Source organism: Labrus mixtus, chromosome 7, assembly GCF_963584025.1.
Source record: "Labrus mixtus chromosome 7, fLabMix1.1, whole genome shotgun sequence".
Taxonomy (NCBI): domain Eukaryota; kingdom Metazoa; phylum Chordata; class Actinopteri; order Labriformes; family Labridae; genus Labrus; species Labrus mixtus.
The window spans coordinates 7,512,992-7,568,629 of record NC_083618.1 but is presented as its reverse complement, the minus strand read 5'-3'; the positions used below and the strand labels follow the sequence as shown (position 1 = coordinate 7,568,629).

Genomic DNA, 55,638 nt, shown 5'->3' with positions numbered 1-55,638 from the left:
TAAAACATTTATAACTCGGGCCTATAAAGTGAGGTGTTTGGATCATTCACAGTGGGACCTTTGTGCTTACAGTAGGTGTGAGATATGAAGACTGACACCCTGTTGGTGCCAGCCTGGCTGCACAAGGTGCCCCTGTAAACCATGATTTCATTTAGGTCCTCAAAATAACTTTAAGTAGATTGTTGCTAATGGGAAGCTTTGCAAAAAAAAAGCCAACCATTTGCTTCACTGCAGCATAGAAATAAGTACTCTTTTTGGCGATCAGCCATCTGAAATCCCTTTTTGCAAAAACAATGTTGACAAGTGTCTTTGACAAGAGGAAAACAAATATACTTAATACAAGGAATTTGCATTCGTAAAACCCAATCTGTGTGTAAAGCATTCATTTAGCATTCTTCCTAATCTTTTCTTGTAATCTGTGACAGAGCTTCTACTCCAAATCCTCCCTGGATACAAACTGTGATTGGCTGCATAATCAGCAGAGGTGCCAGTATCACAGATGCTGCCTCAACTAATTGCAAGAAGACACTGCAGAACACGACGCGCAGGTGCTCATTCTCTTTGAGAAGTCACTTTGGCATGGTTTGCTTCCTCGTGTATCCTGGAAATGCTTTCTAAGATAGTCTTCACAACAAAAACTAGATTGCAACTTCGATGGCAAAAAAAAAAAAAAAAAAAAGAGAACGCCAAAGATGGATAAGTAGGATGTATCAGAAAAGACAAGGAAGCACTCATCTTGCAAAATGTTACTTTGTTTATTAGCAAAGCGCAATGAAAGCCAGCTTCCCCTCTGGAATGTTGATCAGATGCAGTTGCAACAGCCAAATGTGATTTAGAAAAGAAAAAAAGAAAGCACAGCACCTTAGTGCATTTTCACTCACACTACAGCAGATTGTATCCAGTCCTAACCAGCTCAACAAATCATTTGCCAGATTTACCCTCTGGACTGATAAAGTTTTCCTGATTGTGATTCATACAAAAAATGGATGAACATTTTGAATGCAGCATTTCTTTGGTTAATACAATAATTTCAAAAGATGTTAATATCCTGAAGAATTCTGTTACCATCACATAAAAAAAAGGTTTGGAAAAAAAAAAAAAAGGTTTGAGGAGAGGACACAGCATGAAAAGTCCAAAAGCGGGCACTGCAGGAAAAGACGACAAACAGAGGAACTTTTGAATTCTACTGCATGAGCCAAAACCACTTATTTAAAACAGAGGATTCACTAGAATCCTTGCCATAGCTCTTCCCCCACTCTCCTCCATCGCCAAAATCCCTAAAGACAAACTAGTGTGCACATCTGGCTCTTGGCCATGTGCCCATGCCTGCACTTTCAACAAGCAGTCTAGGGTTTGGTTCCTGCCCACAGTCTATCTGTACCCTCTGCCTGCTGAGAGCGCCAGCCCCCTGAGTCATGTTGGTGAGGTCCTCTAACTCTCTCCTCTGGGACAGGCTGGTCACCATGTGCTCCAGCTTGGAGCGGATGGCGGAGTAGTGGTGCTGGCGCTCTTTGGACAGCTTATGGAAGCAGTCCCTTAAGTTGTCATCTGCAGCTGCGGCAGAGGCCGACATGAGCCTGGGAGACTCAAAGGAGGGAGCAATGGCTTGGTTTGGTGCTGTGCGTGGCAGTGTGATGACAGTATTGGGTTGATGCTCGGGCTCGAGGTCAGTCTGGGTGTCACCGTCCGCCATTGAGTTACTGGTTTGAGTAGAGGCGTGGCAGGAGACAATGTCTTTCTCTGCTGGCTGATCAGCAGGGAGATGCAGAGCAGTGCTACCAGCTAGGATGTCCTCCTGCATGTGCTTCTGCTCCACCCAGTCATCATCAATAGGGGTGATTTCTGGTGCTGTGTTGCTCATGTGCTGATTCGGAGCGGAGGGTTCACATAGGGGCCGAACAGCTAGAGTACGGGGCTTGCGGCTGGGGGTGCTAGTCAGACACGCTGGTTCCACTGGCCTCTCACCAGCCAGACGAAGGGGAGAGGTGACTGAGTGTCTGATGAGGAGATGGTCGTAGATGCCGCTGTTGCGCACACTTGGAGGTCCTCGAGTGTTTACAGGTAGAGATTGGGCATAGAGGATGCGGAACTCCTCGTCAAATTTCTCTGTTATCTGACCAGAAAGCTCTATGAGGTTGCTGCTGTTTAGTTTACCATCCGTCCAGTTGAACCTGCAGAGGAGTGAGATTTAACAACCTGCATTACTTTTGTTTACCTGTTCTTCATAATTGCAAGCTAAAAAAAAACGTACGTCTTTTGGTAAAACAGTTAGCGGGCTTACTTGTAGGAACCTGTAGCAACTCTGTTTCCGTCAATCAGCATGAACCTCTCGTGAACTTCTCCTGTGATCCTTGCTCCTGATCGCATGTAATAATTATTACCAGTTATGGTTCGCACTCTCATTTGCTGTGAGGGTTAAAATGAGAACGCAAAGGAGTTACAGATTAGTGAAGATCCTCACAGTCACACCAGATCTTAGAAGGATATATTCGATTTAATTTGATGCCATTTTCTATTGTTATTGTGCAAACAGAGCCACACCCAGCTTTACTGAACCAACCACATACCCGTAGGTCATCGAGGCGAACACCGACATTTTTGCACATCTTGAGGAAAGCAGGAGCACATGATTGGTCCAGCAGGATGTAGACGGGGACTTTACGGTGGGAGCATGCATCCTGGAGATCCTTGAATATATCCAGGTCTGTCAGGGAGTCTGTAACTATGGCAATCACCTGCAGTGGAAAATTACAGGAGTAATATAAGAGAAATCCTTTTTAGGGCTGCAGCCCTGCTCTTCCAGAGGTAGCACATGACTGTGTTTTTATTATTATAAAACGCCAGGCTTTATTCAAACAGAGCTGTGAATCTCTGTCAGATCCACTCCCAATAATGTGTGTGCTGATGAGCTTTCTATTGACTGGGGTCTGTTACCATGGCAATCAGCAGTAACGCTTGGTCAGCAAACAAGTTACTTTTGTACAGGAGAAGAGTATTGTAGGTTCACTGCAAGGCTTGCCTCCATTTACCTGAGCCACTAAGATTCCTCTTTTTTCACCAGGAAGAATGGAATTTCACATGTGGTGGTCAAGGTTGTGTGTGGAGGATTAGACACGGATGTTTACATATCACAGATTTATTTCTTCAGACTGGTGTAACTACATGCAGCTTTGTCTGTTTTTCCCATTCTTATTTGGACAGTACTGCGAGGGTGCTTTTTTTTCTCGATTCTTAAAAATAGTTAAATGTCACAGAAAGACAAGGCCAATCAGTTCTTACAAAGCCGTCCAATGAGGAAATAGATACACAGTGTATTGTTACATCCAATGGCGCAGTTGTATAATAAAGACTGTGTGCTCGTAAAAAAAAAAGCAGGACGATCTTACGGATAAACTTTTGTGAGAGTTCACCACTAAGGTTTCAACTGATTACTAGCACAGAGTGTATTTACCCCCCCACATTTGAGCTGTAAACCAGAAAGGCTATCCGATGTTCAAAATGTTTAAAGCTCTCTAATGAAAGAGTGAATGCAAACTTTCATGGAGGAGAGCAAGAGCAAGTCAAGGCACATATGGCACGCAGGCCTTACACAGGCCTGAGGTGCTGCACAAGCCACACACTCTCTTCATGCTGGAATGTCTCCTTTCAAAACCATTGGCTGGGCTGTCAGCGCTCATCACCAACTTGCCCATGAATATTCATGCACTGCTCCTTCAATCCGTTTGGTCACTTTCTTCTTTCTGATCAAGACTTCAAAAACCTGAACTTCTGATATTCAGACTGATCAAGGAAATTCCACGGGGACAATCTCGCATGTATTTTAGGAACAATACAAAGAAGATATTCATACCCAAAATATTTGGATAATTAACCACACACACACGCGCACACACACACACACACACACACACACACACACACACACACACACACACACACACACACACACACACACACACACACACACACACACACACGCACACACTTTGTATTGTGCATTCATTTTGAAAGATAGCCTTATAATCCTGTTACAATGTTGTTACACAAATCCATGCTTTAATGGAATCCTAGCTTTATAATAAACACTAGAAACAACAACTTAATTACAATGTAAAATATTTAGGTTAACAATTTAGAATCAATTATATGCAGTTTATTTCCTTAAAGATATAAACATTTGAAATAAACGATCATCATAGCACCAGTGTCAGTGTGTGCAGTTCATTGTTTTAGAAATTATTAAGAATTCTAAAAGATATTTGTACCAGTAGTCAGATGGGTTTTATACTTTCTTTGAGCATACCTCTTTGGCACTTTTAATCATACGCCTGGCAGCCTCCTTGCAGCTGTATATGCACTCCCCGTAGCTGGGCTGGAAGTGCGCCACGGCCCTCGTTACGCCCCGGTACGAGCCGGCGGTGAACGCGGGCCAGCCCAACTCCAGCACCGGCGGCTCCACGTCTGACACCTCGGGGAAATAGGTGACGGAGGAGCAGTCCACGGAGCTGCTGAGAGACTGCTCCAGAGCCTGGTCCTCCCCATGGAAGGACACACACCGCGGGGGCACGGCGACGCTCCGGATCCGCTTGATCTCTTCGTCCGACAAGAAGTTCGGGATCCTCTCTTTCCCGAGAAAGTCCAGGAAGTTTTCCACACCTCCCGAGAGTAACTCCTCCAAAGCGAGCCGGTGTCTCTCGTTGTAGACCTCCTGCAGGTCCAGGTCACCGGTTCCGGTGGGTTTTTGAACTAACCTCAGAGGTGAATCGTCAAGAAGTTGCGAAAGAGCCATAATTCTGGATGTTGTTCCCCACTTTCCCACTCCCAATAAACTACCCGTGGCCTACTGCAGGTGGTGGCAGGTAACGTTTGACCTACAGGACGACAAATTCGTATTTGTGTTTTTCCCTCCGTTCCTGTCCGGCACGGATTCGTATTGGCTTGCGTACAGTTGTCAAAGCAGAATGGCGTCTCTTGGCTGGCTGACTGAGACAGTCAATCTAATGTAAAGTCGATCTTATTGGCTCATTTGGAGGCAAACAAGCCTCCTGTACGTCCCTCTGCTCTCCCTATCCGGTTACACGGCGCTTAAACACAGAGCCCTCACTCTGATGCTTTTTCCTGGTATCACAGACGCTGGAAATTCATTCTGGAGCCCAGAAGCCTCAGTCTCTGATTAAAAAGAGCACAAACAAAGACAACAAGCCCATTTAAGCCTCATCTTCTCATCTAAAAACTTGTATTTTCTGGTCAATAAAACTAGAAATTATTTCGCCTTTTGGGAGAAGATAAATGAGTTGTTAAAATGTTATTTTTGCTTGTAGCCTATGCATTTATTAAGACGCATGCGAAGCTGTTCGTAGTCAAGAGGAGCAGCATTTTCTAATTTATGGTATGAAGCATTTCCCTGCAGCCTATCTGACTCTGTGGCCCAGTAAAAAGCAGCTAGCTCGGTTTTGTATGTTTACAATCTGACTGATGTGTCTGTGTCCTTAGCCTACACTCAGACTTACAAGCACAGCGCATTTCAATGTCAAAATGTTAACAAGAAAACAAGACAACCATTTTACGGACATGTTCTACAATTCTAATTGAACTGCGCGCAACTGCAACGACTGCGGGTAACCATGGCGACGGTGACTACCTTGGATGCTGCGCGTGAACTTAAACTGTGAGCAAACTGCAATAAAGGCTATAACAAGGCTACATTGTTTTCAACACACATGCTTGTCTTGATGAAAACAATAGACGTCGAAGAGTCCACATTGACTCTAAGAATATGGATAGGCCTATTTAAGGTTGGCAGGCACATTTAAGGGCCGTCCAAACTTGACAAGTGCTGCAGCTTTATCAAATGGATTTGCTTACTCTGTCAGTGACTGGTGCACTTGTGTTGTGCATTACTAATCTGTAATGAGCTAAATAACTCTGGCGTAAGCCTACATTTGCAGGAACCCGTCATCTAGTAGGTCTATAGCCTACATTATAAAAGGGAGAAAGAATGATAAATATAGGTCTACACACTGCATGACAGAGGTCAAAAGTGCTGCCTGAGAAATCCAACACACACTCACTTAATTACCCAGAAACCGTCCAACTAAATGCTTTATTATCAGTCATCCTTAAAGAATTACAATTATTGTAATAATGAACAGAACGTCGTCTGTCTTAAGCAGTCAGCGTGTGAACATAATATGATCACATAGGCTATCAGCCTATGCACTTAACATGCTGCTGCAAAAATGAGAGTCACATTTGCATTTCTGAGACAAATAAATGAAACCATGTTCTAGCCTATACAAGATCGTGCATGATATCACCTCTCACTTTTGTATTTTTGTATTTTGTCTTTGCATGATTCATCTTCCTCTTATATTATCTTTGTCTCCCCTGACTGCTCACAGACACAACTAAAAGCAACGTTTGAATCCATTCGGGACAAAGTTGGAGGAAAAAGTATATGCGTGTTTCCTACATTTTGTGGACCTGGCTGCCTGGCTGTGTTCGGGCCCTTTCTACTACCCAACTCAGCGCGCTTTTACGCGCGGAAGGCCAAACAAGGTCACGAGGGTCACAGCAGAATAATCGCCACAGTAGAATAATCCCTATTCTACACAACAAGACATATGATGACTGATTAGAACTTAAAAACATTAAATACTGTGTACCATTGCTAAGCTTTAAAACTGGACATGAACAAAAATGTTACATTTACTGTTCATCTGCGTAAATTGGTCCACCACTATTACGCGTGTGCGTAAAAGTCTATTTTAGGACGGTTAATAGACCTCTGCTTAAAATGACAATTCCCACAACGATTAATATTCATGGTAGCACATCAAGAGATTTTTTTCTTCTAAAGACGGCACCAGTCTGAAGAAAAAAAACATGTGACCTAATAAAGAGGACGTTTTGGGCGATGGAGCTCGCTGAAAGGCAGATTACTGAAGTCTTGTCAAATCCCAAATGTACACAATACAATCCATCTGTTCAGCCTGCTCCGCGGCGCCATTGTAACTATGTATAACCCAATCTGTTAGAGCACAGCCTAACCTCTATAACGACATACCCAAATGTGCACTGTGCTCAGTATACGTCCCTCCTCCCTCCCTCTCTCTCTTTCTCACAAACACACATATACACACATCCCCATCACATCCCCGCCCCTTCCCAAAATTTTAGATGAAAGGGCTTTTGGATTTTGGATGACGCTCCAAATCACGTGTTCATAGGAAATACACTCGCTATAATTTTTGGAGCTGCCTCGTCCCGCACCGCCGACCGTAGTTGTTTTGCCGTCTCCATACAGTGAAGCAGAGGGGTGGAAAGGTAATGTAATGTAATGTACCTTGCCGTGGTCAATGACGGGTTCACGCCAGTTCACCGGGTTCACTTAAGGAGAGCTCCCACCCCCTGCTCGCCTCCTCTTCTTCAAAACGCAACGATCGGAGCCAATCCAAAATAATACATTAATAGCTACATTCATGTCGGATTCTATTTTTCCCACCGACTGTTGAGGTAAGGACACATCTACTCTTCCAAAACGCGAATACCTCCCATTATCGGCGAGGTGCGATCTCAAAAGTTGTTCGCTGAAATTCTGCCTAGCTATTGAATATTGAATTTTAATCTTGTGCTGTAGTCAAGGCAGTTTATATGAAGTCGCCAATGTATAAAATGGCGACAGTAGGTGGAGGAGGGGGGTGGAGGATTTTTGGGAATATTCATAAGGTTATATAGAGTGCCAGATCGCCTTTGGGAAGAAGACTCCGAGGCAGTGTGTTGCCCCGCAGCCTTGTGAATGGAGTGAAACGGGTTAACTCGTCAGTTTGTTACACTTACAACAACTGACTGTCTGAATTTTCGCTCCTTCTCTCGCGCTATACAATGTGGCGTATCTGCTAATTTTTATTGCCCAACGCGCTGTATTTCCCCACTGTGCTGTGACTGTGAACGCTTTTAGTTGTGAAAGACTTCGAAACAAAGTGCTATAGCCGGCTGACATATGAAGCTTCGAGTGTATAGACGTACAAACTGCACGCAGAGTGTCCATTTTCATCTATTGATCGCTCTCTCTCTCTCTCTCTCGCCACACATTTCTTCCTCCTGAAAGGCAGTAAGGTAGGCCTATGTCTATGCACTGCACTTTTTCTTTCATTTCCTCCTCTTCCTCCTGCCAACATGTGCTGCTGCCCTACTCAAACACACACACACGCACGCACACACACACACACACACTGTGAAATATATACGGTACAGGAAGAGCTGATCATATCAGTAGCACGCAGATATTTGGCAAACTTTGGATTCTCAGGAAGGCACGCATGTCAAGAATATCATTAGTAAGGTCACATTTGGTAACTCTACATAAATATTGACCCAGCTTTGAATGCCATGTGTCTCCCACTGCCTTTAGGGGAGGGACCTCTGTGCTGACTAATGTTGCCTCTGCTGGATCATGTGTGGGTCCATAACACAAGAGACAAACCCATTTTATTCAAGCAGGCAGCGAGCGGGCATGAATCACTGGTAACATTTGGAACGTGTTTTAATTATTTAACTATGTAAGCTTGTTACATATAATGTAGGTCATGGAAATGACTGTGCAACACTTCAGCCAGAGAGTAGGTGTTTGGACCAAGGAGAGCGTCTGCGAGTGTGGAGTACAGCTCGGTCCAAAGTTGACATTTCTGCACTTAGACGGTTCATATATTCGCAATGTGTGATGACTGCCCGAACAAAGGTAATTGAGCACTTGCTGTTACCCAAATTCATTTCAGCTTGGCCCGGTAAATTCAGTGTGTGTGGAGTTTTTCACTCCAGCAGTACGCTTACACTTGGGGAATGTCAATTCCCTTTGTGGATCCCTGGGAACGGTCTTCCATCTCCCTTCTCGGAACTGCTCTAATGAGGCCAGGCATATTGCCTTTCATCCCTCACTCCCTGCAATTAGGCACAGCTCACAGTTTTCGTTATGGCCACAGCAGAGTGTTTGTATACACAGACACAATGTAGTGGGCCGAGGCTGCCCACTCCCCTCCAAAAAGCAGCAGCTTTGCACAAGCCGCCCCTCATATACCTGGAAAACTGGACTTTTCAGGATTTAGTGTTTCTTTTTTCTGATTGCAGTCCCCGTAGATGTTGTGTTTGTGTGTGCCTCCCACAGCTCAAAATGAATCCTCTGCCAGAAAATACAGGGGAAGGTCATATGGTCATGATTTGCAGATTTAGCCAACATAGAGTGTTTAACATTCCTTGAGTTCAGAGAAAAAAAACTATCTATTGCAAACCAGATTTTTTTGGGCTGTTTTTATACAAACTAGCGTTCATAGCTTGATAGTGGCAAAACCTCCTGATCTAAAGAATATTCTCTCTCAGTCCCAGTTTTTATTTTGCACCAGAAAAGACAGTGTTCTGTGCAGCTTCACTTTTATTTGGGTCTTTCATCCTTTTTTAATATTGCTTTTTTCATTGCACCAATGCGGAATTGTAGACTGCTGAAGAAGACTCACTAAAACAGCATGTTTGCACAGTTCTACTCAAAAGAATTGCCCATGCAATGGTCGGGGGTGGGGGTGGGGGGGGGGGAAACCTCTGGGCTGGTGGGGAAAGAGCCCCTGCCACTTCCTCTGTCCAATACAAGAAAGGTTTGGTCAGCAGGAGCTGGCATTTGCCAGGCTTTGGCACTTAGAGGAGGCTGTGATGTCAGCCATTTTAGGATGGACAGTACAATGTGCGGTACGCCGCCATCTTTCTTCCTTTTCTTCTTAAGTTGCCATCTGAATGCCTGTAGTCTCTGCTGCAGACCTGAAGAAGTTTTTCATCAAAAGTGATGTAAAAGGAGGTATGACTCAGAATTTTTTTTTTTTTCCCTCAGCGTGCCATGGTTTATTTGTCTGTCATTCTTTTGGGCCAGGGATGGAAGAGTTTCGTTGAACAATTGAAGATTTCAACGGTGAGCTCTCGATCCAACACAAAACAGAAACATGCAACAAAGATGCTCGGACAGGCAGAGTGCAGTTAGTGTACCACCACAGTCTCCAGGCCTCTGCACTGATTTAGCAAGACAATAACACTGACGGGGGGGTCGTTTACAGTTGGTTCGACTGCGATATTTCTTTCGTCAACCTCTGTTGTAAACATAAGAACAGTGTAGCGGGCCCTTTTTTTGTGTGTTGCTACGCCCTGAATGGAAAAGAAAAAGAACGGTTGTCGTCGTGGACCTCACCCGAAGTTATCAGAAAGAGACTTAAACCATGAATCCACTCTCAAAGATGGTGGCAGCGCATGTGGATTAAGTTTGTCCTGCACCGGATGAAGTCTGGGGAATTCTGTGTGTGTGTGTGTGTGTGTGTGTGTGTGTGTGTGTGTGTGTGTGTGTGTGTGTGTGTGTGTGTGTGTGTGTGTGTGTGTGTGTGTGTGTGTGTGTCTTGAGGTTGGTGGGTGTGGGCAAGTGACTCTGCTGTGTGTGTGGTGCGGTGGGCAAGGGGAAGAGAGGGGTTGCCATGGCGATGTTAACACATGAGTGGCACCACCGACTGGTCTCCCAGTGGACGAGTCTGCAGTCATTGAGGTAAGGGGGGGGGGGGGGGGGGTGTGTGTGTAGTGTGATTGTGTATTTGTGTGTGTGAGGAGGGGAATGATCAGGAACGAGATGGCTGAAAACACCTGCATCTCACACATCCTCACACACACATTTGCACACACACACACGCCCATGTTAAGAAAAAAGAAGCATGTCTTGCGCCGTCTGCGGGGTTGAAGACTTGTGTTGTATTAGCAATGTGCTAAGGACCCTGATGATGGTTTTCAGAACGCGTAACGCTGGAGCCCGGGGACTTATTCATGCGGGCGGCCGTACAGTGCCATTCATGCACAAAGATGTCCCCAAACTGAAACCTGTCTACCCCTACAGTCAACAAAAGCCCCACATTGGTAGCCTGATGGACAGAGGAGACTCCCAGACATGCAGGAAACAGCACAATCCCAATCTGACAGTGTAAAGGCTCCGAGCGCTGGATCACGTTTCCCCTATAAATGAGGCGCCATTGTTCCCAATCTCTTCACTGTGCAAGACAGTAATTGCTCTTGGTCTCTGGCTTATATTTGAGTGTCCAGCTGATCCACTCACATGACGTTAATCTATTTAATGGATATTTTGCAGAAAATGTTCCCACTTTAGAGCTGTTTTCAGATATATCTGTCAGGAGTCCCCCCCCCCTCTCTGCCCCAAACCCCAGCAGACGTCAGGTCATTTTTTGGCGCGTTCATGAAGCAAACTCCCCAGACAATTTTGGATCCCTGTCAAAGTAAATTACACAGAAAACAAATATTGTCGTAAGAGAGAGAATTTATGCAAAAAAAAAAAAAAAAAAAAAATTGCTCCTCCGTGACTGTCGCATCAAGAGACTCCTTGCCAGTTACTCAGTTCAAAGAGAAAAATTTTCAGAACAGTACAGGTGCTAAATGATGGGAGGTAAGGAGAGAGTGTGTGTGTGTGTGTGTGTAGGGAGGGGTGGGGGGGGGGCGTGTAGAGGGTGCGTAGAGGGTGTGTGGAGATGTGTGCCTACAAGGTGTCAGCGGGGAGGAATATTGAAACAGCAGAGCCTGTCATCATCATCAGTCATCCTCTCACTTCACTCCCAAATGTCTGAGTTCTGTCTTCCTTTGTCCTTCCTCCTCCAGTCTTCACATTCCCATTCATCTGACAGGCAGCACGACCAAAACAAAGATCTCCGTTTGTAAATGTCAACTGTAGGTGACCCAACAATCTGGGAGTGTCTGAATCAGTGGACTGTTTTGAATTAAATTTTCATGTTTAGCAACCACTTTGCAGCCTCGCCTTCCTTTCTGCTGGTAGCAGCCTGCTGTAGATTGAGCATGTTTTTCTGTTGTAATATTGTAATTACTGCAGCAGTTTATGAGGTGATGAAAGGAGATACATGCTGATTTCCTTTGAGTCGGGTTTGCTTAAACAGAAGCAGAACAGTCCGCTGTTTTCTGTGTAAAAGTATGGGAAATAAAAGTAACATATGAATGAGATGTAACTGCTATATTGTTATGGAAATTACATTCTCGGAGCACATAAGGGAGCCCTCTAAATCTTGAAAGCTGCTATTAAATTAGGCGGAACGTATAAACCCCATCAGAATTTAAACCTAGCATAATCCCATTTGTTTTGAAACGCTTGTTTTTGAATAGTTGAATGGTTCAAACGTGATTTCGGCTTGGCGAACAAGGCCCCTCTGCCATTGCTGAGCGTGGGTGTTCAGAAATGTCGTCTGAGAGCTCTGCCACTTTTCCCTCACTTCAGATGCGACTCGCCGGGTCCGCAGAGATGTAAGGAGTTTCCTCCCCTCTGCTTCACAGAGCCAGCGCCAGTGCAAGGACATACCACACACAGGGGACACTGATCGTCTGACTGTTGTCTACCTTGCCACTGAAACAGAAGGCCTGGCTTTTCAGAGGGAACTATTCAATGCGCTCCCTGTCTGGGAAGCCCCTTGTCTTGTGTCTGATCGCACGTCTCACTAGCCAGATAAAGCAGCCCATTCTTTTGATAGGTGACCTGATTCTTTACGTAACCTTTCACAACTTTTGGCTTGTCCTGGGCTTTCTCATGTAGGGAGTAGTCTCTTTTGCTTGACCAGCATCTGTGTGATCACAGACCCGCTATGTCGCAGACCGATGGAATGACCAAGTTACCTTTTCTATCTCTTTATATATTCTCAATGATCCTGGCAAACGGTCAAAAAATGTGTGGCCTACAAAGACATAAATCTGCACGGTTTAAACAGATTTTTCACAAGGTCCTATAGCACTGTGGCATCTCTTGCACACATGTTTCAGATGAACATGACTAGATTCCTCTGTTGCGTGAAACAGACTTCTAAATCCCTTGTTCAGTGTAACAAACCCAGTGAACGCTGTGTCCTCATCAGGGGTTAATCGAGTGTACTGTCAGAGGATATCATGACCTCTCTCCCAGCAAAATATACAGCACATGCCCACGTCTGGATGCAGTGAACCAGGATTACTGCATAAGATGCCGGTGACCTACTTTTTGAGTTGTTTGTTTTGTTTTGTTTTAGGGTTTTTGTTTTTTTTTTCTGTCCAAAAGCAGCAAGCATCAGTAGGAATGAAAAAGAGGTAGTCACATGGAGGACGTCACAGTCTGTCTGAGATCAGCATGTACTTTCGGGAAGTCATTTGAGGGTTTTAATTCTGGAACAGGTTCATCTTTTATTTACCATCCAGCCGGCCATGATGACATGCACGTGGATGTGTTAAAAGTCTGTGGATGTGCCTTTCACTGTGTACAAACGCATCAGACAAAGACACAAATCTGCTGAGAGTATGTGAAAAAGTTCCCTTCGTAACCAACAACATGCAGAACAAGGTATTGAGGCAAGTTGGATTTCAACAGAAATCAGTTTTAAGGTTGGTTGAATTTGTCCAGCTGATGCTTTTTGCAGAATGTTAAGCTTGCAGGAGTGGGAAAAATCGAAGTGATATGCTGTAGAAAGATGATGATAGGGTGAGACAAGTCTTTAGCACCATATCACACATTTCTTAGTCTTCTCCACATGATCTCCATCTTCAGAAAGTTAAAAGTTAGCTGTGTGTGTGTGTATGCGTGCGTGCATGTGTATGTGTGTGAAAAGTTTATTCAGACGTTCTATGATGCCCAGCAGTGACTCCCCCTTAGAACCAGATGTTGCTCTAATGAAATACTGACTTGAGTGCATTCATTGTTTTGTCCTAAATCTCTGTTAAATATTTGTGGCTTCGTGAGAGAACATTTCATAATCTGAACAGAAAGATGTTGAAGACTGCACACACAATTCATATCCATCCTTATGGCAAGATCGTTACAGTAAAAGAAAGCCTGTGGATGTGGTTTGCTAATGGATTTGTGCACTTAGTGATCAGTGTATTGTGTTTGCCTGAATGCATGGGCGGCCATGCTGCTTGTTGAACACACATGTAGGATTGAATGGTTTGAGTCTGAAGCTTATAAATGCCTTCAAATATGTCCGTAGTAGCCTCCTCACTGCTGCTGTTGGCTGGCTGCTGGGATACACACATATACTCTTGGTCACCTGATTTTCCTTGCATTATGACGGGAAGGTACACTGTAGCTTCCGATGTAAAACATATGGCTCACATCCAAGAGTGGCAGTCAAATACTTCATCTCAGCCCAGCACAGTCCTATAACCTTCATGCGCCTGCTTTTCAATATCAAAGCAAAGAGAATCAGGACAGAAAGATACAGAGCATGTAATACATGTTCAACATTTTACGATATAAATGTCCTCTGTAATTACTTACCTCGTAAAAAAATGATACCTGTTCCTAAAACAACTTTAACAATATTATTTTGCAGACAAACACAAACCTGCGTGCATATTTTTGCATTAATGTGTGTGCAGACGATGTGAAACAGCTGTTAAGGTTAGACACATCTAGCCCTCTCAATTTGAAGTGGTGAAGTGCATCCCACTCAATAAATGCAAAATCCCTAAGGTACTCTGGGGACCATATTTATCTCCTGATATTAATTCTGTCCTGGGGTGAGGCAGGTGGTATCTGGCAACAGAAACACTGATTGAAAAATACCATCTCATACTTACACAATAATAACTGAAGCGTAAATCTTCAGCACAGATTTAGAATTGAAAAATATATTGTGGACATCAAAACACCAAAGAAATGTGAAGAACCAGACCCATGGCAACAGTGACGAAAATACGACAAATATCTCTGAGATTAGACTGTCATTTCTGGCTCTGTCAACTTTCATGCTCTTTTTTTCTGAATTCATAATAAGTGACAGCTAGACAGAAGTCTGTAAATCCAAGTAAATAACCAGAACACTGCATGACAGGCTTTCTTTGATTGAAGGTTGTGTGTGTGTGTGTGTGTGTGTGTGTGTGTGTGTGTGTGTGTGTGTGTGTGTGTGTGTGTGTGTGTGTGTGAGAGTGTGTGTGTGTGTGTGTGTGTTTGTGCTTGTGTGTGTGAGGTTCTCTGTACGTGTGATTATTATTGAAAGCCTTTAGCTTTTTAGAATGATTGATACATTTTGTTTAAATTATTTCTCAATAGTAAGGATATCAGAGCAATGTTGTTTAAAACTCAAATTACAATCTTATTGATTCAGTGTGCTACTGAGATGTATCCTGTTTACCGCTTTCTGTACATCCATTTAATGTATTAATCATTGATCATGATCACGATGAAAAGGCTTTTTAAAGGTTATTTTTTGTTAGTGCTGTAATTTCTGATTAAACCACCTACACTTATCACACAGTATTACCACCTACACTTATTACCATGTGTTGAGGCTATTATCTTTCCCTGAATTCGGCTTTCTTTTAAATATCACAATTAAATATTTCATGTTTCTAATTTCTCTCAAAGCATAGATTAAAAAATCTACCATCCATCCATGTGAATCCAGTTATCTGTTATATGATGATGTTCAACAGCCATGAATACTCCTTTTTTTCTTGAGTTACTAAAATAAAATGGGGCTAAAAGAGTCACATGCTTATTTTTTTATTCTCTTTTCCAACAGGATCCTTGGTGCTGGCAAACTTGTCCATGTGACTTGAGTCCTTAACTGGCAGTGGGCATGAAGCAACACTGTGATATCATAGTGGCTGGTCCATGACACTAAACTTCATTCAACCCTCTCCACTCTCCACCCACCCACTGTTTTCATCATACTGGACAGGCAACCATTCACTCTCCCATCAACAGAAAGCTGTGCAATGGCTAGCAAGAGGAAATCCACTGTACCCTGCATGATACCATCAAAATCCAAACATGTGCGTGAGGAAATCATTCTGGGCTCACTACCAGAGCTCCTACCAACAATCCCAGAAGATAGCATACTCAGCATCTCTGGAGAGGAGTCTGGCCATTTCTCTCACAGCTCCTCCACATCAGAAAGTGGCATTGAGATGCAGAAAGGAGGTACATACAGCTGTCCAAAGTGCCGTTTTGAGTCCAGAGATCTAAACTACTTTTTGGATCACATGCACAATTGCCATTTAGACTTCAGGGCCCAGCCCACCTTCTACTGCCTGAACTGTGGGGTGTCAGTTGTTCGCTTTGAGGCACTAGCTCTGCATAACGCTAATGCCCATCCTAAGATAATGGAGGGCTTGACCACTGCCTCCCTAACTGTCAACCAGAGGGATGGAGTAACAACTGTGGAGCAAAGCCTCTTTGAGGACAACAGAGGAGATTACAGAGAATCTGGGATCTCCCTCACCAAAACACCAATTGCAAAGATGATGAAAGCCAAGGGGGAGCACAAAAAGATTGTGGTTTCTCATACTGTTGAGGTACGAAAAAAAGACAATGGAAAGGATATAGACCCCAGCATGCTGACTAATGTGCCTGAACTCCAAAACGGGGTTCCCAGTGTTTCTGGAGCCCCAGCTATGCCGAGGACCACTGTCACTCATGTGATTAAGACGACAGTGCCCAACCAAGTCTTTCACCAGCACACTCCTTCCCTTTACTCTCCCCCTTCCATTGATTCCAATAAAGACCTTCCAAAGGTGATGATCCCTCTCAGCAGCATCCCTACCTACGATGCTGCTATGGACACCAGCAGCTTTCTCAAGACATCCTTTGGCAAGTTCCCCTACCCAACCAAAGCTGAACTCTGCTACCTAACAGTGGTCTCAGAGTTCCCAGAGGAGCAGATCAAACTGTGGTTTACTGCCCAAAGGCTCAAGCAGGGCATAAGCTGGTCACCTGAAGAGATTGAGGAGGCCAGAAGGAAGATGTTCAACACTGTGTTCCAAGGTGGAGCACCTCAAAAGCAACCTCCTACACAACGGCACGTCAATCACATTGTAACCCACCACACTGTAACTGCTAATCCAGGCTCAAAAGGACCAAACTTTCAAATGGCCAAAGTACCATACGGCAGTTTGAAAACCAGGCCTGGTGGAGTCCTAACCACACAGGCAAGCTTGTCAACCAATCCCAATGTCACTAGGGTCTCATATTCTACTCCAATTGTTCCCCAAAAGTTTCCATCTGCAATCAGAACAACAAAGGTACCCACCAAGAATGCCCAACCCACTGTGGAGCCAGACAAGACCAATGGCCTCAGCCTGGACATTGCTGGAAGCAGCGGATGTGTTAGTAGCACCAGCAGCAGTCGAAGCAGCAGTAGCAGCAGTAGTTGCAGTAGCAGCAGCAGCATCAGCAGCTATTCCAGCAGTAATAATGGTGTTGAGACGTTCACCAGGAAACCAGTTCAAAACAGCAGCCCAACCAACAGCATTAAGAGCATCACCGCTTGCTCTACAAACATTAGCAACAATGATGAGCACTGTGTTGCTGACACAAATGGAAGACCAAATGGTAAAAGTAACAGTGTACCAATTGGGTTGGGAGATTCAAACAGTACCAAGAGTCAAGTGATCATTGATAATACCAGCAAATTCAGCACCCCTAGTCACAACAGTGGCATCACTAGTACACAAGAACAGACCCATGCCACAAAGAGTGACGATGAACAAAACAACTACATTTACAAGACCAATATCAGCAGTATTAGCAATGAGTACCCCAGTTCTACTTGTAATGACAGTGTCCCTTACCTGAACCATGCCAGCAAATCCCCAACTGAAAGCACCAGCACCACTGTCATTACAAAAAGCAGCTCATTAATTTTAGATGAGCGTAAAGGTAACAAGGACTTTCCCATGAAAGGTATGTCAATCCTACAACAACTCATCAAGGATGATGACCCATATGCAAGGGACAGAAGCTGTCCAGAGCTGAAAGTTGACCCAATTAAGATCAGTTTCAAGAGGCTGAAGATGAATGAACCAGAGACTACATCTGAGATTGTGCATGACGAAAATAAGTCTGAAATAGCTGAAGTGTCTGCTTCTCAACCATCTTTCTCACCGCCTTGGGGTAACAAGACTCCTCAGCAGCTACACATCCTCAGACAGGTTTTCTCCAACACCCGCTGGCCAAGCAGTCAGCAGTACGAGGACTTGAGCGGCCAGACAGGCCTTCCTAAGTCAGAAGTGGTGCGTTGGTTCAGCGACAGCCGGTACAGCCACAAGAACGGGCAGCTAAAGTGGCTGGAGAACTATCAACGACCATCCACAGATTCAGAGGAAGTAAGGGGCCACGGAGATGTTGAAGTTGAGTCACCAAAGGACTCTCCAGTGGCAAAAAAGAAACTTGTTGAGAAAGACTTGAACAGGCACCTTAAAGGAGAAGATGGACTTAACTCAGGGCAGCGGGTTGTGTGGCAAGGTTCATACTCACCGCTGCTGGATCTGATGGGGCCCGGGGAGAACAACGACCAAGGCCATGCTGAGGATTCAGCACAGCCAGGAGTCCTGCAGGATCCATGGTCAGAGAGAGCAGAGGACAACCAGCAGCCAGTGGCCAGTCAGTCACTCATTGAACAGCAGGCTGATGCCAATCAGGCGAGGTACTTAAGTCATGATGCTAGAAATTAAAAAGTGTTGCTAAAGCTACTTATTTAAGATAAACGTATCCTTCGCAGTGACTCGTGATACTCTACGAGATAACGACTAGTTATCCATCAAGACAACAAAACAATTGTAAGCCAAGCAGAATGATAAAAGCATGACAGCTTGTTCTTTGTTGTAGTTACTGTGTGATGTACAGTTAAAAGGAGGCAGGAGACGTGTGTACAGGTACTCATGCTGAGTGGCTTATTCACACAATCAAAGGTCTATGTTTAAGAAGCTATTTTTAGATAAGTAGGAGTCTGGGTTGTTGAATTATAGATTTAGAGCGCATGCTAATATATGTGAATAAATCATGACAATTGTCTTTGGTGAGAGGGATTTCGAAGAGCCATGCTTATATAGGCTTCTGTTTATAATGCCCCCTTATCAAAAGCACCTTCCTTGTGCAACTGCAATACAATTGAAGAGGAACTACTCCCTCACCTGATCACAGAGTGTTTATGTTGTGTTCATGCCTGTGTGTGTTTGTGTGTGTTGCTGATAGGGATCGCCTAAGGATGGAGCTGCTGGAGGTGTGATCAAGCAGAGCCAATCTCGCCAGAGGAAAATGATGTTTTAAGGCTGGCTAACTCCCCTGGCCGTGGTCTAAAAAGAGTGTTCATAATGACAGCAGATGTGATTGTAGCTGGACCGTTGGACTCTGACTGTAACTGTGAATACCCCCCAGCCCTCCTCCTTCTCTGCGTCCTCCTCCTCTTCCATCTGCCATCACTTCCTGCCATCGTCAAAAGAAAGAACTTCTCACCTTTGAGTCCTGTGATGTTTAAGCCTTTCATGCTTCTTTGTGGTTGTGTGGGGAGGGTGCACAATAAGGTCAGTAAGAGGGATCAAAGAAAAGAGAGACAAAAAGACGCACACTGACTGGAAAACTGACTTGAATGAGCGAAGATAGGATAAGATAAGGCAGAGAGATATTGTTTTTGGTCAGAGGGAGAAATATAAATATATGATTGAAACTGCACTATAACAGAGGGTTTGTACTGACCGGACATACGAAAGATGTGTCAAGGAAATGTTATTGTTGGCTTTGTGATATTTTTTACTTTTTTAGCAACCAGTACTTCAGCACTGCCTTGAATTTTACTTTTTCCGTTTTTTGGGGGTTTTTCAATTCTATTTACTCTTCTATAGTCACTGTAAGTCCAGATGCAATCAAACATGGTTTATTAAGATCTGTATTAATGTTGGTGATCACTTTGCAGTTCAGCTACACGCAAGAGACTATATACAATGCACTAATGAAGACAGCAATGCTAAAAATCACACTGCCCCACTGCAAAGGTATTGACAGCTCTGTCAAGATCAATACACTACACTGCCCTGCAAAGTGAACAGAGAGAAGCCTGTCACGCTAACGTTGCCTTACTAAGCTCTGTCCATGTGTTTATATGACTGATCTGTCCATCACCTTGCTTTCCAGCTATTGTGCTGTCCTGAAAATACAAAAAAAAAACAAAAACAAAAAAAACCTGCCAGTGCAACAATGGTCACTGTTCGTCAATATCTGTGAAAAAAAAAAAATCTTGTGCTGCTTTCTGTACACTTGGATATGTTTAACTTTAAGCTGTAATTGTATCAAATATTGTTACTGGCAAAATGTTTCAAACAAAATTATCAATTTGATCCCTAGACACTGACAGAGTGAGATATTGTGCTAGCTAGAGAGCCAAATGAGGAGATCTTTGCTCTCCTTTGAATTTTGTTGTGTTTCTATAAACATACAGTCACTACATGAATCCTATTAAGCTGCATCTTTGTCAAGCTGCTAATAGCTAAGAACGGTGCTATACCATCCAAAGTGAAATTGGAGGTTGATCTCCTACCAGCAGTGTATGCACTTGTGTCGAATGTTACAAATTTATTTTGGTTCGCGATTAATGGAATCTGGACTTACGGTGTTATGATCACATAAAAACTTTTATGAAATAGTCTGATCATAAAGCACTGTTGTATCATCCTTTCTACACTTATGAATCTTTACAGAATAAACTGAATACACACCAACCCGTGTTGTCTCATTATTTGCCAAGCACCTTGCACAAGGAGAGGAAAAAAACAAATTGTACAATGGATGCCTATCAACGCATTCAGTAAGGACTCTCCAGTGTCATGCAATGCTCTATGGTAGGAGGAGTGCATGCAGCCTCACCTGCTGGTGAACAGCAGACAGTACAAGTTGGTTCTGTTAGCTGAGTTAAGGTGGACATGTGGAAGTCGGTTTCTATGGCAGACATTGGTCGCCATAAATGTATTGAGTCTGAAGTTGTAGTGTGAGGTATTTAGTTTGAAGTGTTGATGCAGATGAAACCCAGAGAAACAGGCGCAGACTTGTCCGTTGGCACGGAGATGAAATCCTTTTTGGGCCAGAGTAAAGGGATGTTCCTGAACAGGAAAATAATGAGTAGTTGCAGAATTTTGTTTTCTACAATAACATACCACAGTCTTTGTCAGCGGTTTAATTTTATGGATTTGATTTTTTTAACTTTCAAATGGGCTTTTCTTTTTTTACATTAACCTTTCATCTGGTACATGATGTAAAAAGTCAAAGCCCCTTGTGTGTTTAGAAGAGATCAAATGTGTTTAACAAACCAAATAAGAGAGCAACTCTAGCAGGACCACTTCCACGGCTGAGGCGCCAAAACCAACAGGCGGCTGTGCTATTTGGGGGCTCTGCCCAGGAAGAAGTATATTGTTTTTAAACTTGATTTTATAAGTTATTTGTTTAACGTTAGTGATTAAATAAAGAATCGGGCAAAAGAAATGACACCATACGTTAACTTGTAGGTTTTTATTCATTTTTCAACCTACAATGAGCTTAAAACTCAAATAAAACATGATCAAAGCTATGACGGAAGGTAAAACAAGAATAAGATGTTGACTTTACAGCTACTTACATCAAATTGCTATTCAAGAGTGGAATAGATGAACTGAATTCACATTAAATGTTACATTTCTTTATCATCCTTTACATAATTAAAAAAGACTGCCTCTATTGTAACAGATTGGTGATTTTTTGGCAAAGTGGATATCCCTCACATACCCTTCTGGAAAGCAACTTTCCTTTTACTGACTTTAAATACATTATCATAGCATTATCTTCAAGTAACAATGGGAGATCTTTCTAAATACAATTGTTAAATTAAGTTAAAAACCAGATGAAGAGAGGGCAACAAAGAGAGATTGAGAGGATGCTTGCAGCTCAAAATGAATGGTTCACATTTACACTGAAGATAGAAGTCCCTGATGGAGGCTGTAAAACAAAATATTCACATTCTGCTTGCTTAAGTAAAAATCCACATGGTTGCATTTTTTTCACCTTTTACCTGCCCCGACATCCTCTTTCATGCTTAACAATTCAACAAAGTCCAGTTTAAAATATTCACCCGAACAGATCATTTCGTTGGCCAAGGTTCTCTCACGCACACACGCACACGTCAGACACACACAAACACCTCATCACGCTCACTATTCCATTTCCTCGAAAGGCGCATGGGTGTTAAGAATTAATTTGATTTAACTTTGTCTATCAAAATATAGAATTCATTAATACATGGGAGGCTAAAATACAGAGCAAAGTGAACAAGAAAAAATAAAATGATAAAAGCATTTTTTTCTTTTGTTTGAATACAGTAGCTGTAGGACCACAGAGTTCAGTTCAGGCATTTTTTTGGAGGGAGTGAGACAAAGTTAAAATTGTCTTCCGATAACAGGGACTTTGCCTCGATGTGGGTATAGTTCAGCCTTGATGCCCGATCTCAGATCAGATGTTTAAGACTACCCACAACCCCCCTGCCACTTCAAAATGGCTTCTTTTTATCTTACCGTGTTGCCACCGTTTTCCTCTCAAACTTTCTAAAATTCCTGGCAGGTCTGGCCATCGAGTAAAATTGACTTAAGCTAAAAAACAAGTATCCAATAAAAATGGGTGTATCATAGTTAAAACCACAAATTGGGATTTAAAATTCATAGTCCTCCTCTGCCATATCGATGGCCCAGGCAAACTTCTCACGCTGCGTTTTGTTGTAGATCTTCTCCACAGGGATGCCCCACTTCTTACACCTAAGAAACAGAGAGGGGACATTTGAATGGAAAGAGGCTCCTCTTTTCGTCCTTTGTGCAACTTTGGCTCCTATTAGGGGAGTCAGTGATTCTTAACACAAGGTTACATATTGCATCTTACCAAGCCACAGAGATGCGAGGGTCCAGATAGTTAAGCTTGGAAGTGCCAAGTGCAATTTGCTTGTTCTCTTCACGATCAGTTGCCTGCACCTCCAGCTTCATAAGCTGGTCCTCTAGCCTCTCAACGGCCTTCTTCTTAGTCTCCACAGTCCTACATAACAGACACATGGCACACAATCAGAAATGTAGGAAATAGTTGGTTACCCATGAACACAGCGATTTATTCATACCAAAGTTTAGACACTTACTTTTTGGATCTTTCATCTCTTCGTACTTTAGCATCTGCCTTGGAGCTTTTCAGTTCTCTCTTGGCATCTGAGAGCTGGTCCCTTTTTGCATCAATCTAAGAAAAGTATTTGATTAGTCAATACAATGACACACACTGTTTAGGTTCTACCATGCAAAAAATCATATGCAAGTACAATAAACAGAGAAACCTGCCCATAATCTACAAGAGTATTTGTCAAGCCCAATGTTTAGGGACATTCAGATAACTGAAAAAAAAAAAAATTCTCTCCTTAAAAGATTACAGAAGGTCTTCAAGCAGACTGCCCCTGAAATCCTACTCAGTTGGTCCTTTACAGCGTGAGACTATCCCTGACTGAAGAAGCATGACGTAAAAAGAAAGCTGCTGAAGTGGCAGAGGACCAACAGAATGGCTGTACGATCCTATAATGAGAATGTTTGCGTTTATGCAACCTGTAGTTGAACAAAGAACATTCTGGCAAACAAAAATAAATTCAGCTGTTTTATTACATGCATAGAGATCTCACTGGTCCCATGCATAAGGTTTATGGTAATTTGTCAGTTGTGAGATGTAAATGTCACCCTCCTCTTATGCTCAGTGAACTTTCCTGAATATTTCCTGCTTCATTTTCACATCAGCTCAACACTGAACATTTACAAGTGGGCTAAGTCAGAGTGAAAATGTGGCTATTTGTGTTCGTACATCCTGCCCACAAACATGTCCATTTGTTTTCACATTAATATAAACTTCCATCAGGTTACTTTGAGAGTGTAAAGTCAGATGTGAGTGGACATGTTACTTTCAGAAAAGACAATGTGTCCATATTTTTATGTACGCTACACTTTTTCTCTGATTGGGTTTGAGTTCTTCCAGCATTAAATTTTCCATTTAATCAGAGACTTAGAAATAATATTTAGGAATGTGGGGCTGTGTTACAAAAAACTCACCATACATTAGAATATCAATTTACACTTTACAATCACTTTAGTTTTCTAAAAGCAATGATGTTGAGTGTTCATATGTTCACCTTAGTCTGCAGGTTCTGCATGGACTTCTCAAAGGTCTTGGGTGGAGCCCTCTGATGGTTACACAGGATGGCCACAGCCCTGTTAGCCCTGTTGTAGGACAAGATCTTGGCCGTAACGTTTTCATCCGCTAGAAAGACAGAGATTACGATCAATTCATTTTATCAGCATGCTCAATTTCAAAATTAACACCCAGGTTCAACAGTGCCTATTATCATTAACTAACATGTAATCTAATTGTCTGCTTGTTGATACTATTATTTAACCCTACGTGGGTCTGAATTGAGCTGTATGCACGTACAATTTTAAGTTTGACAATATTTGACTCAACAGGACACGAACCGTTTGTGAGCGCCTTCAGCTGCTGTTGCAGGGTGATTGAAGCGTTGTAGGTACGGAAAACTTTGGCAGTCAGTCCGTCCATCAGCTCCTGAAGATGTTTGTTCAGAACAGAAGTCTGGAGGGAGCAATGAGAAGTACAGCTTTAAAAAGATATCAGTGTTAAGAATAAACACAGCTAGCTCTAAGACTAGACAATTTTAGTATCTATTGAATAAACATCTGTGCAAAAGGGAACTCTACCTGTTCCAGTGTAGAAACCTGATATGGTCTCTAGCTTCCTCTCACACACATAATACATAGTAATACTTTGCTTACATTCAGGCGGTCAAACAGGTCGTCATCAGGCTCCTTGTTCTCCATAAACAGCTGAAGATTCTTGAATACCTAAAGGAACAAGACATGATTATACAACTGCAATGTTTGCACACTTTAAAGAAACTAAAATAAAGCTATCCACTCCTTACCCTTTTCTCCACAGGTACTTTGTTGTAGTAGCGGATGGAGTCTTTACCAAGGAAGTCAAATTCCACCACAAACTCCTGACCGTCGTTTTCTGGATAGAGTTTGATGTGTTCGACTCTTACAGAGCAGCAGCCCACAGTGTCTGCAGTCTCTCCTTCCTCCTTCTCATTACCCGCTCTCAAAGCGAGCTAGAGCACACCAGGACAGTAGGATTAGAGCTGGCTTATACAGCTATTACTCTCACTGCAGCTAATGTTTAAGCACCTGCTAAACCCTGCTCACAAAAAACAGTCATTATTCAAAAAACAATTACACTGCATTAACTCTATCAGCTATATAAACTTATGGACAATGTCAACAGTAATCATCCACCTCACCTTGTCGATGAAGTAGAGAGCCACAGCCCGCTGTCTGATCCGCATCTCCTTAGACTTCCAGTCCTCGCGATATTGGGTTCTGATGCGGTCAACACATTTCTTCAGTCTACGAGCGGTTTCATATTTCTGCCAATCCTTCTCTCCCTGCAGACAACAACCAGTGTTTAAGAATGAGTCTCGGATAAACTAATGGTTTAGATGGAACTCTTTTGCATTTACAGAAAAAATAAAACATCCAAGCTTATGAGCTCAGATTAAATAATGGAGCCATTATCTGCACAGCAATATAATGTGCTGATGAAATATGAATGAAAAAAGGAAAATCACCACGCTTACTAAATCCAACTTGTTGTTCTTATTAGCGTACTGCACTTATTTAAGGAATTACTAACATCCTTCTAATAAAAAAGGTGAATTTGTAGCTCCAACATTTACATTCCAGGAGAGAAACTAACTAAACTGATATAAAAGATCTGAGTCAAAAGAAATAATCTACAAATGCTTCACAGGCTACATGGGAGCTCGGCCCATTTGCTCCTGTAATAATTCTAATAATAATAGTGCTTTAAATCCATTAAATAAACCATATCCAGGGGCTCAGATGGCCTAGCAGTAAGGTCGAGCCCCATACAGAGGCTGCAGTTCTCCAAGTGGGTTCAAGTCTGACCGGCAGCTCCTATCCTGCATGTCTTTCCCCAAGCTCCTAATTTCCTACTCTATTCACTGCCCTATCTTAATAAAGGCAAACAAAAAGTACATTCTAGCATTAAAAAAGGGAAGGTGTGTGGGGGGGGGGGGCCTCAGGGAAAGCTTCTAGGTTGGATATTTGAAAAAGTCAGAGTTATTGTAAACAAATGAGTTAAGTACTCAGGTCTATACCATAAGCAGCAGTAAGTAGTTATATCCTGCTGCAGAAACACAATCCTAAAGTCTAAGTCCTGCACTGATAATTACTTGAGTAAAGTGAACTAAGAAAAAAAAGGCTGAAAGACCAGCACAAGTAGAGTTCTTCAAATGTCCAGAGTAATGACTGAACTGTTAGTGCAAGGCAGCTATTGGGTTTCCACTGACACTAGTTTAAGATAAATAAGGAGTTTTTGGAGCTGCAAATCATGCAAAGCTGCTAAGTTTCACAGACTAACAACACAAAAGGTGAAAAAGAGTATAACATAAGATAGTTAAGGCCTAACAGCAAGAACCGTATTCCATGCATCAAAGGAACATTGGCTAACCCATTTTCAAACCAGGTCAAAAGCACATTGTAGTGCAGAACCACCAACCCACCTTGATCCGGGAGCTGGGGTTCAGCATGATGTACTTAATGGAGCCTTGAATGTTCTCAGTCCACGACACCAGCCAAGTCACCTTGTTGTCATGACGAACCTCTTTCCACTTTGTGCCTGGAGGAGGCTCAGGGTGCTTGGAGTCCCTACGAGGAGCACATTTCAATATTACATCGTTTAAGACATTAGTTCATTATCAAAGGGTGAAAACAACAAAAAAAGCTATCACTCACTTGCTGCAGTTGATGATGATGTCTTTAGGCCTGATGCGCCGCTTAAGCATTCCCATCTTAGGATGGTCTCCACGGCCCCGGAACAGGCCTGGGGGCTCAATGCGAAAGTTAGCAATACGTTCCCTGTGGTTGTCCATGATGCAGAAGCCATACTCCTGCAGCAAGCGCTCATTCTCCTCCTTGATTTTCTTTAAATAGAAGGAGAAAAACTCACATCACAAATCCAGTCTGGTAAAGGTCAATCATTTGAACAATCACGAAAATATCTTACTATGCCAATTTTATTCTGTATTAGACCGTCATATGGCAACTCCAAATTATTCACTGTTCATTTACTTAATGTTTCATTCCACTCCTTAATGGAGAAAAAAACAATTATGTTAATATTATTTACAAACAAATCTGCCAGAAGCCTTTAATATCAATAACACTTTCAACAACAGTCAACAAGGGTGACATTGTCTGATTGAGTTTCTGGTAACTTATTGGGTCACCCATTCAACTCTTTCATAATGCAAAGACTGTCAAATTATTTTGATACAATTCATATATAGAAGCTGACCAGTTTGTCCTCCTTTGTCATGGCCTTCCTGGCTTCAGATTGCGCCTTGAAGTAGTCACTCATCTCAGTGAAATTGCACTTCTTCAGGTCTGTGATCTTCCCCTTCTCTTCTGATGACATTTCCTAAAAGAGCAAATTAAGACACTCAAACATGAACCTTTCGACGGTTACTGTGGAGCTCCAAACAGAGATTTTTTTTTAATCTAAAGTCTAGTAATGTAATACTGATGTTTTTTCTAACCTTCTTCCAATCTTTGAAGAAGTTTTTGCGGAAGATGTCCTTCGTTGTGTACTCGTGGTCGAGCATTTTGGCGAAGAATGTTGCCACCTCTTCTGCTTCTGGACTGAGCTTCATGTGCTTACCTTTAAAAAAATTTTTTTTTTTTTAAAAGTGTTTGGTCAGCCACTGAGAAGACTTAATTCTCCAAATAAGCCAGGGATAGAAGTTAACTCGTCCAGTGTGACAACAAGCTTACCATCATAGTAAAATTTGACATTGCTGGGCAGAGGTTCATAAGGAGGAGCAAACACAGGACCTTTGTGTTCCAGAAACTTCCATTTGGAGCCATCTGTGTATCTCTCTTCTTCCCACCTGTAATCACATTAACAAAGAAACGTTGAATAATCTAGAGAACATAGTATATCATTACACACAATACATTCACAGCAAAGTAATGGTAGACTTTAATAACTTACCATTTCCACTTCTCTTCTGGCTCTTTCTTCGCTTTCTTTTTTCCATCAGCGACTTCTCCTTTTTTGTTTTTTGTCTTTTTGGACTTTATGTCCTAAAAAAGGGAACAATGTAAAAACATCTTAGTATGAAAACTGACATGTTCTTCAGGTGCTCTCGTTTTGTGCCTCCAGTAAAAGAAAAGGAGGACCCCTCTGTCTTAGGTAGTGACTCTATAAAAATCCTTAAATGTATATGATGCTTACCTCATTCGGTTTCCTTTTCTTGGCCTTCTTGTCATTTTCAACCTTTATTTTTTTGGGCTTGAATTCAGACCTGAGAGATACAAATGAGGTCACAGACAACCATACAAATAATCCGGCTATAACAGCAAACATATGGAAGTTATCTAATTGCAAAGGTAACTCACTCATTGTCATCATCCCGTTCTCTTTTCAGAGACTTCTCAAGTTGGGGAGAGTGGTAAAAATTCTCTTCAGGCTCAGACTTCACATGTGGAGGGCTGCAGAAGAGAAAACGTTAAAAATCAGATATAGATACTGATCAAATCGACTTCTGGTGGCTCAATGTAACACTTCATCGAAATGCAAAGGGTGCTATACCTGGCGAAGCCATTCTCTTTTTCCTTTTTCACTTTACCATCAAGGGACTTCATCTAAAAGGGGAAAAAACAGTTAAAAAAACTTTGTCAAACAAATAACAGTTTCATTCAATGTGGATTAACTACTCGTCATGTTACGCAATTACCTGCATCTGATATAAAAAAATATCAATCCATATGTAGACAAGTTGAGGATATTCTTTTTATCAAAGTACGCCAACTCTAACAAAATGTTTTCTGGCTGCTTGACACAAACTTCAATGATGTGGCCATTTTATCCCCCTTTACATTCAGCTACCAGTTGAAATAACTGAGGGCTATGGACATTAGAATTATTATTTGACAGTAAAATACTTCTTAACCCTGGACCCTTCAATCCCATCGTTACATGGACAACCAGACTACACAACTACATGTGCATTTTGAAATAAATGACGAGCATGTAATTAACCTTCTCCTCCTTCCTCTTCTCCTTGTGCTTGTCCTTGTATTTGTCTGTGCTGCCATCTTTGTGCTTCAGCTTCTCCTTGTCCCTGTGTTTTTTGTCAGAGGACTCCTTGTGATCACTAGAATATTTAAGACATACAAAAAGACAATTAATGGTTTTAACATACTCCATTAAATACAGATAAACCAAGTGACCTGGTTGCATAGCTTGTTGCCTTTTGGGCATTTATTAGAAGTTGAGTTCTACATACCCGTTACCATGCTTTGATTTCTCTCGCTCCTTGTCCTTCTTGTGGTCCTTATGTTTGTGTTCCTTGTCTTTGTACTTGTCTTTATGCTTGTGAGAGTCTGAGGAAGAAAACAGTCACTTTCTTTACAAGAGAACACAACATTCAAACAATCCCACAATGGACAATAAATAAAGGATTGTGATGTATCAATGTAAAGGTGGTAGCACAGTGTACTTCTGTACACAAGTATCAAGTAAGACAAAAAACATGTACTCTCATTAATAGGATGCTAATGCCAAGACTCAGATAAGACAATGCTCACCACCAAATCAGAAGAGCCCCACCCACATCATTCAAAACAAATTTAATTGTTTCAAATGAGGTCTTAACATGCATAAAAATCTCAACATTACGTGGTGTGTAGACTAAACAACTATTGCACAGTAGCATAGCACCTCCTGCTGCCAGTATGTGCGTCATTCTTTACGACACAATACGAAATGGCAGGCAAGTTGATACATGTTACTGAACACAAAAAAATCATTCAGACGGCATTTGTCAAAATTCAAGAGCAGTCCTTTGCTCACCAAAGTGTCACGAATGACAAAGCTAAAAGATGAAGAGTCACAAACACAGCTGACAGCAAACTGCTAGACGACAAACGGCTACTAGGAAAATATCCACGTTCAAAGAAATATCAATGTTAGCCATGTCTAAATGTTGTGCACTTTAAGGTGAAGCTACTGTAATTTATTTGTACAATTAAGGCTTTCTATTGTTGTGTAGACCACCTCTTATCTCGACAACACATGTACTTTTCATCCAGTATATGAAATGATAGAACTGACTTGTAACTCTAAGCTAAATGTGTGTGTTACGTCTTCATTAACAGCCCTTCCCTGTACTCCTTCATGGTACTGAGGAGATACTCGAACGCATATGTCAAAGACTCTCAGTTGATGGATGAAATACTGTAAGGCTGAGGAAATGTTATATATATATATATATATATATATATATAGGGAAATTCAAATGTCACAATCGTAATAATTAATAATCAATAATCACATAAGTGGGCTAATAGCTTCGTATAAATCTAGAATTATCAATGCACAAAATGACAAATCTAACCCAGACAAGTAATCTATCGTATGTGGTTTTTGCATTTTCTACTACTAAGTCAACACAGTTAATAGTTCATTGTTTTTATAATATTCAATTATATATCATGTTATTCAGGATCACTGATTTAAAAAGTATAGTAGTAAAATAAGTCTTATATACATGGTTTCTTTGTTATTGTCACCTTGAAATGTTATTTAAAGAACTTGAAAAATAAGATAAAAACATGAAGATGTTCAGTTTTACATAAAGATACCAACAAGACTATTCTATATGGTTATTTATTTGACTCGCAGTGTGATGATTCACTGTAATCATTGATTTATTTGCTACTTTGTAAAACGTAATCTAACTTAATACAGTCTCCCTTTCCCAGTAGGCTATAAGGAAACTAGTCCCTTTAACTATAATGAAAAAAAAGCACCTAAAGCAGCCAAAAGGCGTTTTAATAGCGCTTTTCTCTACAGCTAGACACTTCGTGGTCAGCACATGGTATCTTAGCGGCGCACTGTGTCTCCTCCTCACAGCCATCTGCACCTCACAGCCTGGGTTCAGCTCGCAGTGCAGTCAGGCCGCTTCACAGAAAAAGAAAATGGCGCAGAGACTAAGTCCTCAACCCCCAAACCCTCACTTTCAGATGGCAAATACGGCATAAAAACCAAGCAAACAAGATTTTCTAATACGATGAACTGATAAAACACCTCCGGGTGTGTTCAAGTAATGACTCGAATCAAGAAAATATTAAGCGGAAAAGCTTTTATTAGGGCTCCCATTTGAACAATAGGAGCCTATGAGTGAGACAGAGGACTTAGTCTCTGGACGCCATTTCTGTCCTCTACAGAAAACTAAGGCAACGTTACATTTGTTCAGGGAAACTGGTTAAATAACTCACGTTTATCACAAACTTACCATTAAAACGCGATCCTGAGTCAACCTGAAAAACCAAAAAACACATGGATGTTAAATTTCGTAGTTGCTAACCAGTCGGCTAACTAACTTTGAACTTGCTGGATAGCAGAGCGACAGACTGCTAGCTCCTGGCTAAGCTAGCTTGCTACGCTGGTTGATATTATGGCTTAGCTGATACCGACACTGCTACTGCTAACACTGGCTACTACAGACAAGACCACTGTGGGTGTAGCGTATTCCTGCTTTCTCTTTATGTTCATACTTCAACAACAAACCTCAAATCAAACTCGGCTCTAACTTTCTCTGACTTAAAGAATACAAATGTGTTAAAGCGTGTCAGCAGGCTGTTCACAACAAAATGAGTTACTCGGCTAACGCTAGCAAACACTATTCACAGTCAGCTAAGTTACCCTGTCACAACCAAGACGAATAAAACCATAACAGGAAACTATGTCCATTAACTATCATTGATGGAATTACCTGGTCCTCACTGTGGGAATGATCCCCACTCATTTTCGGGTCGTTTTGTGATTTAAAATGTAAAATGAGTAACGTGTGGCCTCAGCACACACCGGGTAGGAGATGCAGCCAGAATGAAGAAAAGACACAGTTGTGTAAGAGAAAGAAGTCCCACTTGTATTCGAATGCGCATGCGCATTAATTTAAATGGTTGAGGCTTCGTAGCTCCTCCTCTTCTGAAAACATGTTCTCCCAGGCACTACGGTTGTCACACAGTGTTCTGTAGGTGACACAGAAAGCAGGAACACGATCTGGTCCTGGTAAAGAGGAAACTTGTTAGTCCGAATCAGTATGTTGTACGATTAACCCGATAAGTAACTGAGAGCAGCTCTTTGTGCATATAACTCTTAATAATAGGCCTAATATTGATGACAGAAACAAATAATATATCATCAACATGTCAGAGGACGGCTGTCCTTCATTGTGGCCCATTCAACCAGGTAATTTATTGAACATATCAAGTTACACCTCTTAGTTCGTCCAATGACAGATTGGGTGAAACAATTGAATAATTATAAGAAATTGACATTCATACTAACACAACATCTATGGCTGTCATCAAGGCAGACTATTAAAGGAGTCTGTCCTGCGCCCCACCCCACCTTGAGTGCATCCAGGCCTATCAACATAACAAATTAAAGGCAACAAGCTTCATGCTGATGATGACAGGAGATTTTTTAAATTAATCAGATTATTTTAGCAAGGAAAACCCCAAGGAGACCGAAGTCTCTTTTCTAGAGCTGCCCTGCAGCAATACAATAATTAAAAAAAAAGAATAACATACAAATAATTGCAAATACATTCATGAACAGACAGATTTATGCATAACCCATGCCCTGGTTCACTTTTAAAGCAGTTGCAATTATTTTCCTTTAGTAGTTCAGACACTCTTTTAAATGCCATATGATAGAGAATGCAGCTTAGCCGTCATTTAAAAAAAAAAACCAATCCACATAGTAGGTGCAACAACACTAAAAGCATGTCTTCCCCATTCAGCTCTAACCCTTGGTACTTTTTAAAGTGAATGTCTGTTTTAGAATAACATTTCTAATAAAGTGAATGTCTGAAGTGAATGTCTGTTTTGGATTCATTTTAAAATTCCTCACGTATTAGTCTCATGATAAATTGCCTTGGTGGTTCTGTTGAGATAATAGTAAAACGTGTTGGGTGCTGGTGGCTCAGTGGTTTGTGCGCGCGTCCCATGTATGGAGGCTGCGGTCTTCCAGGCGGGCAGCCCGGGTTCGGGTCCATCCTGTGGCTCTTTTCCTGCATGTCGTTCCCCACTCTCTCTCTCCCCGCTTTCTGACTCTATCCACTGTCCTATCTCTCAAATTAAAGCCCAAAAATAAACCTTTAAAAAATAAAAATAAAAAAAAGTTAAAGGTGTTGTGTTTTTTTCAGGGAGTTTTTCCAACACAGCCTTACAAACACAAGTAGTTTTTTGTCATGGGGTTTTTAAAATTATGTAGCCTATTTGTTGTAGTTGCTTTCAACACAACCATGTTGAAAAAGATTTTTGATTAAATCAATCATGTGTGTTTTTGTTATCAACTTTTCCCAGGCACACTTACCTGCTGGTATGAACAAGCATACTTGATTAAGGTAACTTGATGACTTGATATTTGAGGAGCGCATGATGATGAAAACTTGTTTCTGTCCACAAGAGGGCATTACAGTCCATGGGCACATTATACAATTCGCCTGACTTCACAGAATCTCAAAGCACCACATGAATATTTAGTTCAGACTTATAACTAAGATGTTCGTGATTTGACTAAACAAAAAAATCCACACTGTAAAGGGTTTAAAATAAATTCAACAGGAGGTTGACTATCTTCTGATGGGTTTTTATATTGAATATATTAATGTAATATACTTATATGAGATAGATAGTTTTAAATGTGCAGTTACATTACAGATAGCTGTGCAAGTTCAGTGATTACATGTGTTAAAGTGCAAATAAGTGTGCAGACATGTTATCAGCTCATTTGAACAGATGTCATAACTAGACAATTTGCATTTACCTGCGGAAAATGCGTGGGAATGCTGACCGCTGAAATGTTTTGCAAAACACTGCTGAATGAAGAAGAATCAGCAGAAACAGCTGAAGGACAAGTAGAAGATGTAGAAGAAGAGGAAATAGAAGAAGAGTAGTAGTAGAAGAAGAAAAAGTACACCACCACTGAAGAAGTCGGAGCAATTCAGGGTTAAGTGTCTTGCGGACATGTTGCCCAGCTGGTGATTGAACCCTCGACCTTCCAGTTGAGAGGCGACGACTCTGCCAACTGAGCCACAGCCACCCTTGTAGAACATGAAGAAGGTAGTAGAAGAGGCAGAAGATACTGCATAAAGACTGCTTAAATGCAGTCAGACAATGAGAAAAAGGGGAAAACGTCTCCCTATTGAGTGCTCATTTCAAGGGCTTAAATTAAGAGTTGGTGGCTGAATGATGATTTTGTGAGCAAGAGCACAAACGGCTGAACGCGTTGAAAACTATGTATTACAGCATTCCCACTAATAAAGATTTGGATAACAATAGTGTGAATGCTGTATTACAGCATATCCACTAATGAGTGGATACACTGATCAAGTGAAATTGAACGTGCAAGGATAACGTGCAAACTTTACAGGAGGAGAACAGGTTTCAATTTGAAATTGACAGAGATGATCAGGGTGACTGTTCACTTTTGTAAAGACTTATTGATTTCAGTAGAATATATTTCCTGTATCCGTCCTTGTGACGGCAAAGCTGAACCATTCTGTTGGAGAAGGTGCTCCCCTGTCTGTCCAGCAGGTGGTGCAGAGGGTGATCAGGAATAACCATAATGGATAAGTTTGTTCAGTGTCCTCCTGTCTGTCTCCTTTACAGATGAGTCCAGCTTGTAATTTAAAATGTAATAAACCTGTAAGAGTTACAATATTTTGATCTTATCTTTGTATGATCCATTGTTTTGTAAATGCCATTGATTTTTAATTTTATTGCTTTAATATTAATTAATAGATCTACCGATACACACTTGTTAAATCTACACACAGTGTACTTGTTTGAAGTAGGCTACAACTTAGTATACATGTACTTAAAGAATTTAAGATGTCCTTTAAGCTTTAAACATGAAATGCAACATGTTATTATATTTAACTACCAACAATTTTGCAACACCGCACAAAAAAAGTCACCAAGTGTTCAAGAAGACTTTAATTTATCAAATAACTGGCAAACACACATACAAATGAGGCAATAAAAACATATTTAAATTTGCTTTAAAATTCTTGAATAAATAATCAGAGTAACATCATACTGCTCAGTTCCTCTCCTTACATCAACACCAACTTTAACCACAATCATTCAAAGACAATCTCTGTACAGTATTGTTTTGCACTTCAATAATATTGTTTTTTGTCCCTCAAGTTAAAATCATCCATTTCAGGTCCCGCTGTATGGATGCAATAACAAACACAAAATGTAACTGATTCAGCATATATGCAAGGTTATCAAGGCACTGTTATGGGAACAGTTTGTCCTCATCCTCACAGGCCTTTACTCCTGATGGTTTGTCTTTGACAGTGGCTTGGTTGGGCTCTGGTATAAAAACATGTAAGAGTCACACAGCAGCCGTTGCACTAGTTCAGGAGCCTGAGTGGGGTCAGCTCGAGCCAGCTCTTCCTCTGGCTGGATCAGGAAGTCACCCAACTCCGGACAAGCCCTGATCTCTGGAATATTATAACCATGTTGATCATCGCCTATAAGAAAGAGTCACTTTTGGATTAGACATCAGCTTGAGAAGAGATAAAGACTAGTCCATAGACGTCAGAGTGGGGCTTTATCTTAAACTGTAGAGACCTTCTTATCAGTGAAGGCAATCACGGGGGAACATTTCTAAGAGAGGCAAAGCAAGGCAGAATTTTTCCTTGCCACTGTTACTTTGCTAAATTTTGCCAAGTGCTGTGCTCATGATGCATTAATGTTGGGTCTTATAAATAATAAATAATATAAGAAAGAGTACCGTCTGCTCTTTTTATAAAGTGTCTTGAGATAACATTTGCATTATTGATTGATATTTGTAATTGTACAATGCCGCCATTTAAATATTTCTTGTTTTGGCCAAGAAACAACTTATGCAATCAAATTACACAGAAATAATAATAGCTGGACTCTATCTTACCATATCTATCTGCCATGCTGTCAAAGAAGAGCCAGGAGTGAGGATCAGAGCCATACTTGACAAAGGACACATAGTGGCTGGTGTGAATGCAGAGTACAGCAAACAGCTGCATCATGTGCCTGGGCACAGAGGTATCAGCAGCCACATCTGCTGGTACTGCTAGAGCTTTGGGGGAGTGAGCCTGGCGCAAGGGATGGGTGTGCACCTTTAGAGAAATATATAAAGTAGTTAGGTTTACAGTATAAGTTAAGTTAGTGGGGAACTTGATACTGAACTGAAAATGGCCATCTGGCTTACCTGTGCGTTGCAGGTAGAGCAGTACTGTTTGATTCTCCCTGGCTGCAGCTTGCGATCTGGTAAACACTGAAGACACTCGTACTCTGCCAAATGTCCACAGATGAAGCATTCCCTTGGGGCTGTAAGGAAACGTAGGAAACACATAAGCACCTCTGAGCACTTCAAAAACAATGCACTGAGTTCAAATTGATTGTATTACATATCAAAGGGGATTATGTCTGTTTCTCACAGTTGTAGAGAAGATCAGTGATGTCCAGCTCAGTGGAGGGGATGATGTGTGAAAACATCTTGTACTTGTTTCCAAACCTTGGCATCTGCACCATTAAACAAGATGGCACCTGATGGACCAATCAGAAAAGCAAAGTTGTAGTTAGAGGAATTTGAAGAGGAATTAAACCACTTTTGATGGTAAGAGGAGTACACACTCACCTCTTCAAACTTGAGGTCACCTGACATGCAGGATGTATCAAGAAGCTGTTGAACAGTGGGCAGCTGTCCCATCTGTTCTTTTTCCAGAAAGATCTGGAAGGTGTAGGTACCCTGAGATGTTTCACTTTTTGATCTGAAAAGAAGCTGATTTCAGGACTCAATTTTTCAAAGTCAAAGAGGAATAAATATTGAAGACACAGTGGCTCAGGATCTTACTTGAGCTTGAGCAGAGGCTCCATGCAAAGCACCTTCTGAAAGAGGACGGTGATGAACTCCTCTGGGTCTGCAATGAAGTAAAGCAATACAAACATAAAATACTGGAATGGCATGCTTTATTTTGGTGCAAAGCCAAATGCTTCCTATTAAAATGTGTGTTTGTAAAAGTGTATATTACACATTTGGGTGTGTACCTTTTTCATCTGTTTGGAATGTGTCACAGCCAAGCTGTGTACGGAAATGCATCACACTCTCAGCAGGCACAAACCCTTGTCTGAAATAAATACAAGTGGTATCAGTAAATAAAAAAAGAATTTAAAAATTGGAGTTTCTGTATAAATAGAACCTATCAACATGCAACCTTTCACTCGCCTATTTTGGCTCATGTAAATAAAAGATCCCTATCACTGAACCAGGCAGAACTTGTTTACCAGTTGAGATTATGTAAAATGTCCTGCTTTGAATGTTCTGCAGAAACAATTATGACACAAACTAGTTTTAGACGGTGTATTTACCTGCGTAAACGGCTGACTATTTTCCTAAGAGTGCATGTTACAGGTCGCTCTGTGTCAGCAGGATTCTGGCAGATATTATCCAGGGTCACAGCGGAGGTGAACAAACTGAAGAGAGAAAAACACATTGTTTATTTAAGTTCATGATGCTCCTTAAGTTGTACATGATGTCCTCTAAATAAAATGACTTCAGATAATGAAAGATCAAATCAGATTTGGGCTGAACAGTGCTCTACTTGAGGATAGGTTAGAACAGGTTTTACCTAAAGAGTGTTGCATCAAGGTAACAGGAGTTGATGTGTCCCTGAATCCCTTTCATTTTTCCTACCAACAAAGACACAACCTCTGATTCGGGGACAGGTGGTGCATCCCCGTCCGAGTCCTCAAAAGTAGGAACTGAAAACAGCAAACAAGTCAATTAAAACAGAGGTTCACATGAAAAGTCAATTTGAGAAACCTTTATTTGCAGCAGCCCTGATTGACTTAAACAGAGCCATCACTTTGAATAGTTTTATCAGTGAGTATTTAAAGTGAGTATTTATTTTTCTGAATTGACTGGGATGGGGATTAATACAGACACTGGCAGTAATAGGTGAACAGTGCAACCTGTCAGAATGATATATCTCTTCACAATCTCCTTATCGAAGCACAACAGTGCCAATTTGAAGTTAATTAAACCAATTCAAAAGCATGATTGATGGCCTTATGTGTTCAGTGGGGATTCACACTTCAACACAATGCCAAATTCTTAACATCTCGTTCTGTGAGGTTGTGTCATCATTTAGCCACAACGTTTTTTTGTAATTACATAATGCTGGCACGCTGATGAACAGAATCATGTTCAGCTTTGCTAAGTGCTTCATTTTATTTGATCTACTAAGAAGTAACATATTGTAATTTATCAGTAAAATCTAATGCTTTGACATGTACATTTAAACTGTTAGTGTATGCGTGTTCCATCAAAGTAGGAGAAGTATCTTACCTGGAGGTGTTTCGATGGGTTTTGTGGTCTCTCTTCCTGTAGAGGAGTGGACGAACCTGCTATCGGGGCTGCACTTTGTGATGGGAACAAACAGAGCTCGGCTTCCCTTGCAGGTGAAATATCTCTGGCTTCCATACTTCCCATCAGAGCAGCCGTTTACGTCATAGTCCTAGAGCAATCAAAATAATCACTTATGAGGACTTTGTGACCACTGAAAATTAAATAAAATGATGAAGAATTAGCAACTTACCAATTCTATCCCAGCCCATTCACCACTCTTTCCTACAGGGACCCCCAACCATCGGACCACCCCATACACTGTGACCCCTGTGTTGGAAACCACCTCCACCATGGATCCAACCTCCAAAGGCACAGGAGATATGTTTGAACGTTGGCTTTGAATGACACTCTGCTCTGTCTGGCTCTCTCTCACTTGTCTTGCTCTTGATCCTATGTTTGGCATGGAGTTTATGCGCGTCACTGCTTTTCTGTTTAGACCTAAGGAGAGGTGTGGAGGGATAGTGGGAAGGCTGATAGTTAGAAAGTCACATGACATTTCTTTCTTGCTCATCACATGCTGCTTCATCAGATTGACCTCAGGCACATGGCTCAGGTATAAATATGAGGTATGTAGAAAGCTCAGGGTTCACAATGTGCAAAACGCAAGACCATTTGACAAATCTATCTGTTTGCATTCCTGTGAAACAGGACCAGTTTTTCTAGTTGGGTACTGGGATGCTTTTTTCTGCAGTCACAAGATTTTTCTAAATACTTTCTATGGCAACATTACATTCACTGAATAGAATAAGGGGACTACAGAATTATTATTTTTGAGCAAAAAAAACCTTTTCATTGGTCTTTTTTTTTTAAAACAAGGATTCACTCAATGAGGAAGAAACAGTTATACACTTATAAAATCACTGTTTCAATCTCTGGCCCCTCCAGCCTGCATGTCATAGGGTCTTCAAGCAAGATACTGAACCCCTTTTACATTTCAGTCTGTGGATGTGTGTGTGTGGATGGTTGAATGTTGGCATGCAGTTCCAAGTGCTTTTAGTTGTCAGAAGACTGAGAAGGTGCTATACAAAAACAGTTTATTTATAATTGTATAATCCTAAAGACATCACTTCCAAGTATATTTTTGTTAAATAATGCAAAATGTTGACTGAACAGTTTACTTACCCCCACATTGCAGCCCTAGAGGAAGAGAAGAGGATGGGACAACCTGGATTATATCTGCAGCACTGAAGAGGGGCAAGGGAGCAGATTTTTTGGATGACAACTTGTGATCATTGTCCTATGAGAAAGGCAAATAAAAAAAAAGAAACACAACACACAGATTATCAGTTTTTGTCAGTGTGGACATCGTCCACAAATAACATGAAGAGTCACATTTCTCTGACAATCGCTTGACTGATAAAGAAACTGTTATTTAGAGATGATGTTGTCATCTGTGCTATTAAGTTTTTTAAGTGTTTGTGTATCTGCAATTATTAGCTTCTGAAAAAACAACAACTTACATTTGAAACACGACATGTACTCTCAACACTGCAAATAATAACCGAAACAACTTCACCCACCACAAATTCCACCTCAAAGCCAAGCATCTGCAGGTCCTCTTTGTTCTCCTTCTTCCCAATTTGCATCAGGTTCTTCACCAGCGCAGGCATGTGTCCCTTCTTGTACCTCAACACCACCAGGTCATCCTGAGACAGCTCACAGATAGCTGAGAAAAGCTGGGGGTTACACAGCAGCTCCAGGCGTTTGCTTACGGAGGTAACGAAGAGGAACAGCTGGGCCTGGTGGCGGGTCAGAGGGTATGTGTCCTCTCTCGCCACGACACCTCCGCTCTTGGGGCTCCCGTTGCTGCCGCTGTACAGCAGCCCCATCAGCTCCCCCCGCTGTGTCTCTGCCTCTACACGACCGATACATCCACGGTAAAAGCCTTTCCTCGACTTCCCACGAATCACAATGAAAAACTTTTCTGTCAGGCTTGCTTTACTTTTGGGCTCCATTGGAACTGTTTCCTCCAGTATAGTTTTTTCTAAGCAGGTTTTGTACTGTGGAAGCAGAAGGATAGTCAACCTGTGGAAACACATGAGTGGTCATCATTAGGCTAGCCTTCTTAATACATGCGAGACAATAGATAACATGCATAAACATTGACTCTATGACAGCCTTAAAACATACGAGCTGCTATTTTACGTTAGGCTACTCGAGTTTCTTATTAAAAACACTGAAAAGTTGGTAAAGGTTTTCATTAGTCCGTATATCACTCACTGTGTTAATTTGTCAACAGCTTACTCCGCCTCGTTACTTCTTTGCTGACACATAAATCCTACACAAAAAATGGTAACTCCGACTCTGACAGCTCGCTTCCTCTTCATCACACTCCTGTGTGCGCCAACCTGCAGGCATTTAAATAGTGACCTGCCTGCGACCGTCAACGCCCACATAAGCGTTCAATCTCCCCGCCTTGAAATTGCTTTATTTGAGTTTATTTGTGCAAATATACACTGTATTTTTGATTAGAAATGGGGGATATTGTTGACACTATGTTTTTTCCTGAAAGTATCTGTTGGGTTCACTTCGTAGCAACAACAGCCTATGAAAACTAAACTTATTTCAAGAGTGCAGGCTACTGTATTTCAACTGGAAGTCTAGATGGAATTAATTCAACAAAGTTGAAAAGTTTGTTTGTAAGTTTTCTCATTGTTTATGCAGGGATATGGCTTTAATATGATAACGATTGTCTGTCTTTCCACAAGTGTACACAGTGTACATTCCTATTATTTAATTTAATACCATATATTTCTCCTTATAATTAATATCTGTAAATATGTTGTTGTTGTTTTTTTACTTTTTGCTGATTCTAGGCTACTCCTCTTTTTTTGTGCTGTAACAACAACAGTTCTCCCTAGTTGGACTAGCATTAAATTGCATTTCCAAATTCAATGATTTTTATAAGCCTTTCAGCAGCACAGGCTACATTACTGTATGCAGTGACACATTTTTTTTTAATCAGTCTCATGACCTATGACTCGTGTCTTTCACAAAACTCCAGTTTGCTTAATTTCACAGTAGATGTTTTGATGAAATCAAGGGTCCCTTTGCTGGTTGGTTGGGCTTCATTAACATTTTGAGAAGGACAGGGAGGTCACCATTTCCTATTGTATATTATGACTGCAATATTATTCATCAAAATAGGCCTATATGTATTTACAAGCTTTATTTGCATAAGTAACTGACAATATTCCCTTCAAATAATACTATCACAGAAAGTTCAATAATAGTAATAATCAACAGCAGAGTAAAAAATAACAGTAATTATTCATGATTGTTTAATTCATTAACTAATTCCACGAGTCCTAGGTTTTGAGTGACATGTTTGTCTGCTTAACTCATGTGAAATGTCCTCTGACGCTGTCAGGCAAGAATGTCTGGTGGCATCTTTAGTGCACATCAGGTTTACATAACAGCCCTCATTCTTCAGCACAGTGAGCGTCCTCAACCCACATGACCAACCTCTGTTGTTTGTTAGCTAAATTATCAGATCAGAAGTCAGGTATGGAGAGATTATTCCTTTAATCAGTTTTGAAGATCAATTACATGACTCTACATTTTTGCCTTCTTTTACATGAAGCACTTGTTGGCTGGTGATTACAAAAAACATTAGAGTAGATCTATCATCTGCTGAGATTTTCCAATGTGTCCTGGAAGGTGTTTAAGAAAAAGTGAAGAAGACTACAATAAGTTATCATATAACTGAGGTAGCGTTATAGCCGTAATGACATCTTTTTTCCTTAAGACACCCTGAACATCAGAGTGTGCTTTCTGGCCCTTTTCTTGGAAGACCTGTGCACTCTCTTCTGGGAACACAGCTGTTAAGGCTGAATTTGGAAAACAAGAATGACTAATATTAGAAAATTCCTATTGTAACACCAAAGGTCAGTTACTTAATATCATACTTACAGTCAACAAGAACTCCATCTGACCTAAGCTTGGGATGACGTCTTCTCGTGTAGATGCTTTCATTTGTCTCTTTATGGAAGGACAATGCTCTGCTCATTGTCTAAAGTTTAAAAAACAACTACATTCTGAAACGTTTCCAGGAAAAATAGTAACATCTTTCATTGAATCACAAGCCAAAGCTAATGTTAGGTGCTCAAACCTGGTTTACCATATTCAAACTCTGTTGTTCAATTGAGCTGCTAAATGCCATGTAGACCCCACATTTACTTCCTGCTGGCACCACTAATGTTGGCATGGGGGATAACAGGGGCCTTTTTTCTGGCTGGACTCGGTTTTTCTGAAACACAAATGGCATGCAAGTGGGCTATAAAAATAAAAAAATACTTTGTGACTGTTTTATTTGGTGATTTTTTTTAACTAATTCACCTGGTTGGTTAATGGTTGCCCTCTGGTTTTGTTTGGCCAGGAAAAGTCAAGTATGGCACTGTTAAGAATAATGCCAGACTGCGTTATAATTTTGCTTCCGAATGGCTTGCATAACGAACTGAAATGTCATAAAGACAGGAGATAAGATAAAAGAATGTCAGTGTGATCAGCTTCCCATACCATACATTCCCACTGTTCACGTCAGATCGTCTGCGTTACCTTACAACTGACACCATGAGATCATCTGGTCCAATGACTGCTACCTGCCCCGCCAACTGTGTCTGTAGAGAGTGAGCGTTTCAGTGGTGCTCATGCAGAGACGTTTGAGAGTAATTGATAACCACAAGTATATTCATCAAATCACTTTCTTCAGCAAGAGAAGATAAACTAAACAGGAAGTTCACTAAAATGCCAAAGCCCATATTTACAATCATTCTGAAAATACTCAAAGAGAGCTTCTACCCTAGCTTAAAAAACCAGCAAGGAGTCCACATTTTAAGAGTGTTAGAAACATTCTGAGAGCATCTTTTTGAAAGGAAGGTTTAGAAATTGATATCTTAGGGAGGCGGGGTTGACCCCATTGCTAGGAAAGACAGTCTTTCAAAGGCAGTGATTCGTTGATCCAAAACAAAACAGAGAAAAAATAAAGACAGACAGGAGGCTGGCGGCCAAGTAGTTAGCATGTGATGCCTGTGTACTGGACAGAGGCCGTCATACTGGAAGCAGGCAGCCCAGGCTTGTCTCCTTTACCACATATCATTCCCCAATCTCTCTCTCCCTCAATTTTGACTCTTTCCACTGTGCTGTCTCTCCAATAAAAAGGTGTAAAAAAAAAAGCCCAGAAACAAATCTTTAAAAAAAAAAAAAAAGACATTGTGTAGTTATGAACACCACTTTATGCAATGAACATCTCTGTTGAAATAAATTTGTTTAGAAGTATAAAGCCTGCAAAATGTTTTAAACACATGCCCACTTTTGCAGCAGCCTGGTCACATGATGTGAGCACATCTCTTATGAGATCAGACAATAATATGAAAACATTTGATTATCAAAGAATCTCAACTGAGTACCTGACTTCTCGTGTTATTGTTCTCATTGAGATGGTAGCCGACCAAAAGGTTGAGATCTGACATCAGTGCTGCGCCAGGAGGAACTTGAATAATAGAGTCTGAGACAAGAATGAAACAGTCTCAGTTACAGGCACATTATTCAATCTATTGTTAAAATACAATGCGCCCTGAAAAGAGTTTGTGAACAATGTTTACTCTTAACCATTTAATAGGCCCTCTACTGGCCGCTCCACCAGCACACTGTAATTACTGATGTCCTTTCTGCTGAGGACTCCTCCATGAGCTCGCACCTTTTGGGGAGCACACAGAAAGTGGACTCTTATTGGAATATCAGTATAATAATGGACTGATTTGTTGATGTCTGTGTTGAAGTCAGTCTTAAAGCAAATTCCCCACCATAATTTATTCCAATGCAAACAGACATTTCATGTTTGGATGTCATTCACCTCATCCTCTATTTCCTGTGAGAAGTTTCCATTATAGAAGTTTGAGAGTGGAGCCTGCAGGACTCCAGCCAGACCAGGCATCCTCAGGATTAAACCCAAATGTAGAGCCTGGCCATCAGGAAAGAAAATGTCCCTGAAACGCTTTGAAAGCTTCTCACCCTTCACCTTTTCTATGGCCTCAGCTGTAGAGAAAAAAACACAAATGAGTCACTTCCTGGTTTATCATCCTCAGGTGACATCATCCTGCGATATTGTTGGTAGGTGGTTAAAGAGAAAACAAATGACAAAGAACATCTTGACTCACCAAGACTGAGAGAGACATTGAAACCTTCTTTGGCAACAGAGGCAGCTCTGTAGACCACATCCTCCCAAGGTAACCTGCAGAGATTTTGTGGTAAATATCAGTTTGAGTTAGAGGTTAATTAGAAAAGGTCTAAACACCAGATACATTTCACATGATCTTTTTACCTCCCATACAGGCTGTGAGCCTGATGCAACCCTCTGAGCATTCCTGGCACTCCCACTTGCAGACCTGCCTGAACGGACAATATAAAAAGGTTATACATGGTTACATTAAAATTAAAATTAAAACATCAGACCTCCCTTTCATTTACATTTAGCTTAGGAAAATATAGTAGCATTTCCTCTTTTAGTGTTTCAGGTGCAGTGTCCTGATAATTTATCACCCTGGTTTTGTTCTTTTGGATATCATGAACCAGCATCACGCCACCTCTGCAAAGAATAAGCAAAGGATGAATTTGTAATCACATCACTTATTGATATTTTATATCACTCATATCATAAACATGTCTGTGACATACCCACCAACTCCAGACACGTGTGGATGCACAACACTCAAACACAGGGCGGCAGCGATGGCAGCATCGACGCTTGATCCATGGTCATGAAGAACTTTCAGACCCAGGGCAGTGCAGAGCTCGTGATCCGACACTAACACACCTTTTGTGGACACCTGAGAACTAACTGCAGTCAGGATTCATAATGCAGATGCAGTACTGGTTGCATGTGGAATACTTCACAACATACCAGAATTTGCCTCAGGTAAATTTGTAGGATCAAAGCAATGGTCACTCCAAAAGCAAAGGTGATCAATGCAGCATAGACAGGAACGAGTGAGGCCTTACTGGAGCTGGCCTCGGTGGTCTCTTTGAGCTTTGACAGGCTTTGGTCTGGAAATTCTTGGCTACCTGAGACCAGCTGTTTAAGAGGAACCTCTTTTGGGAGGTTGCTGACATCTGTTGCAGCAGCAGGAGCAAATAAGATTAAAACTTAAACTACTTAAACTGTTAACCATTTAGCCTCAGTCTGCATCCACTTACTGTTATTTTGACTCAAGTCACAGGTGAAGTCAGTCGTTGAAGGGCTCTTATTCAAATGGGATGAAGCAGCAACGCTTTTGTAACTATTTTTTATTTGCCGGTTAAGTTTTGATTTAGGAGTATTATCCATCTTTCCAGTGTTCTGCCTTAAAACACAAAGCCTCTTCATTGTAATGGTGTGACGTCCCTCAGCTGAACATGTAATCAAACACAGAAGGTGCAATTACCTTTCAGCCAATGAGATCTCAGCATTTGCTTCTGTCACACAAAGAGCAGTTCAAGGACAATTGGGCATTTAATATCAAGATAAACAACATACAGGTAAAGCACAAAGTTATTGTTTTTTTAAGTTATAAAGTTTATTTAACTAAGTTCACAGAGGTAAATGCATGTCACTGCTTCATTCTCATCCAAGTGTATGACATCTCATGCACACAAACAGGAGAACATGGTGTATCTCATTTAATGAGGTGTACATCTTTCAAATACAGTACAAGTTCAAATGTAGCTGCCTGCTAGCTGGGTAACATTTGTCAAGTGTTATAATGGGTTACATCAAGATAAGATGTATAGCTTAATTCTGTGAAAGACAACGGTATAAAAGATGAATAATTAACATGAATAACTATGATGTGTTGTCAGATATTTCCCCGCTAACATTTTGCAGGTGAACAACCAAAGCCTCAGTGGCTAAGGTTGCGATGTCCTGGCTGTTGGAGGGGGAATGAGTGATGGTGGACTCCTTGGCGTACACGGTTTTGGCGCTGAATGGCATTACGAGTCATATGGTGTTTGTCTGCCCAGGCCTTAGCTTTCTGTATGGAAGATAACTGTGAGGCTTCGAGCAACGCTTTAGGCTGACACAGAGAGCCTGTGATGACCCGGCTGGTGGTGCTGCTGCTTTGAACTGTGGACTCTGGATCTAACACACTGGAGAGACACAAAAGCAAGTTAGAGAATGAATCAACCTTGAGAGTCTGTATCCATCAGTTTAAGTACATTTTAAGTTTAAGGGAAATACAAAAGTGGTGCATTTCTTGAGAAGTTGGTTTAAAGTAAGATCAGTATAGGGAAGGGAAAGTCTTCCATTATCAGGAATTATGGACAACCTCACTTATACCATGGTCTAAAGCTAAAATAAAATCCATTAATTCATGTTTTCACGTGTTTTGGGATTGAAATCTAAAGTTTATAAAAAGTTATAACTCCAGAGTTTAACATTTATTTATTTATTATAACCTGAAATAACAATTACCATCTCATGAGGTTTAAGTACATGGAAGTGTTGTTTACAGCGCTAGTAAAACAATTCTACAATTCATTCAGCAGACACTTTGATCCAAAGTGACGAACATCAGAGAGTAAGTAGTAATAAGTAATACAAGAAATATTAAATTGAGTCTGCAACCAGGGATATATTTGGTCCACTCAGCTCATAGACTGAGCTATGAGCAGAAAAGCTAACAGTACGTTAGCATTGGGGTGGCAGTAGCTCACTCCGTAGGGACTTGGGTTGGCAACGGGAGGGTCGCCGGTTCAAGTCCCAGTCCGGACCATAATATGGAAGTTGGTCTGGTAGCTTGAGAGGTGCCAGGACACTTCTCGAGCACTACCGAGGTGCCCTCGAGCATAGCAGAATGTAGCAACTCTGACATCTCCTCTACACTCGGACCTATGTTGAATCAGGTCAACCTTAAGTATTTAAAATAATTAGATGTTTACAACATATAAACCTCAACATTGTCATAAATGAACAAAAGGTCATGTTTACTGCCACGCTCAAAATATAATTAGGGAGTCGAACAGTCAGAGATGTAAGATGGTCACTTATGTGAGCTGAGAATCACAAAGTACAGAGAGTGAGTAGGTTTCTGGCATCTTTTAAACATCTTGTGAGTTACAGGCGCCACCTTGTGGTATCAGAGGATACAGCTACTGGAGAACTACACACCCTGCTGTCAGTAACAGACCTCTTCCCCACTTACACTTCTCAGTTTCTCTAAACTAGTTAGGAATTGGTATAAAGAAGCATGAAAGTATATCTTTGTTGTCAGCTTGTTAACATGTTGCAAATATTGAAATGGAGGATTTGACTGATAGCAGCATATTCATTTATTCAGTTTTTCCAGAACTACGCCATAGTTGTGCTTTTGTCAGGAATTAACTGACACCCTAGACTAGAGCCAATATGAATACATTTAAGTCATTCCTTTTCAGCAACTGAGTATGATTGTTTGATGTTCAAGATGTTCATGTTGCAATGAAAAATCTATCCTACTTGCAAATACCTGTTATCAGTTTCTATGTTTGCAACAACATCTCCGTGAGGGGCGGGGCTTGTGTCAGTCAGCTCTGCACCTTGTTTTTCAGCTGAGACGGCCTCTGTGGGGACAAAAAACATTTTTAATATAAACTTGGACGTAATTTAGATCACATTAAGTATTTTGTCCTGTTCTTCATGTGCACATTTCATAAGCTAAGCATACACACATGAGGTAGACAGGCTGTATTAGAAAAAGATGTTGAATATGTCATTCGTATTTAGACAATTGTTTGGCTTTAAGGCATCATATCATCATATTTGACTAAACATTTAAGTCCACATCTATATAAACAATTGGCCCAATTTCATAAAATGTATTTACAAAACACAGCTGTTAAAATCTGTACCAATGTACATTTATCTATGTTGTTGTATGAAAATATATAATTCAATATATATATCCCATGATGACTGACCTTGATGACTGACAACAAGCCATCCTTCTTCCAACACTTCTCCAGACTTCACCTCTTGGGTCTCCTCCTCCCCACCGAAAAGCAGACGGGTTATTGTTCTGAACATTTTTGGTTTCTCCTTGTCTTCTTTTGTGGTGTTTGTTTTGTCTGTCGTTCCTTTCTTCCTTCACTTTTCCAGCAGACAGCTCAGGTGTTGAGTCTTTATCTGCTAAAGAGAAGATAATACTTCCTCAGTTCATACAGCATCATAACTGCCTTCAGCAATGCTTATTCTAATCCCCCTTTGACTGTTATGGAGTGGGTGATGCCGACACACTCTACATTCATTACTATTTTTCAAAATTCAAGAAACGTGGGTCAGCTGACTAGTTTGTCCAATGAAAGTCCGTATAACACACTGGGTTTAAATAATGGTGCCCACTCCCCCAGAATTTCATTGTTAGGGTCCATCTGTCTTGATATGGGGGAGGGGCTCATTTTATCCAGCATCTCATGCACCTTTCAAATGTATATGTTGAGCCATTGAGTTCATAGCTGAAATGATAATGCACTATAGCCTAGCTGCAATCTTGTTATTGTGTTGTTTCATTCTTACGCAGAGGGAACCATTATAGAAATGACGGGGGTAGTGAAATAAATAATCATGTTAGGAGCACTGATCAGTTCTTCCTACAGTTAAACTTGCCTCGCTGACTGAAATCGGCCTACATGTATTTTTATTAATTCAGGCATTTTGCTCTCAAGGAGTCCTCAGTGGTTTGCAGAAATATATCGTTATGTTCCACGCCTGCAACCTAACTCAAATAAGACAATCAATGACAGTAGTAGTACACATTAAATCCATTTAAGATAAAATAGTTAAACGCGTTTTCTAATAGCATCATCTATGTAAACAGTCGTCTGTTTACGGCCGAAGTGGTTAATTTTACTGTAACCCGGCAGTGTCCTTACCAGATTATATTGTTTCTCAGTTACAGCCGTAGACCATTGCAGAGTTGCAACATGCAACACATTTACCAGCTATCTGGATTGTTTTTGATAAACCTATGGAAACCTACAGCTGCTGTTAAATCCAAGGCTGTTGTTTTGTATTTTAAAATCTCTAACCGATCACAGACAACAGATGACCCGCCCGTGTCCCCGCCCACAAGAGCAAACCTACCAATCAGAGGCCATTTCACTGAGCCCTCTGTTTGGTTTGTTTCATGCTAAGAGGAAACATTGTTACCAAGAAGACTTGTTTCTATAAAAAGGGTTTTAACTCGTTGTTTTTGCGCACCTCCTCTAGGAAATGGCATCTTCGCTCTAAAGTTGATCCATTTCCTACGGGTCTTCCTATACAAACTATTTAATTTCATTTTGCAAGGCTGTTTAAACCAGACACACAACATTCGTAAGCGGAAGTGTAGATCTTGACATGATTTTCCGGTGCTCCGGTTAACTGCGCTGTAGGTTTAATATTATCAGTCTATGGCTTTAACGGAGATATAGATGTAATGTAATGTAAGTGGGGTACCACCTTTCCAACTTGTATCACAGGCTTTTAGCATCATAGCCAGAAAATACGCCGAGAATTTCTACATTGGGATCACAGGTTGTAGTGCAGTCGGCACCATAGATCGTTTATGTACACACAGATGCCTCCTCCCCTTATTTTACCCATGTCACCGTCTCTGTCTGCTCGCACTAAGTATATCTAGGGACATGAAAGAGAGGCAAGCATCGTAGATAGTAACCAACTTTCTGTAAAGCATAACAAAGATGCCTCACTGAATCCAGTACAATAGCCTACCTTATATATATGTCCGTATAGCGTCCACTTTCTTTCCCAAGGAGCGCATATTTGTGAAGGCGAAAGCGTTGCCTCCTGTCTTTCTACGTTTCTTTCTCAATTTTTCACTCTGGTTAGCTTCTGGGGGATATCATCCAGCATCAAACGGTAGAAGTTGCTTGATGCCATTCCGCCTCGCAACACCTGTTCCTTTTTGCATTCAGGTGTGCTTTCGGACGCTGCATTAAAAAACATTTTCCAAGCAGACTGATTATCCACAATCGGAAGCAAAGTTTGAAGGACACTCACTCATCCTTTAGACTTAAACATTCCTGTAGACAGGCCGAATAAGACAACATTTAATCCACATTAAAGCATTAAACACACACATACTCACAAACCGTGCTGCAGTGCGCAGCTGAGCACTGTACCTGATGGTCATTGATAGCCTAATGTTACATCTGTAGTAAAAAAAAACAAAAAAAAAACGAAGTACATTTATCAGGATAACTGGTCATATTTTGTTACTCGGTTTCTTCCAGAAGGTGGCGCATGTAGCCTAGGCCTACTCAGTCGAGGTGAAGGAAGTGTGAGTCAAATTAAATTGAGGCAGGTCTGATGACCCTGAGACGCCACCAATTTACCACAGTTACAATCTCACAACGCAGTCAATTAAATGATTGCAAAGAAAATTGTTGGAAATGTTTTGATCGTTTATGAAGCACATGTTTAACTTTCATTCTCCTCTAAATTAAAGCGAGGAAAAACACTGGTGACTATAAAAGCAACTCAAAGGCCACTGCTCAAAGTGATTATACTGGAGACTTTCAGTGTTAGAATATATGTGAATGTGATTGTGTTTATAGGCTATACGCTGTAAAAGACTGGCAAACCTACCCACTAGACTGCATTGTGTAGTTCGTTGTGTTTCTCAGCACATATACAAGTATAATTCAGTATTCACTTGTAGTATTTAAACTGAATTCAACTATGCAGGAAACTGGCTTAGTTAGCCTAATTCAATCCTATTTACAGATATCAACATCTACATATCTTCAACACACATGGCCCTGTAGGGGATTTTGATGTATTACCCCAACATAGCCTTTATAATTAGGCTTATTAATCAGCCTACTGTGTGTAGTTTCCATTGAGTATATACTAAAAGATTTGTTAATGGTCTTGTCTTTAGGACTACACAATTGAATGCCCCGTGTCAATGCTGTGAGGCCTGCGTTTTTGTTGTTGTCAAAAGTCTGAGCGTGAGGGCTCCATCCTTCGCACTTGTGTGGTGATACAGGGGGTTGAGAAGGGGTGGAGGAGGTGGGGAGGGCCCTCGGGGCGAGCACACCCCTACCGCCTGTGTCAGAGTATTTCAGAACACAGGCTAGCATTTAGTCATTGTGCATGGAAGCTGCACTCAAACTTGTCTGTTGAAGTCCGCTCTAACTTTTTGACAACAGGGATACAATATTTTTTTTCTCCCCTAAAGATCCGAGGACCGCGAGTAACCTACATTTTTATACTCGCAGAAACTGTGCGTCGTGACCACAGGATACTTTTACGCACAGTTGGCTAAACTCACAAGGACGATGCCTCGGTCTTTCTTGGTCAAAAAGTACTTCGCTAAACAAAAGCCAAACTACAGTGAACTTGAATGTCAGAATGGTAAGTTAAAAAGATTTGTATTCCTTGTATGAATTAAGAAAGCCTACTTACATAACTGTCTAACTCGGTGAAAACCACCTGCTGTCGGAAGTGGTTTTAGCCTTTTTGGTATTATGTACACTTACTTCAAAAATGCACAGGTCTGTGCTTTCTATCTCTGGTTCAACGACAACCCTGGCTACTCCCCGTTCAAGTCAGGGCCCGTTAGACGTACTTTCCCCCTTTTTGCAACCAGACAGAGCCTCATTCATGTTACAAGCTCTTATGAATACGTGGGAGGAAACGGCCCATGAAGCCTTCCCATAGCTCCATCTTTATGCTCCCTAAATTCTAAGAACAACAATAATCTCTTAGCAAATCAAAAACAGCAGTAAGGGTATAGGATGTCAACGTTTATAAAAGCTTTCAGACAGTAATCTTGTCGTGTTTTCTTTTATATTTCATTAAAATATTTTTGAACTTTTTGTGAACATTTTGGCTCCTGTTATGAACTATCTTCTCCCTTCTGTTTCAGACACCTCACTGGAGAGGTTCCCTCTTGCTGAGCTCCAGTCAGGATATAACTCTGCCACCTGCTTCACAACAGGTCTGGTGTGGGATCTGAGTGTCCTGCCTACCCTCTACTTGCCCACTTCCCAAACAGACCCAGCTACCGCTCCGGGCCCCCTGGACCTCAGCTCCCCGTCCAGCCTCAGCAGCAGCGCCAGCAGTTGCGGAGAGGAGGATGAAGGACGCACATCAGACCCCCCTAGTCCTGAACCCGTACACACATATGCCCCTCGCCAGCGGATGAAATGCACCGGGGTTATGGCTCATATTAGCCCCCCTGAGGAAGAAGAAGAGAGAGAGACCCCAGTCACTGCAGCAAGGCCAGCCTTCCTCTGCAAACACTGCCCAAAAGAGTACACCAGCCTCGGGGCTCTGAAGATGCACATCCGCTCACACACCCTCCCCTGTGTGTGTACCACCTGTGGAAAGGCTTTTTCCCGGCCTTGGCTGCTGCGTGGCCACATCCGCACACACACAGGTAAGACCCATGCCTAACCATATTCCACATTAAACCTCAATAATAAGCTAATTATTTACTTTATTGATGATTAATTGGGGAGGAAATCTGTGTATGTGTTCCTGCGATGCTGTGAATCTACATAGGAGTTGCTGTCATTGTGAGTCAGCAGGTCACTCCAAAATTTCAGGTGTGAAGTGAGGGAGCAGAATATACATGACAATCAGTCTGATGAGGTCAGCACCTGATCGACAGACGTTATCACAGAGGGAAGCCCCCCCCCTGTAGACCCTGCTCTCATTGATCACTCTTTGTGTTTAATGTCTCTACAACAATGACTCGTCTGCTAATTATCTTATCATGGCTGCTGGGGAAGGCAGGAGTGACAAAAGGTTAAAAGAACACCTGATTCCTTTGTGCTATCACTGAGCACTTAGTACCTGCAGCAACTTGTTAGTGTGATAATCTGATTTGGCTCTGATTGAATCACGTTAATTCAGTCAGGCTCTGACCCCACTACCACGTGCTTCCTTGTTATCTTCTGAATGTGTGTGTGTGTTGTGAGGTGTTACTGTTAGGTTCATGTAAACTTAGAGACACACAAACCTAACACACCTGAAGGAAGTGCCGTTGAAGTCATATATGTTCCTTTCTTTCATTTTCCAGGTGAGCGTCCATTCTCTTGCCCTCACTGCAACCGGGCCTTCGCTGATCGCTCCAACCTGCGGGCCCATTTGCAGACACATGCCGAGGTGAAGAAGTACCAGTGTGGCATCTGCTCACGCACCTTCAGCCGCATGTCGTTGCTACAGAAGCACAGCTCCTCAGGGTGCTGCTCCACCACGGTGTGAAACACCACAGGAACGGACAAAGGGTATCCACTCAAAGCTCAGGGCGGTGGTGGGCTAGTGGCCCAGGAGATGGTGCCTACAAAAGCCCAGCTGGCCTGAAGATGATCTGTAAGGCCACAAAGAGCAAATGGCTCTTTTTAAGAGACCTGGAAGGAATCAAGCCTTATTATTGGATCTGAAATTACAAGCCTTTTAGCGTATCTGCTTTGTGATACAACAACTGAGGAGCAGAATTCATTCTTCCTATCTAGATAGAGGTCATGAGGCTGGACCAAAGCTGAACAGAGCAATGCAAACACTCACTTGATATCAGCCCCTTTGCTGCCGTTGTGCCCATTCCAAAGAAAAAATATGTAGTGACCTCATAGGGGTAAGAGGTGTTCTTTCCTGTCTCCGTCCTGGTGCCGGCTAGCTCAGGATCATGGCCTAGACACAGCTGCTGAGAGGTAGGGGTGCGTGGGTGGAATAAATCTCTCAGCATGCCTTAAAACACACACACACACACACACACACACACACACACACACACACACACACTCAGTCACACACACGCACAAAAGCAAATGCACACACAGCTGTCCCTGGTACTGTGGTGTAGATAGACGAGGTGCTAACAGGTGCTACAGCCATGACCTTCGCTGGTTGATAGCAGGTGACTTCCACTGCCCTTGGTTTGCTTAAGAAAAAAGAGGAAGCATGTCATTACAAAACAATGGCATCAGTTAGTCTTTCTGACCAGTGGGGATTGTTTTAAGCCTTTATTTTGACTACATCCAAACCTTGTCCTTAATCTGATGGTTTCAGAGATAGGACAGGACCTTCTATCAGTTGTTATCCAAAGAAGCTTCACTTTGCAGCACCACTCTTATGTGGGTGACGATGCAAGCCGTGCACTCCGAGTTACCAGTGTTAATTATAACAGCCAAAGCCATATTTTGTAACTTAAATGAATGTGTGCCTTGAAATTGTATTACTTTTGAAACCAAATGTGCCTTTTTACCTCAGTATTTGCTCATTTAAAGTCAGCATTCAAAGCAGTATTAAAGATTTGTGCCAAACAGTTTGAATTGTAATAAGGCTGGGACCAAAAACTGTTAAGAGTTTACATTATGGAGAAAAGGTTGTGTAAATGTGATCAGAACGTTGTAAATGGACAATCCAAAGATGAGTTTTTAACTTTCCTAAACATTTTATGGCAGTTTTTATAGTGCAATGTGCCAATGATGTGTTATTTTAATTTTGTACAATGCTTGTGTGTTCACTCCTTTTCAGTTTTCCTGTATGTTGTAACTGATGCATTTTTTCAGGCAATAAAGTAATTTATGTTTATTAAAACTGATTCTTTTGTTTTTTGTAGCATCCATGGCAGTTTGATCCCTTATTTGATAGTGTTAATATGCAGGGTGCAGTCGATGCATTTGTTGTATCTGTTTGATCATTAACTGGGAGACTTCTATTGGATCCTGACATTAAGCGTGGGCACTGAGCCGTCATTGTGGTAAATTGCAGAAGTAGAATTGCAGATGTGCAGGTGAACACGATTTGTGATGGACGGGAACAACTGCTTGCACCTGTTTCCAGTATCCACCTGCCACCTACTTCTCAATGTTGCTGTGCAAATATTGGTTGTGTAAATAGGAGCGTGTGTTTGCATGCTACTAAAAGGACCTAAGTGAAAGTTACATTTATTGTTTTCTAATTAATTCTATTTTGATATGAAATCATATGTTTTCCCTGCAGATCTTGAAATCATCTTAGTTGGCTATTGTCGTGATTGCAGTGTGTGTGTGTGTGTGTGTGTGTGAAATTGTTTTCCTCCCAGGGGGAGTATAACATTCTCCTCTTCATCTGCCTAGACAGTGAGTCAGAGTCTGCTCAGAGCAGAGCTGTAGGTTCCCATGACTCTCTGCTCTCAATGGGTAAGTCGGCCACTAGTCAGTCAGTCAGTCAGTCAGTCAGTTAGTTGGTGTGCGTG

The 55,638-nt window shown here is 41.5% G+C and overlaps 6 protein-coding genes across 7 annotated transcripts; 2 read left to right on the top strand and 4 right to left on the bottom strand.

Moving 5' to 3' along the window:
* Window positions 1-736: 736 nt before the first annotated feature.
* On the bottom strand, window positions 737-5,973 carry fam83d (family with sequence similarity 83 member D). Its single transcript, XM_061042454.1, has 4 exons — window positions 4,304-5,973; window positions 2,568-2,735; window positions 2,282-2,406; window positions 737-2,171 (listed from the first exon to the last, which is right to left on the bottom strand). The coding sequence occupies exons 1-4, from the start codon at window positions 4,787-4,789 to the stop codon at window positions 1,289-1,291; spliced, it is 1,662 nt and encodes a 553-aa protein (XP_060898437.1). The 5' UTR covers window positions 4,790-5,973; the 3' UTR covers window positions 737-1,288.
* A 1,195-nt stretch (window positions 5,974-7,168) lies between these two features.
* Window positions 7,169-20,547, top strand: zhx3a (zinc fingers and homeoboxes 3a). Its single transcript, XM_061042451.1, has 3 exons — window positions 7,169-7,515; window positions 15,576-18,479; window positions 19,028-20,547. Exons 2-3 carry the CDS (start codon window positions 15,772-15,774, stop codon window positions 19,059-19,061), a joined length of 2,742 nt encoding a protein of 913 aa, XP_060898434.1. The 5' UTR covers window positions 7,169-7,515; window positions 15,576-15,771; the 3' UTR covers window positions 19,062-20,547.
* Window positions 20,548-21,316: 769 nt separating this feature from the next.
* On the bottom strand, window positions 21,317-31,891 carry top1a (DNA topoisomerase Ia). Its single transcript, XM_061042450.1, has 21 exons — window positions 31,737-31,891; window positions 31,257-31,281; window positions 29,247-29,343; window positions 29,000-29,114; window positions 28,550-28,602; window positions 28,357-28,449; window positions 28,193-28,262; window positions 27,950-28,041; window positions 27,730-27,845; window positions 27,495-27,616; window positions 27,254-27,376; window positions 26,692-26,879; window positions 26,460-26,604; window positions 25,176-25,319; window positions 24,801-24,986; window positions 24,652-24,720; window positions 24,337-24,451; window positions 23,997-24,124; window positions 22,971-23,065; window positions 22,724-22,873; window positions 21,317-22,602 (listed from the first exon to the last, which is right to left on the bottom strand). Exons 1-21 carry the CDS (start codon window positions 31,767-31,769, stop codon window positions 22,500-22,502), a joined length of 2,262 nt encoding a protein of 753 aa, XP_060898433.1. The 5' UTR covers window positions 31,770-31,891; the 3' UTR covers window positions 21,317-22,499.
* Window positions 31,892-34,953: 3,062 nt separating this feature from the next.
* Window positions 34,954-40,797, bottom strand: cyldb (cylindromatosis (turban tumor syndrome), b). The gene is made up of 14 exons (XM_061042447.1): window positions 40,655-40,797; window positions 39,955-40,459; window positions 39,557-39,671; window positions 38,625-38,872; window positions 38,375-38,543; window positions 37,656-37,788; window positions 37,396-37,500; window positions 37,075-37,154; window positions 36,881-36,947; window positions 36,665-36,797; window positions 36,465-36,573; window positions 36,236-36,354; window positions 35,939-36,143; window positions 34,954-35,516 (listed from the first exon to the last, which is right to left on the bottom strand). The coding sequence occupies exons 2-14, from the start codon at window positions 40,387-40,389 to the stop codon at window positions 35,314-35,316; spliced, it is 2,121 nt and encodes a 706-aa protein (XP_060898430.1). The 5' UTR covers window positions 40,390-40,459; window positions 40,655-40,797; the 3' UTR covers window positions 34,954-35,313.
* A 1,145-nt stretch (window positions 40,798-41,942) lies between these two features.
* LOC132977680 (glutathione hydrolase 7-like) lies at window positions 41,943-49,502 on the bottom strand. Of its 2 annotated transcripts, none has more exons than XM_061042448.1 (17): window positions 49,319-49,502; window positions 48,368-48,575; window positions 47,917-48,010; window positions 45,629-46,558; window positions 45,336-45,544; window positions 45,110-45,261; window positions 44,903-45,020; window positions 44,757-44,824; window positions 44,593-44,666; window positions 44,289-44,470; window positions 44,045-44,132; window positions 43,843-43,940; window positions 42,992-43,053; window positions 42,773-42,890; window positions 42,555-42,683; window positions 42,347-42,446; window positions 41,943-42,264 (listed from the first exon to the last, which is right to left on the bottom strand). In XM_061042448.1, exons 4-17 carry the CDS (start codon window positions 45,795-45,797, stop codon window positions 42,119-42,121), a joined length of 1,713 nt encoding a protein of 570 aa, XP_060898431.1. In that variant the 5' UTR covers window positions 45,798-46,558; window positions 47,917-48,010; window positions 48,368-48,575; window positions 49,319-49,502; the 3' UTR covers window positions 41,943-42,118. The 2 variants fall into 2 exon arrangements, with proteins under 2 accessions (XP_060898431.1, XP_060898432.1); XM_061042449.1 differs by having other exon boundaries at window positions 48,368-48,572.
* A 2,003-nt stretch (window positions 49,503-51,505) lies between these two features.
* snai1a (snail family zinc finger 1a) lies at window positions 51,506-54,237 on the top strand. Its single transcript, XM_061042446.1, has 3 exons — window positions 51,506-51,806; window positions 52,321-52,833; window positions 53,479-54,237. Exons 1-3 carry the CDS (start codon window positions 51,731-51,733, stop codon window positions 53,661-53,663), a joined length of 774 nt encoding a protein of 257 aa, XP_060898429.1. The 5' UTR covers window positions 51,506-51,730; the 3' UTR covers window positions 53,664-54,237.
* Window positions 54,238-55,638: the final 1,401 nt, after the last annotated feature.

Coding starts and splice junctions, on each gene's coding strand:
- fam83d (XM_061042454.1), bottom strand. CDS start 4,789: ATGGCTCTTTCGCAACTTCTTGACGATTCACCTCTGAGGTTAGTTCAA. Junction 2,736..4,303: donor TGATTAAAAGTGCCAAAGAG/GTATGCTCAAAG, acceptor TTTCCACTGCAG/GTGATTGCCATAGTTACAGA. Junction 2,407..2,567: donor TTCGCCTCGATGACCTACGG/GTATGTGGTTGG, acceptor TAACCCTCACAG/CAAATGAGAGTGCGAACCAT.
- zhx3a (XM_061042451.1), top strand. CDS start 15,772: ATGGCTAGCAAGAGGAAATCCACTGTACCCTGCATGATACCATCAAAA. Junction 18,480..19,027: donor GCTGATGCCAATCAGGCGAG/GTACTTAAGTCA, acceptor TGTTGCTGATAG/GGATCGCCTAAGGATGGAGC.
- top1a (XM_061042450.1), bottom strand. CDS start 31,769: ATGAGTGGGGATCATTCCCACAGTGAGGACCAG. Junction 26,880..27,253: donor TGACAAAGGAGGACAAACTG/GTCAGCTTCTAT, acceptor TTCTATTTAAAG/AAAATCAAGGAGGAGAATGA. Junction 26,605..26,691: donor ATCATCATCAACTGCAGCAA/GTGAGTGATAGC, acceptor TGCTCCTCGTAG/GGACTCCAAGCACCCTGAGC.
- cyldb (XM_061042447.1), bottom strand. CDS start 40,389: ATGGAGCCCAAAAGTAAAGCAAGCCTGACAGAAAAGTTTTTCATTGTG. Junction 37,501..37,655: donor CTTGATGCAACACTCTTTAG/GTAAAACCTGTT, acceptor TTCTCTCTTCAG/TTTGTTCACCTCCGCTGTGA. Junction 36,798..36,880: donor GAGCCTCTGCTCAAGCTCAA/GTAAGATCCTGA, acceptor GCTTCTTTTCAG/ATCAAAAAGTGAAACATCTC.
- LOC132977680 (XM_061042448.1), bottom strand. CDS start 45,797: ATGAAGAGGCTTTGTGTTTTAAGGCAGAACACTGGAAAGATGGATAAT. Junction 45,262..45,335: donor TTTACCTGAGGCAAATTCTG/GTATGTTGTGAA, acceptor GTTAGTTCTCAG/GTGTCCACAAAAGGTGTGTT. Junction 44,825..44,902: donor TATATTTTCCTAAGCTAAAT/GTAAATGAAAGG, acceptor TTGTCCGTTCAG/GCAGGTCTGCAAGTGGGAGT.
- snai1a (XM_061042446.1), top strand. CDS start 51,731: ATGCCTCGGTCTTTCTTGGTCAAAAAGTACTTCGCTAAACAAAAGCCA. Junction 51,807..52,320: donor TGAACTTGAATGTCAGAATG/GTAAGTTAAAAA, acceptor CTTCTGTTTCAG/ACACCTCACTGGAGAGGTTC. Junction 52,834..53,478: donor CCACATCCGCACACACACAG/GTAAGACCCATG, acceptor TTCATTTTCCAG/GTGAGCGTCCATTCTCTTGC.